This window comes from Diadema setosum, chromosome 1, assembly GCF_964275005.1.
Source record: "Diadema setosum chromosome 1, eeDiaSeto1, whole genome shotgun sequence".
Taxonomy (NCBI): domain Eukaryota; kingdom Metazoa; phylum Echinodermata; class Echinoidea; order Diadematoida; family Diadematidae; genus Diadema; species Diadema setosum.
The window spans coordinates 49,072,245-49,133,192 of NC_092685.1; the positions used below are offsets into that span (position 1 = coordinate 49,072,245).

The 60,948-nt window shown below is 37.8% G+C and overlaps 2 protein-coding genes across 2 annotated transcripts; one reads left to right on the top strand and one right to left on the bottom strand.

Annotated features, from left to right (window-relative positions):
- The first annotated feature begins 10,373 nt into the window (after positions 1-10,373).
- LOC140231673 (uncharacterized) lies at positions 10,374-13,871 on the top strand. Its single transcript, XM_072311830.1, has 3 exons — positions 10,374-10,555; positions 12,441-12,525; positions 13,360-13,871. The coding sequence occupies exons 1-3, from the start codon at positions 10,508-10,510 to the stop codon at positions 13,554-13,556; spliced, it is 330 nt and encodes a 109-aa protein (XP_072167931.1). The 5' UTR covers positions 10,374-10,507; the 3' UTR covers positions 13,557-13,871.
- An 8,278-nt stretch (positions 13,872-22,149) lies between these two features.
- LOC140231683 (phospholipase DDHD1-like) lies at positions 22,150-37,893 on the bottom strand. Its single transcript, XM_072311840.1, has 11 exons — positions 37,401-37,893; positions 32,664-32,825; positions 31,870-31,998; positions 31,515-31,662; positions 30,716-30,944; positions 29,507-29,772; positions 28,860-28,938; positions 27,461-27,610; positions 25,993-26,257; positions 25,525-25,677; positions 22,150-22,362 (listed from the first exon to the last, which is right to left on the bottom strand). Exons 1-11 carry the CDS (start codon positions 37,891-37,893, stop codon positions 22,208-22,210), a joined length of 2,229 nt encoding a protein of 742 aa, XP_072167941.1. The 3' UTR covers positions 22,150-22,207.
- Positions 37,894-60,948: the final 23,055 nt, after the last annotated feature.

Consider the following 60,948-nt stretch of genomic DNA (forward strand, 5'->3'; position numbering starts at 1 on the left):
TACACGAAATGAGTGAAAGAGATGACATGTGAAGCTCAGTGGGAATAATATATTGTTTAAAAAAGGTACGGGAATGGCTTCAAAATGGCCATTATACGTTACTAAAAGTATTGTTGAAAATTCCGGTGATTCTGCCACAATGTGGACGACACTTCATTATGATAAATTTCCAAGTAAGGAAAAAAAAAATCAGTTGGCAGTAATAAAGACATTGCCTCCAGTTCAAAGTATTAATATTAATTTTCTTTTCTTTTTTTTCTGCAAATGTATCTCCTCGCAGAAAAGAGATTGCACGATTTGAGAATGACATGAAAAAATATTTGACGGGCTCGACATCTTTTTTTTTTTATTTAATTAAGAGTATCTATAATATCAAATATTGTGTTATGTCAACATCATCAAACTGGGCTAAATTCATGAATTCATATTCAAATTCCTGCAGGTATCATAAAAGATTCAGTATATGATATCCTAACTCCACTCTTAACAAATATTTCTTTAACTACAGGTAAAGTACATCAACAATGGGAAATTGTGCGAGCCACACCCCTTCACAAAGGAGGTAGTCAAACGGATCCATCAAACTATACACCAATTGGTGTGCTCCTAGTTTTGTCATTTAAACAAGTCTACACATTCTGTGGGTCAACGACCTTTTAAACTGTTAATTTAACTGCTAAATAAAATACCAACATGGTTTCGTCTTAAAAATTCTACATCCACTGTATTGACAAATGTTGTGGAGGATTTTCAGGTCTCAGTTGACAATGGCAGTTGACAATTGGGAAGTTGTTACGGCGGTTACCCTAGACTTGGAAGACGCTTTTCATTTAAAGGGATGGTACAGTATTGGTGGAGATGAGAATTTGGCTTTTAACTTTTTGCGAGATATCAAGAAAACACTTATGATATAGTACAGAGCATACCATTTAAAGAGGAATTCAAAGTTTATTTGATAAAGATCGGGTTTGGAATGACTGAAACATCCAAAAACAAAGTAAAACAAAGCAATCGTAATAAAGTGTGGGTCCCACACTTTATTAGAATCGCTCTTTTTTGAATATCTCAGCCATTCCAAACCCGATTTTCATCAAATAAACGTTGAATTCCTTATAGAATTACATGCTTTCATATTTCATAAAAGGTTTCTCATTATCTCACCAAAAGATGTTAGAAACCTGAAATTAGGTGTCAACCAAGACTATACGATCCCTTTAACGCCGCAAATAACCTTATTGAAAAGTTGAAATACCCAAGTCTTGATGATGTGGCAACTGAAAGGTTAAGACAACAGGGCCTATTTCAAAATGCGGAAGCAAGTCACAACAGTAAATGGAACAGCGAGGCTGTTAGTGTTTTTGTAAGCAGACCACGTGTGCTTATATTTTTCTACTACGTATCCAAACATTGAAAAAACAAATGCCGAACTATCTTTACATAGAGATTGTTTTTTACACAATAAGTCAGATTTCAATTAAAAAAAAAATAATTAAATGGAGATCAAAATATCAAAGACACCATCTTTATCATTACATCTTCAAGATAATAGATCACTGTGGTATTACAGTGTATTCTACATTGTTTCGCTTATAGCACAATTTAAACTTTTCGTATTTTACAAACCTTGGAGATATATAGGGCATAACGTGAAGAAAACAGCAAGATATTCCAGCAGTCTGCAAAGACCAAAATCCCATCCTCCTCTCCACATTGCCGACATGATGATCACTCCCTGTTGAAATCTATTACCAATCTATTCTCGACTCTGATGTCAGTTAAGTTGCAATGGTGTCACTGAACGCTAAATCTCGTTATCAGGCACTTCCTCGTTTTCGTAGGAGTGCCATGTGCCAATAAGCAACAAAGACTATGGAAGCTTGTACTTCAGAGAAAACTACGCCAGGTTCACGATATAACACAACGTGTTAGTGCTTGTGGTTTTCACATTGGAAAGTTTTCACAAGTGACGGTTTCCATAACTCTTTGTGGGTCTTCTTTCGCCAAATAAAAGTCATTTCAAAGACAACAGACACATACGGAGTTGACGCAAACGGTCATAACCATACAAACTTTTAAACGATACATTTCCGAGGTTCCCTGTTTGTAATCTATTTTGAATGGCGCCTTCCATTTCATATTCAGATGGAAGAGTCTAATTTCATTTTCTATATGAATGAACACATTTGGATTAGCAAACCTTATATTGTTTCGATTTAACATATTTTCGAATAAACAAACTGTAACAGAGCACAATGGTCGTCGAAGCGCACTGTATGGTGCTAGCAATGGAAATTTAAAACAACCTCACTCATATAAAGATTTCTCATAATGTTTTTCAGGTAGCCTTTTAATACACACGGAAGCTTTACACCAAACACATGCGCATTCAGAATTTACAGAAGTTGCCTTGCACTGACAGACTTGCACAGTCGTACATTTATTTTTCACTAAAAGTCAATGATAAAGCGACTCCGGTTTAAGAGTATACACAACTAACATCCACCTGCACACACACAACATACAAATTAGTAGATCATCACATAAAGGCCTACCAGCCTCATTCCTAGAACTTTTGATTTTTTTTCCTATACGTCATAGTACTGTAAATGTTTCAGTAACGGAAGAGTAATCAATAATTATAAGATGAGCCCCATCTAGGTTTTCAGCTGTGTACATGGCAGGGGCGGATCCAGGAATTCAATAAAGGGGGGGGGTGCCTCTTCAAGATTAAAGGGGGCGCCCCCATTTTTTTTCTATTTCTTTTGTTTTAACAAGAAAATAAATAAATAAAGAGAGGGCGCCCGGTGCGCCCCGCCTGGATCCGCCACTGCATGAACTCATTTTGAACTCACTGAACTCATTTTCATACTTTGCAATATCACGTCTTTCCTATTTGTGATGCAATAATATTACTACGGAATTGACAATCCTCCATTGATTTGTATCCTCTATACCTACATCGTACAAGTGTAGATTGAAACACTTTATATCCCTCGTTCCACTAGCTGGCAGCAGTTGCGTATCTAGGGGAGGGGGGGCGAGGGGGGCACCTGCCCCGGGCGCCACTCCTTGGGGGCGCCAAACGAAGAACAAAAAACAAAAAACGAAGAAGAAAAAAAAAGGAAAAGAAAAGAAGAAGACCAAAAATGAAAGAAAAAAAAAAACTGGCCCGGAAGGGAGGAGGGAGAATTGGGGGGGGGGGGGGGGAAGAAAACCAAAACAAACAAGATAAAAAAAACCTTAATGACAAAATGACAATGTTTATTGTGTTCACACAAGAATTTCATGTTTTGTATATAAGCTGAAATACAAAAATTTTCGGCTCGCTCGCTGCGCTCGCTCGCCAAAATTTATTTATTATAAAAAAGAAGATAAGAACAAAACGTGATGATGACGCAGACAAAATGACAATGTCTATTGTGTTCGCACAATATTCATGTCATTTTATATTTAGCAGGCAAAACGAAACAGCGGCTGCAATTTCATTCGTTCTGAAGCGATCGCCGATTGGATCAAACGAGGGCGTCAACGGTTTCGAACATACGGGGGGGGGGGTGCGCAAAAAAAAACAAAACCCAAATCGAATAGATAAGAACAAAACGTAATGATGACGCGGTTTCGGCTCACTCGCGCGTACTAATTTAGAGTATTTTTTCAAGTCCTCAGTTTGTTAGTCACTATATCTTGATTAGAATAAACGTATTGTAAGATTTAATAAGCAAAAAAGGACAAGAATTCCATGTTTTGTAAGCTGGAATACAAAAATTTTCGGCTCGCTCGCTGCGCTCGCTCGCCCAAATTTATCCAAAAAAAAAAGGAGATAAGAACAAAACGTGATGATGACGCGGAAATATACAACTTTCGGCTCACTCACGCGTACTAATTTAGATTATTTTTTGAAGTCCTCAGTTTGTTGGTATAAATCGTTATCTATAAGGCCGTCACTATATCTTGATTAAAACTGTGAGATTTAATAAGCAAAAAATGACAGGAATTCCATGTTTTCTAAGCTGAAATACAAAAATTTTCGGCTCGTTCGCTGTGCTCGCTCGCAAAAATTGATCAAAATTGATTACATTTAAATTACCCTCAAAAGACCCCTTTTAAGTGCTTGAAAAAGCATATCATGTGGACTTTTTTAAAGTCCCTACCGGGATGGGGTTGGGGTTGAACACTTTTTCAGAAATTAGGGGAGCAATTTTCGAGCTTGCCCCGGGCGCAGTTTTCCCTAGATACGCCACTGGCTGGCAGACCTCCACCAAGCAGCCATAATCATAATATCGCCATTTCTTTGGCGGTATTTTCAACACAAACATAGAGGTAGAGCTAGGGTTATCTGCACAATAATTGAAAATCTGATCATCCGTTGTTGAGTTATTGGGAGATTAATTGAAGCCATGTCTTACTTCATTATGGACACAGTCTGTAAGTTTGGTGAAAATTCGATCTCCCTCCCCCCCCCCCCCCCATTGCAAAATTCTATACTTTAAAGAGTATCCCTTTGTTTTTCCTCTGTTCTTTCTTATTTCTATGGTTGAGCTGCTTTTACTTTGATTTACACGTATTCATCAAAACATTAACTACACCATCCTTATCATTACATCTTCAGGATAAAGGACTTCTATGAATTCTATACGTTACACTCATGAAACAGCACAGTTTAAAGGGATCGTAAATAGTTTTGGTTGAGACTGAACAGGCTTTTATCATTTTTTTTTTTTTTTTTGGTGAGAAAGTGAGAAACCTCTTATGAAATATAAAAGAGCATGTAATTCCATGAGGATTTCAACGTTTATTTGATGAAAATTGATTTTAATATGGCTGAGATATCCAAAACAGAGCGATCCTATAAAGTGTGGGACCCACATTTTATTACCATCATTTTGTTCTACTTTGTTTTTGGATGTTTCAGCTATTCCAAACCCAATTTCATCAAACATTGAATTCCTCTTAAAATGGTATGCCCAGTACTATTTCATAAGTGTTTTCTTGGTATCTCACAAAAAAAGTTAAAGCCCAATTTTCATCTCCACCAATACTGTACCATCCCTTTAACTTTTACGTATTTTACAAACCTTGGAGGTACATAGGGCACAACGTGATGAAAACAGCAAGATATTCCAGCAATCTGCAAAGACCAAAATCGCATCTGCATCCCCACATCGCTGACATGATGATCATTACCTGTTGAAATTTATACTCCTGTATGGTAACTCTGATGTCACAGTTACCTTGCAATGCTGTCGCTGAACATTAAAACTTGATATGTGATCTGGCACTTCCTTGTTTACGTAGGAGTGACACATGGAACTATATATAAGCAACAAAAACTATTATATGTTCGCGGTAACACCATAAGTAGTGATGAATGGTGTTATACCACGATTCTTGGAAAGTTTCACAAGAACAAGTTTCCATGGCCTTAGTGTGGGTCTTCTTTCGTCACATAATAGTCCTTTCAAAGACTGCAAACACATTGTGCACTATCGCAAACCTTTCATCCTCATTTACATCACCAAGCAAACTTTCAAACGACACATTTCACGGGTTCCTTGATTTTTCCTTGCTGTTTGTTTCGTCAATACCAACCTACACGAACTCTTCGATCCTCAACTTCTGGTCTCTTACATATTCCGTTTTCTAGGAAATCTTGGGGGGAACGAGCTTTCGCTCACGCTGGACAAACACTGTGGAATTCACTTCCGGTACGTGAGATGAAAGACTCCAGCTCCATAACATCTTTTAGGAGTAATTTAAAACCCTATTTGTTTAGCAGTGCGTTTTGAAGACAGACTTTCATCGATGTCTTCTTTTCATCTTCTTCTGTTATGGTGTATGTATTCTCAGTCTTTTTGCTTTGATGTAAAGCGCCTTGAGCATTTGATCAGAGTGGAGAATGGCGCTACAGAAATTGTAGGCCTATGTATGTATGTATGTATGTATGTATGTATGTATTATTATTATTATCATTATTATTATTATGATAATTATTATTATTATGATATCGTTGTTATTATTGTTATTATTATTATTATCATTATTATTATTATGATATCGTTGTTATTATTGTTATTATTATTATCATTATTATTATCATTATTATTATTAAGAGCAGGAAAGCGAAAGGACGACAAGTTAGCAATAGGAATTACATTTACAGTATTTGGTGGTGATATCGGGAGCTCAATGATCTCGATCACTGATTTTAACAATCTCCTTGTGAGGAGACTTCGCGGCGACTGATCAGTCGTTGGAACTCGTGGCGACTCTAAAACCCTGTTTTAAAAGACCTTACTCCCCCCCCCCCCCCCCAACCCCCGACAACGACGGGACAACGTTAATATTGGTAATGATATTAATTCTTCTTTTGATGATTCACATGAGTATGATTATTTTCAATATGTTGAAAAAGTTGAGTCAACCGCATTTTTCAAACCAATTACTTGTAAGAAATAATTGATATTGTATTCAATTTTAAGAATGATGTAAGTGCTGGATATGACAATATTGATGTTCGAATTGTTAAAAGAGCTATTCATTTGTTTATGTAAACCCCTATGTGCAATATTCAATCAGTGTATGGAATCTGGTATATTTCCAGATAAATTGAAGATAGCCAGAGTTGTACCAGTTTTAAAGAAAGGTTCCTCTGATGTAATGACAAATTATCGACCAATGTCAGTTTTATCTGTTTTTTCCAAAGTTTTGAAAAATGTATTTTCACTATAGGCTTGTTGAATTTCTTACGAAGTGCAATATCATTAAGAAAAATCAGTATGGATTTAGACCGGGGCACTCCACATCTTCTGCTTTGATTGATTTTATTCATAAGGTGATCTGTGCAATAGATAGCGGGAAAATTTTACTTGGCTTATTTTTGGACCTCAGCAAAGCATTTGACACGCTTGATCATATATTCTTTTAGCTAAATTAAGTCTATATGGATTTCGTGGTGTCACTTTCAAACTTTTGAAAAGTTATTTGAGTAATCGTAAGCAGTTTGTGTCCATTGATAAGAATATATCAGATTACAAAAACATAAGATGTGGAGTGCCCCAGGGATCGATCCTCGGGCCTATTTTATTTCTTTTGTATATAAATGATTTACCCAATGTTTTTAACATTTTACAATGCATTTTATTTGCAGACGATACAAGTATATTCCTGTCTCATGATAATATTGATTCTCTGCAAGAGGTTTTTAATAAGGAATTGCAATATGTTACAAATTGGCTGCGAGCTAACAAATTATCAATTAACATATCAAAACTAATTTTATGATATTTACAAAGAAAAAATGTAACATCGACACTGTATTCATTAACATGTGCGGTTCTCAAATTTTGCAGACATCTTCACTGAAATTCTTGGAGTTCATGTAGGTAATAAATTGAAATGGTCGAATCATATTAATTTTGTTTGTAATAAATTATCAAAAAATATTGGTGTAATGTATAAACTTAGTTTCTTCCAAAGTCTGTTTTAAAATCAATTTATAATGCCATAATTTTACCTCATTTGTACTATGGAATAACTGTTTGGGGCAATGCTCATGAATGTTATATTCAAAGACTTTCAGTGCTTCAAAAACGTGCAATACGAATCATTTCCCATGCCTCTTTTCTTGCCCCACACCCAACCACTGTTCTTATCCCTGAAGATATTGCGGTTGAATGATATGTACAAATATCAAGCTGAAATTTTTATGTATTTGTGTAAAAATCGTTTATTACCAAAGACTCTTTTAGATTTGTTCTCTTTTAATAATCAAATTCATAATTATAGCACGCGATCTGCCAATGATTTTCACCTACCTGTATCTCGTACTTCTTTTTATCAAAGATCTATCATTTACATTGGTCCTACCCTGTGGAATTCTCTCCCCTGTACAATTCGTAATGCTAACTCTTTGAATACGTTTAAATCTGGTTACAAAAAAGCTCTTCTCCATAATTACAACCAAATTTATTAAGGTCAGGAGTATATTTTTTATCCCCTATGTTCGAGACATCCTGTATTATTGTCATTTTATGTTTAGCTTTGTCTTGTCTTGTCCTGTTCAAACGTTTTTACTTTCATTGGAACACATTATATATAATGAAATTGAATGAATTATCCTAGGTCAGCTAATAAGGGACACCTCCTTTCTGGCTGCTACCTACCATAGCATAACTGTTAACCTATGTACGTGTAATTGTCAATCTATTTATGTATTTTGTTCCTTTTCACTGTCTTACTGATAGTAATGTTTGTAATCATATCCGAATGTTGATATATGTAGTTGTTTTTAACATGTTCCTTGCTTTGGTGAAATAAAGAAACTTGAAACTTGAAAAAAAAAAAATGAAACTTGAACGTCCGCCAGAGAACAAAAGTCCTCACCTCAAGGAATACAACTGCAGAAGAGAGCCAGGGGTACCTTTTTTAAACAGATCACACAGATCAAAAACCTGCGGATATAGGTTTCTATAATAACCTTCCCCTTCATACGCGAAGGGTGTGGTTTAAACAATCCGTGCGTGATTGACAAGTGGTGTGTCATTCTGTTTGGACTAATTGCGCATGCGTGTGTATCGAAGGAATGTTACGGCAATAGCTTTTTTGACAGAAGGGCTGTCGGGGTAATATCGGGGTAAAAGTTACTGCGACAATGTCCGAGCAAAATTTTGCGAGAACCGTTTTTAACAGGCAGGGTTAGTAAAAAAGAAAATAAAAAAATAAAAATAAAAAAACGATTGCACGAACGTTGTGTCGCAGTAACTCATGGTTTGGAAGGGTTACACAAAGAAATGGCTTGCGCTCTCACCTATAAGGCGACTCCACACAAGGTGACAACTAAGTCGCCAGGAAGTCGAGGAGACGTTGCCTCGACCTTAATTTATGATAGGCCCTTCATCTTCTCATGAATCGCCGAGATGTCTCCGTCGTTCACCGTATAGGCCTATAGGCCCTACGGGTCGAGATCGTCTCCCCGAGGTCGCGTAGACGTCTCGGAGACTTCGCGGACAAGATTAATTTCTAGGCGTCGCGAAAACGTCTCAGAGACCAACTGGAGACTGGAAAACGTCTCCGGAACCAAAACATATAGTATTCGATTCTTTCACGACTCCTCGGAGACCAGATTAGTCTCCAAGAGACATCGCGGAGATGTCTTCGCAACGAAACTCCAGTCGCAACCAGGTCGCCTCCCACTGAGTCCCCAAGCCTGAGATATGTAGCTTCTCAATCTTTTTGAATACTAGTAAATCATGCAAACCAAATGCAGGGCCGGCGCAGCCGTGGGGGCCGTGGGGGCTCGGGCCCCCACACTTTTTGTGCACCATACAAAGGAATACAAAGGTGTTATCACTTTGGGCCCCCACACTTTTTTCAACCCGGAAGTAAGTGGCACTAAAATAGAAATGGATAGAGATCTTGAAGTATGGCGGCGGTAAGGTTATGTGTTTTCTCTGAAGACCTTTTTTTTTTTTTTTTCATAACACCCGAAAATGGGAGGGGAGAGAATGAGCTGAGGCCCTTTTTTTTTTTTTTTTTTGCTTGTCAGCTGAAGAAACCCGGAAGTGGACGGGGAGAGATGAGCTGAGGACCTCTTTTTTTTTTTGCTTGCTAGCTCATGAAACCCGGAAGTGGGCCCCCACACTTTTGAAAACATTGCGCCGGCCCCTGAAATGTACCAGTACCTTAAAATAAAATGGGATCTATGCCCAACACTGACTCATATTACTCTGACAAACCTTCGTCAAAGTAGTTCAGCTCGCATAACCTTGCAAAGAGGTAGGCCTACTAGCTAGGTTAGCGTACCTCCGACAGTCCGAGGTATTTTATGCTACTGCCATTGACCACAACCTCATTTTATTCATTATTGGGTTTTATAATGTTTATACACGAGCTCGAAGAGCGAAAATACAAGAATACATTGTATCTCGAATGCGGACAGAGCTACTTTAGTTATAGGTTGGCTATAAGGCAAAGGCTTGACAAGCAAGACTGTCTACGGTTGGCCCCTACAAAAGGGTGTTGGCCAGTAGCCAAGAAGAAGAAGAAGTAACGTTAGGTCTAGTAGCCACTGGCGCCATTAAACGTGCACTCTTAATCTGGAAAAGCAGGTCTTTTGTAGATTATACGGGCATTGTACTAGGGGAAGGGTCCAAAAGCTGTGTTAATCCAAGGGGTAGGGCCCAAAATGTAAAAAAAAAAAAAAATGTGAATCTGCATGTATGGCCCTGTCACACCATTCCGGACGAGCCTTCCGTGTGACTTGCGGGAAACAGATGGCCCGCACATGGCAGTACATTGTACCTATATAACGCGTATTTCGCCCGTAGTTGTCCGGAGGCACGCAAATTCTACAGTATTTACCCGCAGCCCAGTTTAGGCCCTGTCACGGGCTTGCTGCGTGAAGGATTTTCCAGTATGAACTACTAGTAATGGGACTGTCGAAGAACTTCCAGACGACGTAGCGAAAAGTACGAATAGTGACCTGCACATTAGCACTAGCGTCAATAAGATGGAGTCCTTGATAAGTTGTGTCTTCAGATCAAATATTGTCCATCTGGTGAGTCAAATATGCCCATTTTGTGGCTCTCAAAGATGCATTTGTGCAGAGACAGTGAATAATCTTATTATAGCAAGGATGTACTGCGTGGTCCCATGCGTTTAGTTGTATGTAATGTTCATCATCGTAACCGAGTGGTACAAGATGTATTGACAGTGTATGGTTGGACCTACTACTCATCGACCGGCTAATGTTTATTTGCTTGATAAGAATATTTAGGCAAATTCACGTAAAAAACTTGACCTACGTGATTGAGAAAATCCAGCGCTATCAAATGCCGTTGTGCCCTTTTCGATTCGAAGTTTCAGTGCAGAAATATCGCCGTCGAACTTGCGTGGCCTCGTTTCAGCTCCCCGCGGTAAAAGCTCCTTATTGAGATCGACCGCTGTTTTTGCATTGACAATGCAATGCACGCAAACCGAGTTGTATTGAACACCGTGTTGTACGAAGCTTTTTAGAAACTTCCATAGACATTACATTACGATTCGGTGAAAATATTCATTCGAAATTTTGTCCTTGCTTGATTAAAACCATTAATGAACAGTGAATTTTCGCGTTTTCCCACACCATCCTCTTCAACGGTCAAAGCCAATCCATTTTTATGTGCTCTGCGCGCAGTGCAGTGCGTACTAAGCGTTCTGTGCGCCAATGTATACGCAGTCGGTTTCAAAAAGGGTGGTCGATATGTAGTAGGGCTACCATATTACTACACGTAGATCTAGACCAGATCTATGCGGGGCGGGGCCAAGTCTAATATTAAAGGTAAATTAAAGCGATTCTGATTTTTAATGTCCTACGTTGCATGATTAATTACCCGCATATACTGTAAGCACCTTTCATTTTATCACGTTGTATTGACAAACATTAAAACCGATCAATTGCAATCAAATTGCAATTGCGAAACCATGCATGCGTCCTTGCTTGCTTTGTTGAAGTTGAACAGTGGGTTCGAGGGACCTGAAAATTAAATAGTCTAAAAGTAGACAGAAAGATCCATCTGTCTGGAGGAGTCTTATTTTTTTGACATTATCGCTCTCCTTTAGGGGGGATCCATGAAGCCAGATGCAGTCTCCGCGGAACATATTCCCTGCGACCAGATACAGACCGATCTTTCGGTCAAAAGTAAATGTACCTTTTGTATCAGTGTAGATAGATCTACATGTATGGTAGCCCTACTACATATCGACCACCCTTTTTGAAACCGACCGCGTATACATTGGCGCACAGAACGCTTAGTACGGGTACGCACTTCACTGCGTGCAGAGCACATAAAAATGGATTGGCTTTGACCGTTGATGAGGATGGTGTGGGAAAGCGCGAAAATTCACTGTTCATTAATGGTTTTAATCAAGGACAAAATTTCGAATGAATATTTTCACCGAATCGTAATGTTATGTCTAGCTGTGGAAGTTTCTACAAAGCTTCGTACAACACGGTGTTCAATACAACTCGGTTTGCGTGCATTGTCAATGCAAAAACAGTGGTCGATCTCAATTAGGAGCTTTACCGCGGGGAGCTGAAACGAGGCCACGCAAGTTCGACAGCGATATTTTTGCACTGAAACTTCGAATCGAAAAGGGAACAACGGCATTTGATAGTGCTGGATTTTCTCAGTCACGCAGGTCAAGTTTTTTACGTTAATTTCAGTGTTAAATATTCTTATCAAGCAGTTAAACATTAGGCGGTCGATGAGTAGTAGGTCCAACCATACATCATGTAGGGTACATGCAGATATCTTGAATTTCGAAAATCAAAGGAAATATTCAATTCACGTGGGGGGGTGGATTCATATTTTTTTTAAGATGTAGGGCCTACGTAGGCCTACTGCTTGTTCATTTTTCTTTTCCCTCATTGTTTTGTTTGTTTGTTTGTTTTCATTGCAAAGGTTCGACCAGCAGCTTGGATAACTTCCCAAAGGTCCTTGTCTGTTGGCCTTATGCACCAAGCAAACAAAACATCAGGAGATTCAGGCAAGTACATATAGTTTGATATTTCTCATTATTTTCCGTATGGTACAATGTATATTAATTACAATGAAGTCCTCAGGACCAGCAGTTTGTTTGTTTTGTTTTGTTTTGTTTTTCATTATACTGAAATTTCATTATAAGCAGACAAGCAAACAAACCCGGTTTAAAGATGAAAACACAAACCATGCATCCATACAGGGACTCTACTCATCATACATTGAAAAGCAATGTGAAATGGGGATGCTATGTCATTAATCTACATATTAAAGTTAACGTTTAAGAGAAAGCATAAAGTTGTTTGAACTTTCATGCTCAGTTTGAAAACGTCTAGAAAGTGATGTTGCTTAAGATTAGGACATATTCTATTGTGTGAAGATTGAAGAGGATCGCTGTTCAAGATGTTTCAGTAGTGATTTTAGCAGTTACTCAAAATATTGCAGTGGCGGATCCAGGAATTCTGTAAGGGGGGGGGGGTGCAAAAATATTTCTGGTGCCATTTCCAGGTTTAATCAGCTGACAAAAAAAAGGCTCTCCCGTGCTAATTTTTTCCTGTTTCTCATGCCACTTCCAGGTTTCATCGGCTGACAAGCAGAAAAAAAAAAGGCTTCAGTGCTTGCAGTTTCTGGTGCCACTACAATTGGCTGATAAAGATGTTTTCTTTTAGAAATTACACATGTGCCCCCTTTGTAATTTATTTCATTTTCCAGAAAAAGGGTTGTGCACCTGGTGCGCCCCCTCTGAATCCGCCATGGTATTGTCTGCAAATTACATTTACAGAATTCAAATGCCCCCACAACATGTCAAACAATCAGACTTGCCCGTTTCTCTATCTCTCAGGTGAAAAGCCAGCAGCTGCTCCCAAGGGAACCAAGCCTGCCAAGCCTGCTGAGCCTGCAACCCAAGCCACTCCTGCCAGCAAGGGAGATTCCTACCAGACACAGGAGTACTATGGCTACAATGAGATGTCCTTCTATGATCTGGAGTCAGACATGCGCAAAAGCAGACTACCACAGCCCACGCCAGGCAAACCATGAGACTCTTCAAAATGGAGATGAACAATGAACATGAATTTGATGAAGCAGATAGACCACAGATATATTGAATTTCTTTAACGACGCAACACGGTGTTAAGTTTGGCATGTCACAGCAGAAGAGTGGACAGTTGCATGTGGCTTGGAGTGTCAAAGGCTGTGTGTGGCATTTTCTAATGAATCAGGTCATCATCAACACTGCTATTCTCAAGAAGCTGAAAAGTACATACATTTTTTTTTCACCTTTTAAGGAACAAACTGATTATTGTTCATATCAGAATGACATGGCAGTAATAAATTAGCTGAACAGATATTTGACATGAACTGTGACTTTATTGCTGTGCTTTCGAGTGTGAAATGAAGTTCACTGGATTGCTTACTGTGTTCTAGCCTGAATGTAAGACACACAGATGTCGTATACATACAGTATTTTATACTGATGTAAATTCTTCTCATTCATCCAGTCGAAGTACAAGATCAAAGATTAGTTGAATCAAGAAACTGGAAATAAACTCACTGTTGCGACGTTTCGCCAATTATCAATTGGCTTCTTCGGGCGAATGAAGCTCCCGATGATGGAATGGCCCTTAAATAGTGCGAGATTCAATTTATCGCACGCGTGGGACCGGGCCGTTCGCAAAATCCCAAGCCGTCTTTCGCGCGCTGGACAAGGTCCAGTGCGCTCTGCACAATCTCGCACTATTTAAGGGCCATTCCATCATCGGGAGCTTCATTCGCCCGAAGAAGCCAATTGATAATTGGCGAAACGTCGCAACAGTGAGTTTATTTCCAGTTTCTTGATTCAACTAATCTTTGATCTTACAGTATTTTATGTGAACTTTACATCAGGGCCAGATGCAATTCACATCACTTCAGTACCTATGAGCAAACCCCTGCTCATTTACTTAAAAAAGATGATTGCAACTAAAATGTCTGCCAATGTGTCAGATTATGAATCTAGTCTTGTCTGCTTTCTTCACTTGACAGTAGTAGAGGTTGCCCCCCCCCCCCCCCCCCCCCGAGTTCGTCGTCTGCTATAAAGCTTCATGGATGATATGAGGACAGTAACTAAATAATCCACCATAAAGTGTACATACATCCACTCAAGTATTCTTCATTTGGACAGACACAGACACAGACACACAAACACACACACATTTCCAAATATCATTACGGAATACTCTGTTCAACACATTATTTGCAGAGATTAGGCATTTTATTATTTGTTTAATGATAAACACAACCAGGTTACACATTGAATGTGTGCACATACATTGAAACTTTAACCACATACATGTGTACAATGTAGTACAGGATGCAGATGAATGTATGACGTGAATGAAGTTAGATGTATGTCTTTTGAAATACACTTCATAGTAGATCATGTGAACTGGGCCAACAAATAAGACTGATTTGTATAGTAAAGACTTGGGAAATGCGAAAGCCTAATGAAAATTTTTCTGTTCAGGTTGAGGCTATTCCCCAGTGCCACATACAAAAGTTGTACATGTACAAGATAATAATACATTGGTTTAATAGTTTTGAAGTACACATGAACTTTGATTTTGCCCGCATGCAGTACACAGTAGTACCATGTAATCATTTGTTCACCTGAAGTCCTCGACAATCTTTGCATTTAGACATGTGCTTAGAGTGACTTCATTTATGGAACAAGCCAGAAAATGTTGTTCTATCATCGAAAAAATCTGTGGAGCAATCATTCAATGAATAAGCTGAACTTGCACAACATGGACTCTAATTAATCAAACCTGAATCTTTGGTAAATTATGAATGTCCAAGACAAAGTGTCAGACGTGGAATGATGTGGCATGATAAGCTACAGATACACGTACTGCACTCTTCAAGAGACATGCATGCAAACTTGTTTATAGCACAGCTGATCTCCATTGCCCTATATGCAAATGCTTACACACAAAGTGGAAAGTAGTACATGTACAAATTACAATGCACTGAAAAAAACAAACAAACAAACAAACAAACTTTACCAGAAACAAAGAACCAGACCTTGACATAAGTTTGAATATGCCCATGCATAGATTATAACTGTGCAGAGATAATGTCAGTGGAACTAATTTGATAACGCTACAGCTCCCTTGGGAGAAAAGAGAAAGAAAAAAAAAAGATGAGGTATGCCATCGTGCTAATGGCAACATTGAACATTGAATATTGAATGTTCACAATGTTGGCAATACATGTATTCATGTTTTTCTGTTGGTGTCTGTTTCTTTGTGTGTGCAATGTTTGAAATGTAATGGCGAGTAGATGTTTATATATAGACTTGTTCAAAGTTCCCAAGTACACTCACTTGGCACAATCTTTAATTAAGAAGTCCAAATGGTAAAACTAAAGAGGTATACAAGGATGAAGCAAAGGCCCGAATTCATGAAGGTGGTACAAATGAAACCATGGTTTAAAGGGATGGTACAGTATTGGTGGAGATGAGAATTGGGCTATTAACTTTTTGCGAGATACCAAGAAAACACTTCTGATACAGTACAGAGCATACCATTTAAAGAGGAATTCAAAGTTTATTTGATGAAAATTGGGTTTGGAATGACTGAAACATCCAAAAACAAAGTAAAACAAAGTGATCTTAATAAAGTGTGGGTCCCACACGTTATTAGAATCACTCTTTTTTTTGGATATCTCAGCCATTTCAAAACCAATTTTCATCAAATAAACGTTGAATTCCTCATAGAATTGCATGCTCTTTCATATTCCATAGGAGGTTTCTCATTATCTCACCAAAAATGTTAGAAATCTGAAATTAGGTCCTAACCAAAACTATACGATCCCTTTAAACCATGGACAAAAATCATGGAGCGCCAAGTGTCGCACAGAATATTTCGTTACAAAATCAGTCATTTCGTCGATGAAATGATTATTCTGTTACGAAATGACAACATTTTGTAACTAAATAAACATTTCATTCAAGAAATGATAATTTCTTTAACGAAACAGTCATTTTGTCGACAAAATGACCAATTTCGTAACGAAATATTCTGTGCGACACTTGGCGCTCCATAGTTTTTGTCCATGGTTTAATCCATGGTTTCATTTGTACCACCTTCGTGAATTCAGGCCCATGTGACTACGTTTAGGTAACTAAGAAGCAGTAGTACAAAGTAGGATCTAGGGAGTAACAGTAAGTATCAAAATAATAATACATGTACCTCAGTAATACCTTTTGAGCCAACTTGCTCTTTGAAATTTGAACTACAAAAGCATTTTTGCAGCCTGACAGATGCATTGTAATTGAATCTGCTATTCATCTTATATAATAATAAGGCTGGTGGGTAACTTTGAATAGATGATAACATGAAAATAGATAACTTGTAAAACTTGTACCATGGACACTATGCTACTTCATACTGCAGGATTACGTACACTGTAGGCTTGTGGTAAACACTTGGCCATTAAATGTGACTTCATACTGCAACAGGTAAGTCAACATCTTCATCAATTGAATTCACAATGATTGTACATGCACATACACGGGTCAGATAAATACGATAACTTCACCTACACACAGTGACTTCTGAATATGGCAAGACATTGAATAGATCTTGGAGCATTGAACAGCTGGCAATCAAAACAATACATATAGACAGATATGTACCCCAATTGAGAAAGACATTTCACATGACAACAGTTGAGAAAGCACACAGATTATTGAGCATTTAGGCAAAATTGTTGAGCAACAACATTTTCCAACCAATTCAAATTCTGCAAGTTACCCATCACGACACCACTGGACACATCCGTCACCTTGATCATGTGACTTAATCATGTGACTCTGTCATGAGCTGGAAAGAGCTCTTCATTCATTTCATACAATGAAATGACTGCTCTAGAAATACTGAGAACAGTAATTCACGATCATTACACATTCGAACAAACAGAGGAAGTCAATTCCCTTGAAAATAACTAAAAGGAAAATCATATTTCCATCTTTTGCTGTGTACAAAACGAAAAGTACTGTATACCTTGTATAATAAAGGTTAGGCCTATAGTCACATGACCAAGCTGTTTCCTTCAAAAGATGTGGTGCGAGTTGGACACTGACAAAACAGTTGCTGAAAATAAACTGGACACAACTCTTTTTACAACATTATGCTTTCTAATTTTGTTGAAGTGTTCAATGTTGTCTGTCGTTACTATGTTTTAACCACACATGCAAGACAGTTTGATTTTATCATCATTGCATACTGCAATACACAAGACAGAATAAGTTGCAGAGCTTTGTTTCTGTCAGTGTTACGGATGTGTACAGGTAGCAGAAGGTATAGCACACAGTCTGTGTAATGATACTGTGCTAGCGCATCTTGTTTGGGAGTGCCATTTGACAAGACTTCGGCATTATAAACAAGGGGTCTTGGTTTCCTGTTATGCCTGCAAGGAATGTATGAATACATGCATAACGTGTCATTGTTCACATTTATAGGCTTTGCATACAAAGAGTAAACATTTACAAGAGCTACACACCTCTTTACAACTTGGTTTTTCAATACAAAGATTACCACATCTTACAAACGCAAGTTATCTCTGTGCTTATGATGTATACATACGAGAAACGAAAACAGAGTATGTGCATTTGAGAGTTTTCAACGGTCCTGATCAGGGGGATATCAAGTATGACAAAAACGCTGCCGATTGTCAAATCTTGATCACCACATAGGTGCCTGATATTCGACAGAAAAAAAAAAGCAATGCCACAGAAAATAAGCAATGTCATGTGTCAGAGCACTTAATTTGTCCTCCTCAACAGAGACACTGCCATGTATCAAAACTTTCCATGTTTATGTCAGGCCTGTACGTCACCCTGCAAACATCATGACAATCTAATACAGTGCAGTGTAACTATTCCTCTTTGCGAGACAAGTGTTCAACTTCACGCCATGCAGAATTTAACAAAAAAGAAATTGCAAATGGCACTTGCTTGAAATTATACATGTACTGTACCAGGTTTGACTGATGTTTGGAAAAGGTGTCTTCTACAGCACTTCACTTTACGGTGTTAAGTGGGAGGAGGAAGTTTGTTGAGCAACACTGACAGATATATATCATGAGATACAGATCTTCATTGCTTTTTCTTTATACATGTACTTGGTACTCGTTGGTGATACTAACAAAAATACTGGTATGTCCTTACATGAGATAAATACTCATGTAACAGCTAGTGTGTGAAAACAATTTAGTGCAATCACAATTGACAATCAGACAGTATTTCATTTAGTAACTGTAACATTTATCAGCTGCCTGTCACTGGCATTGCAGAAAATCATTTGCAATATAGACAACATATCCAATATATACACAAATTGTCTCATTCCACAAAGTTTACACACAAATATTTGAATTCAGACATAGAATGGCACTCGCGGTTTTTAGTTTCATTTCTCTCCTTTTCTTCTTTGACACAAATTCCTAGTGATACTGTTCAATGTTCACACAATTTCATCTAGTCGGCTGCGGCCTAAACTAAAATGCACTTCTTTTCCAAACCACCTGCATTTAAACCAAAAGCCCACAGGTTCTGATGTCAGAAAGTTGATACTTTTCATCAATAAGTACTTGTAACTACAGTATTTCCTAATGCATATATTTCCAGTGACCTACACGTGTACCATGCTCTATGTTTTTTGCTTCCCAAAGTATATTTTCTGGTTACGGTAGTAACTATCCTAAGTCTTGTGATTTGGTTGCCTAAAAACAGATCGTACACTCCACAAGAAGCTCGTCCTCCATAGTTATGAACAAAGACATCACCAGGAGTGTCTCAAAAGTCAATTTTGCTGCAAGGAGTCGAGTTGCAGATTGCACAAGTATGTCACACAAAAAAGAAAGTGTACACAGCCATTCCAAAAATATAATTGTGAGGAAGATGCAGAGATCAGAACACATTTCCATCAGAAAAACTCATACAATCACAACAGTATTTTTTTACAACAAACTGCAGCTTTTCAGTTGCATTATATAAATATCACATTTTCAGCATGAACATATATTGTGCATATTGTAAATTTCACAGTGTTTTATATAGTCAACTAATGGGTGTGAAATTAACAACTTGCACAAATACTGCCTCCTATGACACAACTACTACCTTGTCTATAGTCTAAACAGGTGGGAAATCAATAACTTTTTCTCTTGGAAAAGGATAATACTTCTTTCACAATCTGTCACTGTGGTTCACCATCATGAAATCAACTACTCAAGATATTGTCTTACAAACCCCGATTCACAAAGTATTACAACTGTGAAATAAATGGCTCATACAGTATTCGTTTAAAAGTCTTTGATAAGTTAACACATATGTTAAACAATCAAAAAAGCTATGGAGTAGTCATGTATTTCTTTCTGCCAAAGTGTTATCATCTCACATACATTGAACTTAACTCTTTGCAGAAAGAGAATTACACAAAACAACTACATTAATATTTCAATCTGTTCCTCATATTTTCATTACAAAGCCAAATCAGAGTGCCTGTTACAGTTCCAAATAAACTGTAAACACAAACACATTTTCAGCAAAATTTCCTCCTATTTCTTTTCGCAGTGCATGACAACATGTTTGTTGACCGATGCACTTGAATTTGGACAGTATTTTACTTTCATTGCATGGTGCAGATAGTTATTGACAGAAGAAGAAAAAAAAAAGGTCTCGTTATCATTACTGAAGCATTTCCGTTATCATTATTGAAGTATTTCCCCCTTGCCCCTCCCCCCCCCCCCATTAAAGCCTAACCACACACAGTTTTACAGCTACGTAAATCTACTCCATAAATCAAAATCTGTTTGATTTTAGACATTTGCAGTACACACCAAATTTCACCTTGTTTTGACCCCCTTCAAAAAAAAAAAAAAAAAAAAAAAAAAACCATAATGAGTATCATATTAAGTAATTTTTGCAAATTTGATGAGTTTCTGAAAAGATCATACATAAAGAGGAATTATAACATCCAAGAGTAAATCAACAAATCAGTTTCAAACAAAAGACTATGTTTCATTTTCAGTAAAAAAGTTGACATTCATTGAAAAGTTTCAAGACAAATTTTTCAACAAAGTAGTAGAACATTTACAAAGTATTTAGTTTAAAACAAGGGAAACATAAGTCGTACACATTACTTAAAATTCAATTAATGTTGAATAGATTTCTATATCAACTGAATGAAGTATGTCATTCAATGTCATCAATGCATTCATCTCCCTCCTGAACTGCAACCTTAACATAGAATCCTACCGTTTACATTACCATGTTTTATATACCTGTGAGCTCCTACAGAGCGAGTACACAACATAAATAAGGCAAGCAAATCTTGGCATTACAACCACCAATATTATTTCATAAGATACATTTTCCAAGTCCTGACACTTCACAGAATCTGTACAAACAGTCAGTTATTACGAAATATTTTTCCCATTCTCACAAAGTAAAAGAAGGGATCAAAATAATAATTTAAAAATGATGGCTGTATCAATGATACTTTCCACCTACAAGGACATACCAGTAGTAACCTCCCTCAAAATTACTGATGAAATTTACACTACTTATACTTGAAATTTTGTGACAAAGTGGCTGTTAACACACTTTACCTAAAAGCTGAGAGGAAATTCTACACAACCCAAACTTTCCAAACAAGGTGCATCATGAAGATGGTGTATTTGTACACTGCTTTGAAAATTACAATCTACAATACTGTTGGATCGACAACTACCCTAAAGGCAACCTTACACCAAAGTTGCTTTATTTGACAGAGCTTTGACATTAGTACGGTTAGAAGGACTCTAAATCAATAAATATTTCTTCATCAAAGTGATATAGTATATATACATGTAAATGACATACACAAACACACAAACATACACACAATTTAATCAATGAAATGCTTGGGGTTTGGTTACATTTTTACACACACATCCTCAGACTGCCCAAATCAAAGACCTCCTATTCATCCCTTCCACATCTATTTCCTCCATGTTGCTTTCTTTTTTCCTTTTTAAATACACAATCCAACATGTTGGCTTACCATTCCACAGAACATACGATCCACTGTAACTGTCACCATTCTGTAAGTGATATGTAAGCTGAATTCGAAACATCTCCTATGACAAGCAAATCAGTATGACCTGCACATTAACAAGACGGTGGGCAGAACATACAGGACAGAGTGGGAGACTAATCTACTGGTAAATCTAACAGGAGTGAAGGGTGTGTAATGGCCATCAGGTGGTATCCACTGAATATCTCCTCGGGACATTAAAGGTCGTACATCCCTTTTGCAAACATTGCAATTGCGCATGGTTGAAGAATAATGTCTCCCCACATCACGCATGAAACCTTTAAGGTAAGAATAGCGTTTTTAAAAGAAAAAGTGAAAAAACCTAACCCCAGGTTACTCAAGAATGTGATCCCCTTTTGTACACAAAATAACCAGTGGAATTTTTTCGTGGTCTGAATAAATTCACTAGAAATCTAGTGAATATTATTGTTTCCCCTCCATCATAAAGAGGTTTCCGGTTTTATTACTCTGACGAAAAGTCTGAATTACCTACCTCTATAGTATACCAGCTTATGAAAGGAATTGAATTTTTCAGGGTCGCAAAAGGGACCCACGAACAGTGAGTCTACCTCACTGGGTGATGAGATAATCTGGAAACAGCTGGGAAAGGATGAAGAGTGCCACGTCTCCCGAGGCCCAGTACGAGGTGTGGGATGTCAGCGCTGAAAGGTAGGAGCTCCCGATGTTGCTCTCTCTCAGCTCAAAGTCAACTCGATTCTCCAGCTCTGCAGGGGGGGGGGGGGGGACAAAAATAGTATTCGGGGAGGTCATAAGTGTGACAGAAAGTTAAACTACAAACCTTGAGAGAAAGAGGTGAATATTAAGACAGATCCTGAATACATTTTTGATTTACCAGTGTCACAACTAGCGTGAAGACATATCTTTCACATTGCTCCCCTTTACTACTACTGCTGTAAGCTGCCCACACCACGAGAGAGAAAGAGAGACAGACAGAGTGGGTAATGGGGAATTCCCTTCAAGCATCATGCAACAATACTTGAGGAAGTGTTACAACAGAAAAACCATGTAACACAATTAAAAACAATCACTGTTTGGTGAAGTACAATTAACATTGGGATTGGAGCTAATGGGTAAATTGAACAACCAATCACAGTGCATAACATCTGAATTGTTTCTGCTCTTGTGTACTATACATGTAGATTAATGATGATTTCAAATGTATGCTTACACAGTAGATTCCTTGAATTCTAAACAGCAAATATTTTGTACATTTTCTCATATTCACTTGGCAAAAATAGATGAGTACAGATGTGATGCCACAGTGGATACAAAAATTTTAGTAATCAACCACTGAAATGGAAAGAATACTGTAGAGCTGAATTGATTGACTCACACTGTAAGTATGACTTACTGTTCAGAAAACAATATATGGTTTAGCTAAGCCACAGACTAAACACAAAAAATACATGCACTCTCCAACCACATAATAATCTTGCAACATTGATAAATTGTAATTTCAAGATACACTTTTGAAGACTTGTTAGACGATTCATGATACAGAGCACAATTTCATGGCATATTACACTTTGAAAATGGATTTCAGATAACATAATGTGTTAGTTGTACAGGTGGCAAAGATGGAAAGTAGTGCTGTGTTATGCTAGAGGCACCCAGGATCATTGCTCTAATCACTCCATGCAAGAATACTCTGTCACTGACAGATTTTCTAAAGTTGTAGCAAGTTCATACATTGATTCAAGTGACTGTTGATTCCAACTATGAGGAGAGCAATTGAAGGAAACAAACTCTGCCAGTCATGATTTTGATAATTCTCTTTCTGCCATAGTTTCAAGTCCAAAATATAGTTTTGTTCTGGTTGGTTGAATCTTCTTGTATGTGGGGATTATGGTCATTGACTTGTTCCAGTCATGAAAGAGTGGGGGTAGTGCTTTTTAACTGTCAACATTGATAACAGAGAAAAGGGTTAGGGTGTGGTTTTGGACAAACGAAATAGTTTTGTGTGCTGAAGGTGCCGTGACCATCTTAGGGCCCTGTTGCATAAAAAAATGTAATTAAAGGTTAAGTCAGCCAATCAAAAATGAGTATTTTGAGACTTGTGGTTGATTTTGATTTTCTGACTTCAGTTTTATTTCAACTTTCATGCAACAGGGCCCTGGAGATGTAGACAAACTGTGGCTGAAAAGAGAGGGACTGGATGAGGGGTTTTCAATTGAATGATACAACATATCCCATTCAACCTGAGAAAGCGGTATGATGACGGTTGATTCACTGTCAACATGCCTTACTTTGTTTTCAAATGAAGTGTTAAAATCAGAATGTTGTTCACAGTTGATGTTACACTTCAAAGCAGTTTGTATTTAGTTTTAGTTTGCTTGGAAGGGTTATAGCATAGCACAGGCATTCTCCATATTGGCATGTCGTTGGGAGATTTAGAAAATATGCAAAAACGGAGAGGAGGGGGGATTACTTTGCCATAGCACAGAAATTCTGACACTCATCACTGAGTAAAACCCACCTTTAAAACAAACGGAAATGCCTCAGAGTTTTGACATGTGGTTTGAAATGGGATACTCGGGGAAACTTTGGGTGACAACAAAGAGGGCTACATCAGGGGACTTCCAGTATGAGACATGGGAAATAACAGCATTGTAGAAAGCTGGGCTCAGTATGCTCTCTTGTAAAGCATAGTCTATGCGATGCTCAAGTTCTGAATGGAAAATCAAAACAAAAAACGCCACATCACACCTTAAAGGACAAGTTCACCTTTATAGACATGTGGGTTGAGTGAACGCAGCATGTAGAACACATAACTGAGAGTTTGAGGAAAATTGGACAATCCGTTCAAAAGTTATGAATTTTTGAAGTTTCTGCTCAGTCACGGCTGGATGAGAAGACTACTATAGCTTGTGATGTCACATGAGTACAACAATATAAAGAAAGTATTAAAAAAAAATTTAACATATTTTCACTTTTCTCGCATAACAAAAGAACACTTGACTTCTCTCTTTCAGAAGGCAAGGGGAATAATATTTCCCTTAACATACATCAGTAACAAGTCGAAGAAATGTGCACTTTATTCAAAAAATAAAGTTTTGTGAAATTCTCTTTTTATTTTCCTTATACCGTTGTATGCATGTGACATCAAACACTGTAGTAGTCTCCTCATTCAGCAGTGATTGCGCAGATGCTTTAAAAATTCATAACTTCTGAACAGATTGTCGGATTTTCCCCAAACTTTCACTAATGTGTTCTACTAATATTGTTGCATTCGCTCAATCCACATGTATATGAAGGTGGACTTGTCCTTTAAGGCATTCTAAAAGACTATTTCAATAAATTCATATCACAAAAGCTGAGCATTTTCAAGAGAAAGAAAATGAAAAATGGCATGTCCAGAGTATAATACTGTTTAGAATTGAGGAATCATGATTTGGACACACATTGCCACAGACTGAAAAACTTGACAGAATGCTTTGCTTTTTGAAAACTTAGGTGAGCAAAAATGGTTTGTGATAACAGGTTTATAGTTGATCTTGACGCAATGAAGACAACATAACTTGAACTATATCGCACACCACTCATCACAAAAACATAAGAATTCAATACAGGAAGATATGCATATACATATGCATATATAATGAACCCTGAGACAGCGATCATGCATGCACAGTAAAATAACATGTAATCTGAATTGGATCCCATGATAGTGGTGTGCTAAGAAGGAAAAACACGCATTCACTATGTTAATTGAACAAAAGTGACAGGATACTTTGTCACAGGCATACATTATGTTTTACACTTCTTTGAATATCTAATAAAAAAAAAAAAAAAAACAGCTAAGCAATGAACTCCCTTACCTGAACTCAACCTAAAACCTTAAATCAAGTTTTACCACTAAGACTTACCCACACTCTCCATCTCATCCGCCTCCTCCTTCTCGTTGCTGGCGGCCATGTTCTCTATCCTCAGGATGGCCCTCTCCATGTCTTCCAGGGCCTCCAGCTCTGGAGTCTTCTCTACCGGTCTGGAGAACCACGCCTTCATGACACCAGCACCACCTGTAACATGTATACACATGAACTCATTGGTCCTTGCCTCACTAAACAATAATTCATCATATATGTAGGTACTGAATAGACGGTAGTGTATCATTTGGCATCGTGAGGAGTGGAGATGTCAAAAGGTTTGCAATTGTTTCAAATAGTCCCTAATCCTTGCAGCATGGGATGAAATTATTGCTGGATCTACTATTATTCAAACCATCTTTAGAAAGGAGAAGAATTTAAGTTATCCAAAATCAAGTTGAAGGAAATTATCATTTGTTAAGATTCAGGTTTTGACATCAAAGCATTTTGAGGCTGTTAGGCCCTTACCTGGTGATTGTGTTTTGGGAACATGCTGTGGTGAGGATGCATTGGATGACCCGGGGGATGTTTTCTCTTCCGCTCCTCCCACCATCAGGTCCGCCTCCTGCAGTCCTTCGGATAAGCCCTTCATCTCCTCGCTGGTCTTGAGGGCCTTAGGGAGGGCAGTGGTCTTCATGGTGTGGTAGGGCACTTGCCGCCCCTCCATCCTGTGCACCTGCAGGGGGCAGATGGTGCTGTAGTGGCGCAGGATGAGGGGCTCGACGCGGTAGGCCTGGCAACCAATTACAAGATGACACACTTCTTCACAGAGAATCATAAAACAAGACATTTACTTCATCAGCAAACAATTATTTTTCCTGTTGGAAAAAATATTGATGTTGGGCCACCAAATTTCCAGAAAGGCTATCTTTTGGTGGTTGGATCAGGCACTTTACATTCAAAACAAATTGTAATATTTCTGTTTATTTCATGGCGTTACATTTTATTTTTTCATTTCTTTATTTGTTTATTTATTTATTTATTTATTTTTTTTACAAATTTACAGATATAAGGATTTTAGTGGCCTTAACCCTATTCTAACTTAGGGGGGGGTCAAATTGACCCCCCCCCTCGACGTTTCGCGCCACGATTCCACAATGTGCAAAGATTTTGCCGCGTCGCTTCATGACTTTTTTCATTGAAGTCTCCCGCATATTTTGAGACCAAATTTGCAACGTCCAGGTACTTCGTTCTGATGTTACATAATGTTTTGCATATGCATGTCAACCCGAAAACGGCTCTAATTCATGATATCGTGTGCAAATCCAATGCAAATTGTGTTTTTTTGTTAAATTGACATAAATTAGATTATTTCAACTTTAAATCATTGAAATTAATTAATTCTAATGTAGATAAGCTTGAAAGAGTGCCTGCAATAAATTTTGGGAAAAAAACAATAGAAAACAAAAGGTTGAAAAAACAATGAAATACATAAGAAATTAACAAAACAATAAAAAACAAAAGAAATTGAATTTGATTGTGCTATTTTTTTACAAGAAAATTGTTTAATGTGTCTTGAGGAATTCTGACACAAAAATTTAGAAATCCTTCAGTCTTTTTAATGGAGTTACAGGGGAGAATATGATTTTATGCATAAATTTGCATAATTAATTTACTAAAAATAGAAAATCAACATTTTTGGATTGTAAGACTGTGTAATCTTGTAGTTGATATCCGGCTCTATGTTCAGGGAAAATTTTGCGGCAATCGCACCATCAGCGGCCGAGATCTGAAGGGGGGGTCAAATTGACCCCCCCCCCCCCCCCTCAGTAAAAACTTGGTCTCAAATAGCCCAGTTAGAATAGGGTTAACAGAATACCAGAGAAAAGAGTTAGTGTCAAACCCTGACATATAATATACATATACATTTATACATGTATACATATATACTATATAGATTGGAACCTTCAAAAGTGTGATATATAACTTGACTCACCACAGGGTCTGTTGGGTAGTAGATGTTGAAAAGCCTATTGCACACAGCCTTGGGGATGATATGTGAGATGGATCCATTCCCTTGAGGGCGCACTCCCCTCAGTGCTAAAAAGACGGCCAGCGGTGAACCAACGCAGAAGAAATTCTCAACCTACAAAAAAGGAAAGGTCTGCCCTGCTTAGTACGATCATTCTTTGCTCAGTGTCATCAAATACTTCTGCAATTTTTTTTTTTATTCATTACAGTTGCTTACATCTTTGATGACAATTCATTTATTCCTTTCAATACCACTAACAAGAGCAAGAGCAAAAAAGACAGCATCACAGAAAAGGTACAATGAATTCATGACAATTCTTGTAGAATTTCATTTCATTCAAATAATGCCTTTAACATGTCAGTACAGTATGTTGCTCTTGTCAAATGTTCATTATCACTTAATGCCATACATTGTACATACCAATCCTTGGGTTAATAGTGTCACATGATTATGTAAATATCTTGTTCATGAATGATGAAATTAACAATCTAGGTCCATATTACAGTGTAAAAAAATCCTAGCACTTCAGTGCAAAGGCATCGATTGAGTGTGAACTACAGCCAGTGTTAAATTGCTCATATGACACCTTTCATACCTTTGTACACTGGTCTTTAATCATTTCATTTGCAGGTATGCCTCGTCATCATCCAAAGTTCTGAATGAGAAAATAATGCGCTTGCCCTGAAGTACTGTGAGTCTGTTTCTTTGAGACTAGCACAATAAAACAAAAAAATTACTTCCACAATAAAACAAAAAATTACTTCCTTAAAAAATAGAAATAAATATAAAAAATTAAAAAAAATATATATAAAAATATTTCTTTTGTCCAAAAGCATGACTCCTGCACAACCAAGCTTGAACATGAACTTTGCCAAGGGCTCGGTGATACATGGAGCTTTTCTCCATTCCTTTTGTGACTGTAATGTTTGCCTACTGCAAATTACAATGCAGACATCTGATGGCATCACATTTCTTTCACTTCAAATTTCCACTTTTATCGCAACACAGAGGCAGCAAAGAGGAAATTTACAACACATGACTAGGATCACTCGGCCAGAAAATCATATTGAACTGGAAGTTCTTGTACTGGTTATGCAGTAACAATATACTTACTCAAACAAGTAACAAGAACAAAGGTTGGGTAAAAGAAATGACATCTGAAGAAAACAAGATAAAGCTTACAGACATTCTGCTGAGGTCTCAAACATTAATAACAGCATTGGCAGAAGAATGAGAAAGATGTATCTATGTCATTTTATAGATGTGATCATAATGACATATTAAAGTTGAATCAAAATGTAAAGTGCATGGAGGAGGTGAAAGTCAGTTAGAGGTCATCATGTGACTGCATGTTGTTACATACCTTGAAATTGAGCTTTGGTCTGTGGAGAGCTGCAGCAATCTGGTTAGTTGCCAGGAGTTGTTTTTCAAGTTCTGACACCCTGGGCGGAAGGAAACAAGTCAAAATATATTTTATGGCAACACCCATTCTCTTTTTGTTAGGAGAAACTGCAATAAACAGGCCATGTATTCTGGTGTATGATCTAATATTACGTGTACCTGAACAGCCAGTGATTTTCTATATCATTCTAGTAGTTACAATCCAAATAAGTCAATCAAGAAATACCTCCTTTCTGATCAATTAGAATATCAGTAAGTCAAGAAAAAGAGCAAAACTTACTGTCATCATGACTGACAATGACCACATGACCAAAATCTAGACTGAATAAGACTTTCATGATGGGGTCTGAAGAGAAAGTTGTCATGAGTACACATAATTGAAATCCAGGCTGGGGGAAACAAAAAAAAAAAAATGACAATGAAAGGGGAGAAGGAAAAGAAAGATCAAAGTCATCATGGTCGGGTCCTCATTTTCACTTTATAAAACATCACTTCTTTTATCATAGACTGCATGATAATTTTGTACACACAATTGTCAAATTTCCACTCTTTATAATTAAATAATGTTTAAAAGAAAATCTGATGAACATTTTGAAGTTCTGTGCTTACCTCATCCTGGCCTTGTGGAGTTCAGAGGCAAGGTCATGGTGGTCTGGTGTCACCGAGTTAAGGTCAGGATGGTGGCACTGTTCGTGAGACAAGTACTGATCATAGAGGTGGATTGGGTTCCAGCCGGTGATGATGTCATACATGATGACGCTCCCCAGCGAGTGCGAGAAAACAGAAACTTTCCCGCCGTTGGGCTCGAACCCCTCGTTGCGCTGGCGGAACTCTTCATACAGGTCATTCACCTCAGATTGCACGCATTTTATGATCTAGAATACACACACATGCATATTAAAACAAATAGCATTATTCATCATGTATACAGTTGAATTACATACAGCATTGTTTGCTGCAATGATCCCTCCAGCAAGCAAATTATAATATACATATACGTAGGAACTTCATTATTCTTCCATCACAAATGTGTGTTGGGTTTTTTTTTTATGATTGTGCAATTAAAGGGTGTGTACAGTTCTGGTCGAGGTGTAGATTTAGCTTTTAACATTTTGCAAGATATTCAGAAACCACTCTATGAGATGTAAGGGGGAATGCAGTTCTAAGGGGTATCAAAAGTTTATTCGATGAAATCGGTTTTGAAATGGCTGAGATATCCAAAAACAATGTGAAACAAAGAGATCCTAATAAAGTTGTGGCATGTCGCCTTTTATTATTAGCACTTTTTTGGATATCTCGGCCATTTGAAAACCAATTTTCATCAAATAAACGTTGAATCCTTCTTAAAATTACATGCTCTTACATATTTCATAAGAGGCTTTTCATTATCTCACTTAGGAATGTCCAAAACATGAATCCCTACCTCAACCAGTACTGTACAGTCCCTTTAAATTGCTAAGACTTATTCAATATCCTACATATTTTTGGCAGGGGAAGCTTGAAAATAATGAGAACTTTAAAGTCTAGCAATTTCCAGCACCTAAAGGGAATCTACATATTGATTCTTTTCTCTTCTTCAGATTACTTCTTCTCTAAAATTGCACTCATCCTGCAAAGTGTTATAAAACTCCTGCTTTCTCTTCAGAGAAGAAGAAAAAAAAATTGAAACCTACGACTTTGTACAGACAGAGATGTCCAAACATGATTGCAGTGTACAAGCACAGTAGCAAAGCAAATTCTAGATTACTCTGAATGTGTACCTGGTACAGGATTAGGCCTCCTGTTAATAAAAAGATGCCTGGGATTCGAGTTTTTTACCTCTGATCTGTAGAGGGGGCTGGTGTAGTAGAGTACATCCATGCCGGTACTGTTGAGGACATAGCGGAGTCCCTTGAGCTTCTGAGGCGTGACGGCTGAGACCATCCCGTTGTCGAGTTTGAGAGACGACCTCCACTCCACCGGTAGGAACTCCACCCGCTGGGTGGAGGCGCTGGAGACCAGGTCTGGGAGGTGCTTCATGATGGCCTTAGCCGCTCCTTTCCTTAGACTTGGTCAAGAGAAACAGGTAATGGGCAAATAGGCCTGCTCATTTATGTATTCAAACTAATGGAAATTTCTTTCTTGAGGATACTAAAAAGAAATTCAATTTACCTGTTCCTCTGAAATACATTTTGATGCTTCAGTTCAAATCAGTTTAGTTTGTATGCATTTTTAGCTGCAATTTTGGGAAAGCTGCATAAAGTTTTCTAGTAATCTAGCAAATCTTGCTTTAAAGATGTATTTAGTATGTGAATATATCAAATATACAAGTCTCTCAAAGTGAACAGCTCTGACATACATGTAGATACTTGGCAATATCAAATAAGATCTTCTAAACCCTGGATCTTCCCAGTGCAGATGAACTGTTCCCATGTAGAATATAGTAGAATATACACTTGTAGCATGAAAGCATACGGTATATTGTTGTAAACTGCTAATTGCATAGCTAGGAAGAAAACTACTTTACAATTAATTTTCTTATTTTTTCACAATAATTTAAGGGGGTCCAATATCCTGCTTCAAAGTGATATACCAGTAGACTGATGTATTTGAAAATGTCTATCTAAAGTGAACTCACTCTGAACAATTCTTGATGATTGCCTTCTTGTCCATGACATGTCCAACTCCATGAACAACAAACACAAGGTGAGAGATAGGTGGTGGCTTGTCATCCAGGCTGGCAGGAGTCGGGTAGCCCCGTACCAACTTGTAGCCACTGGTGGATGCTGTGTGAGGGAACCATCAGAAGCATTAATGAGAATAGAACAGAAATTATGATATGTATCCTCCCCCCCCCCCCTTTCTCTCTCCTCCTCCTCTTCTCTCCCTCTCTTCATACTCACTTTGTAATCTCTTGGGAGGGTAGCAGCAATTTTCAAAAACAATTATCAGTCATCATTGTTTTTTTAAACCGACTGGTTTCCCAAGTTTACCTTTCGAAAATCCAAATGTGTTTCCAATGGATCTCGCGATCCTGGAGCTGGTAGAGTTGCTGTAGAAGTACACAGCCTCGCAAGAGTACCAGTCCACATGGCACTCCCTGAAGCTGAGTTCATGCATTGCTGTAGAAAAGGAATGTGGAATAGAGAGGTGAATCTTTACAATGCTTTCTTGCAGTTTTCTGTTTATCACTAATGACATGCATTTTCCCTTTAGGACAAAGGTATCCACCAAAGGTGATTTTTTTTTTTCATTTTGATATTCTGGACAGATTATGTTCCTTGATGAGTAACAAGAACTACAACAATTTGTAACATGGAATAAATGAACTACTTATGTTGCTTTCTGTATCATTTCTGTCAGACACAGAATGCAGATATTAAATTACTGTTATATTCACTGTTTTTACAAATGCACAAGCAAAAAGAAAAAGGGAATACATCTCCCCCATAACATGAAACAAAACATGTTTGAAACACAAGCTCAATTTTCTTCAGCAATGGAGACAAACATGACAAGAAAGTGTTGTGCACAAAATATGCAGCTAACACTACAACATGAATAGTTGATAAATATGCTATGACATCTCTATATAACATGACATCTCTATATAGTGGCAAATGATTTGAAATAAATGTCTCGCTGCTTCTGAGAATTTGGGGAGTTGCTTTTAAACTTTTCTTGACTACTGGAGGTACATTGAGCATTGCTATAGATAGGATTGACAGAAACTATGAGATCACCAATCTAAAGGATTAGTGATGGCAAATGGTCAAATGAGAGGTACCTTTTTGGGCCCCTTTACCCTGCTGGACAGGTGGTTCCTGTGGTTGACCTTTAGAGAACAGCTCCAGGTGCTCCTTCTCAATGTCCATCGCCATACATTCCTCTACAGGTTCTGAGCTGCTTGCATAGAACCAGGTCCCCCTCATGACATCCACTGTGTCTTCTGCAGAAACCAAATTAAAAATCTTATGACAGACATGCATTTTGTATGTATATTATGTATGTAAGGAGATGGGTAGGTATGTACTGTTATAACACTATACTCAACTCACAGTACATAATGTATGTGACCATGATATGCATCACAAAACCAGCAAAAATTCACACACCTGATTTCACGCGAGGACTTAAAATACTGTAGGTAAAATGGGTCAACCTAGTGAATGCTGAGTTTTTCTGAAAGAGCAATTTTTCTTCTACATTATTCTCACAATTGGGGTCATGAAATGAGTGGGAATTCATGTTTATAACAGTTTTTCCAGGACACTTTTTTCTAGAATAGTGTGATTAGGCTTGTCTTAAAGGTAGGGAATCCCATTTGCATGCCTTAAATGAACAGTTGCATAAATACAGTGGTATGTTGAAGAGAGTATCATTTTAGAAACTCCCATAAAGTATTGAAAGTGGAAGGTAACATTTACTACATTTTTATTGACCATTAGATTTTGAATTGAATTTTTTTCGGGCTCACCGTAAATTCCAATACATTACTAGGCTATTTTTGCAGACCCATGCACTGCATGTGTGTCCATCATGTATATTTTGTGAAGAAAGTTCATCAAAACTTACAAACATTTCTATATACATTCTTGCCACACACTCTATATGTTATTACATACTTTTAGATTTGTGTTTATAGATAAAAAAAAAATACAGAAGACTGCAACAAAAAGGCTTAAGTGTGGCTGACACACAGAACTACTGAGTAGTTGAGTTTTGTGCATTATTCAAATTGTAGGTAACTGTTGACTTCCAAATTTCTCAGCAGTGGCCTAAACAAGTCCCCTGAGGTTCATATTTAATGTTTTGCTACATTTTGGGAGGTCTGTAAAAGGTATCCCCTACCTTTAAAGGTATCTTGTCATTTGTTAAAAAACCTTCACAAACTCTTCACTTTCAAGTCTACTAACTACTGAAAGGATGCTACTGCTTTGAAAGTTGGCATTAGTCATCCGCACAGAATGTGTTAATAGAGCATGCTCAATTTCAGCTTAATCTGATAATCCCTTCATTGTTATTGCTACGGTGTTGCACATCCTGCTTTTTGTCCCATTCACTGCACAGAGCATGTCTCGGTAAGATTACATCCTGTACACCCTTATACTTCAGAGCCTCTTTGTCAGTACACACTTTTACAGAGTTTGTGCTTTCTCTCCAATATTTAGACAGGTTAGGAGAGTCCAGCTGAACTGAGTTATACATCACTTTAAAGCTTAAAATCTGCTCTTTCGGAATTTGTCCTTAACTAAAAATCCATGTCTGGCAACTTATTGTTGGTTTTGTGATGCAGGGTCACATTTGTATGACGGAGCAATGGGTAGACTGCTTCTCCTCTTGGGACAATATGGAATGTTGATTGTAATTGTAAAATACGAGAAGAATGGAACAACACGCACAAACTGAAACAGTATGGAGAAATCTGAAATTAGGCATCTGCGGAAAACAAAAATTAGCAGATAAGCATTTACATTGTAAGTGTGTGAGTTTTCACCATGATATCTAATTCAGTAATTTGATGAGATACAATTAAAAAGGTGAGGAGGACATGTCAAGGTGGCAGGCAACTTGGCAGATTTCAAAATGTAGAAGCTGACCTCACATGACCTTTGACTCTTGACACGTTCCCTTTATAAGGACTACAACAAGTAGGTTTAACAAAATAAATGTACCCATGACTCCAGCTTTGGTGTAATTGGTTAATTGTAGGGAGGAGGTATGGATGACAGAATTCAAGTGGCTATCGAAAGTTTCATGGACACCAAGAGGGAGACACAGACAGCGGCACACTAATGGAGAGAAACCAAAACTATAGTATCATACATGTAAAGCAGACAATGCACCTATTACTCCAGATTGGCCATACATTCGTACTTGGTTAAAGGGGATGGTATAGTTTTGGTTGAGATGGGGCATCAGGTTTCCAACTTTTTTTTTTTTTTTTTTTTAATGAGAAACCTCTTATGAAATATTAAAGAGCATATATAAATGTACTAAGAGGAACTCAAAGTTTATTTGATGAAAACCGGTTTTGAAATGGCTGAGATATCCAAATACAAAGAGATCCTACTAAAAGATGGGACCCACCTTTTACTAGGACCACTTTGTTTTACATTGTTTTTGGATATCTCAGACATTTCAAAACCGATTTTCATCAAATAAACATCAAATTCATGTTCTTTACTATTTTATAAGTGTTTTTAATTATCTTGCAAAAAGTTAAAATCTGAATCCCCCATCTTGGGCAAAACTACACTATCCCTTTAATGCATTGAAGAGTAATCATACAGGTTGTATGAATACCAGAGAGTTTTGCAAGTATGTACATGTACATGTAAGCATTGTTACCTAATGACTTTTGCTCTAAGAATATAACCTTGGATCTTAATCTTTGATCTTCAACATTAAAGCTTGGAGAGCACCGAAACATCAAGATCCCTCACACGCATCTCTCACCCAAATTTGGTTGCCAATGGAATCACAGTAACAAAGTTTATGTAATACTACCATTGTCACAAGCGAGTCTTGAAGGTAAATAATTGTGACAGCCAACAGGTAGAATGCCATTCATATCACTTAGTTCCACCCCTACCTTCGGTGATGGATAAAGAACACTTTAACTATGAGCCAACATTCTGTGATTTACTTATGTGAAGTTGTCAAAAAGCAATGGAAAATGTAAACTTAAAGGACAAGTTCACCTTAATTAACATAAGGATTGAGAGAATGTAGCAATATTAGTAGAACAAATCATTGAAAGTTTGAGGAAAATTGGACAATCCGTTCAAAAGTTATGAATTTTTGAAGTTTTTGTGCAGTCACCGCTGGATGAGAAGACTACTGCAGTGTATGATGTCACATGCGTACAACAATATAAGGAAAATATTAAGAGAATTTCACAAAATTTCATCTTTTGAAAAAAGTACACATTCCCTTTAAGACTCGTTACTGACATATGTTATGGGTAATGTGTATATTATTCCCAGTGCCTTTAGAAAGAGGCAAGTCAAGTGCTCTTTTATTATGCGAAAAATGTGAAAATATGTTGAATTTTCTTTACATTTTCTTTATACTGTTGTACTCATATGACATCACGAGCCTTAGTAGTCTCCTCATCCAGCGGTTCCAACACAAAAGTTTTAAAAATTCATAACTTTTGCATCGATTGTCCAATTTTCCTCAAACTTTCACTGATGTGTTCCACTAATATTGCTGCATTCTCTCAATCATTAACTTGTGAACTTGTCCTTTAACGCAGACATGAATGCTGTCATGCAGAGGATCTACAGTGAGACCACTGGACATTTTAGAGCAGATAATTGAGCCCATAAATTTATTGTATGGATTGTACTTAGGTATGCTATGTGCTTATCTTATTTTTTTCATACAAGAATCAGAGTGAAATAGTAAGTAGAAAATAGAAGTGATAAATTAAACAAAAAAAGGGAAAAGGAACATTTTAATTTGTTTGGATATACATTTATAAGTATTCAGATGGATGTCATTGCAGCTTTGCTCATGCCTTGAAAATGACGTCAGAAGTGTAAGTTTAGAAGTCAGTCAATAGAGGGTGTAAATAATCGCCAGCCACATTTTTTCCTGTGTCAGGAGAAAACGACAATCTGACTCATCTGGACATTTTGACCAAGCCCAATGTTGTGAGTATTTAAATGTCGATAAAAGATTGATAGAAATGAAAGGGAATGATGTATATGGTTTAGTGAGAAAAATAATTGAAAGAAGTAGTTTATTTAGTGAAAATTTAACCTCCAAAGGTTCGGTGAATGAAACATTTGTTACATGTGGGCGTGAATGGGCGTGGCCGTGGCACATAAGCATGTAATGTATGTATGTGTAGAATTTTGCCGCTGGCTATACGTATACATGACACAACCAAGTTTCACTCGTACAGCTACACACTGTATACGTGTAATAAGACAATGCAGGAATGAAGTGATGCATACAAGAAGGGTCTATTTATAAAGTCAGTTATTGACTGAAATTAGTGTGTCTTGTGTTGGGGTAATTAATTTACCATGCTAGGCAACATACATAAGTAAGCAAAATGGGTCATGGGTCAAACAGCTACATGTATAGGCTTTAGCTGTGTAAGTTATACAGCATATATGCCTATTTATGTATGCATGACAGCATTCCAGTGCTTCTATCATCAAAGAATACTGAGAATGTATGAAATAAGCTAAACATTAGGAGTGAATGTATGTTTGACGTTATGTTTATGTCAAGAGTGTTTATGTAGGGGTGAATCGGTTAAAATTCAGAGAATTTGTACATTGTGGAATATGCATTAGCAGAGCCAAAGCTTGTTTGGTTACATTCATGGGCAGCAGTTTCTTTTTCTTTCCAGTAATTCTCTCACATAACAAAGTCCTCTCATCTAGATAAGAATGACAGCATCAGACGTAACAAGAAAGTTTAAAAGTGTGTGACATCATTTTCAAGTTGGACATCACATCATGGCAGCATTAGGCATCAGTGAGAATAGGCTGTCAAGACCTACCTGACCAATAGATAGCATGGCACTTCTTTGTGACGACGTCCACCTCATAGAGTCCTCCTCTCACTCCCACGGTCCCAATCTCCTCTTCTTGTTCATCACCGTCGGACTTGACCAGAGTCTGCCGATACTTCCACTCCAGCTGGCAGGAGTCATAACCAATGAAGGGCAGCCACTTCTTCTCTTCACGGTAAAACCAGCGCACTCTGACTACCTCAAGGTCTCCCATTTTTTCTTCTCTGGGAGGATCCACTTTGGGCTTCCTCAGAGGTGGGGGTCTCGGTGGCTTGGATCTCTTTGGGGTTGAATTGTTCTCACTGGTATCAGCGTCATCTCCACTGTCGGCCGTGAACTTGAATGTCACGCTGGAGCTGGACTCGTCCATGGCCAGGCTGAAACCACTCTCTCCACTGGTGTCAGCAGGGTCGGCAGATTTGTCGTCCCATTCGGAGGAGGCATAATCTGGAAAGTTATCTCCAGGTGTTGGGTACTGCATGGCGTTTGTTCCACTGCCGAGAGATAGAACATTAAAAGAAAAACAATTCTTATACCACAGAGGCCTTCATAATTTCATGTCAGGGCACATGAGAAACAAAATTCTTAGGCAGCCTCCTGCAGAATCAGTCAATTCGGTGCTATACTACAGTAGGGTGCAAAGAACAGTATACTGTACATGTTCATCTACTACAGATATGTCATCTTGTGAACACTTACGTAGTATGCTTGATTATACATACAAAAATCACTTAAGCAACACAGCTACCATTGATTGTCATTCCTGATTTTAAAAAAAAAAAGGATGAACAATTGAGTGAAAGTAATTTTACTTCAACTACATCGTTTGTTCCACATTAGTGGATTTGTAAGGCCATTAAATAAAATCTTGCTTTCATCAGTTGAACATTCCCCATAGTTTATTTCAACTCAAGACTGCAGTCTATGCTGTGCTGATCGCAAATCATCATCATGAGTTCAATTTCACACTTAAGCACATTAAAATGCATATCATTTTGATCCCACTAAACATATTCTAATATTGATGTCACATCCATTATCTGATGAGGTAAACTTAAAACATGTTTATCCTGGTCTAATATCTTTGGACTTTAATAAAGTTTGTGAACAGAGGTTACTTTACTTATCACAAGGTGAAAAAAATAAAGATATAGATCTAAGAAATAAAAATACAATATGATATACTCTACCCAAATCAGAAGTGTTGTCTCCTTTTTATTGGTGGGATATACACAATGTAGGCAGCGAAACAAACAAACGTTAAAAAACAGCTCTTGAGGAAACAAACAGGAACATTTTCTTCTAAAGCAAAATATACATTTCTAAGGCAAATGGTACACTATGTAGAACTGTTTATACCAGAAGCATTTCCTTGAACCCTGACTGACAAAATGTAGTGCCAGTGGCATGGCTAAACCTACCTCTTGAGTCAGAGGTAGACGCCTAGTAGAATCAGACTAGAGTGGTGGGAAGATTTTTATTTTCACCTTATGAATATTAAAGACACTCAGCACTTTACTCCTGTTGTGACACACACACCAGCCGCACACCCTTTCCATCCATCTGCAATTAGGAGTGAACTCTGGGAGGCAGAAAAGGATAGTGTCTAGATGCTAGTCGCTACATCATTAATTCAAATTTACTCACATTCTGACATTTAGATAATTTCTACATGTATAGTGAGGTGCCCGCACCTCGTCAGGGGCCCGAATACCATGGCATCACCCTGCTTAAAATTGTTACAAACCACTACCTAAACAAAAATTTATGCCCGGGACCGTGTTCAGTACGCTTGAAACTTGGCACAGCTACCACAACCAAGCAAATTGTGGTGAAAACCGAACAGTTTTTTGCGAAAATCTGAAATTCATCATAGGACTCTAGGAGTTATGTGTTATAAAGTTGTATCATCACGGTCACCCGCATGCATCTTTTACGTGTACGGGGTTATACGGTGTATGTCTATAGTTATGGGAGCATCACGGTCATCCGCACATGTCTTTTACGTGCTTTGTCTATGAGAGCGCGGGTGACGAGTTGCGGGCCACTTCGGCTTCGCTTCCTTAGCGCACAACTATTCCACATCGTTCGCGTTTGACGATGATAGCGGCAAATTTTCGATACCGATCAGTGAACTTGTGATTCCATTGGAATCTTCGGCATTTTTCCTGTATGTGAGTGGGATTTCATAGAATTTCAGTGACAAAATGTGATTCAAATATGCACAAACATTAACTATAAAGTACATGACTATTCAAAGTGACACGAGTATGAATATGATGAGGTGCGGGTACGCGGGTCACCATGGTCACCCACGTATACACAAGTTCACAACATCCCTGGACCCTGTCCTGCGAGCCGAGCCTACCCTACTTACTAGCCAGTTACAATGTCAAATACAGCAGGTCAATACACATGACATGACAGTACACTTCAATAACTCCCCAACCAAGCCAAAAAGCCCAGCCAATCAGGCCGCAGAGAGGTCCAACGTGCCGGGCTGCGATGGCGTGATCTGTGGAAGACACCACACATCAAAATTAACACATGGGACTCACATGACAATGTTCCCGTAATCGGCAAATATCAATGGATAACATTCGGATAATTATCACTTTCTCATACATGTAACTTTAAAGACACAACTACGATGAAACATCCACCATCAGTCACGTCCATTCCATCAAATGAAAGGTCCTTTCCGGTAATTCCAGCAAGACATACGCAATATGGATCAAGGGCAAAGTGACACAGCAGCTCCGTAAAGACGAAGTCAAAAGTCAGCTGATGATGCAGCTGTCAGTCAGTTTCGGTAAAGAAGTCCTAGCACAGCATACGTGCACGTCCTCCTTTCTTCTCAACCTCTGCGAGTACACCTTGCAGACGCACTCTAAAATACTTGTGCTATGTTATCTGCACTCTCTCGGTCTCTCTGCGTTTTAAGTCGATGTTTTGTACACACAACGAGTGAGTGCTCCCTCTTGCAGCATTCGTAGTCTGCTTGATTCAAAGCCACACAGCACACACAGCAAAGGCGCTGCACACAGTAGACCAGCGCAGCGGAGCGGATAGAGGCACGCACCGCGATAACCACACTGTACTGTTGTGGGCCTACCCTGCTAGCTGGACAAACCGAGGTCTGCCATGCAGTAAATATCAATCATTTATGCCTTCATCGGCTGCATTATATAGAGGTCTACTGCTATTTACAGAACTCGCATCTGATCTCCTGTAAACTGCAACAAACGGTATGCTATGCTAAGGGCAGAGTATCAAAAAGAAATGGGCAAACAAGCTGAGAATGGTCCACATCACATCTGGTCGAAGCTAACTATTTTTTAGGCCAGGGTTTGAATAGAGGCGGTTTTCCTATGTTTATCAAAGCTACCTATAACACGGTTCTGGAACTTGGCATCCTGGGTTTTAGGGGGCTCCTAACTAGGCTTCTAAAGTTTTAATTTCAGCACAACCATAGATACAGACAAAAAAAAAAATCAATGTTACCCTCAGCCTAACGTAATACCGTAGGCCTAATATAACCCTAACTCTCAGTGGTGGATCCAGCCTCCAGGGGAAGCGCACCGCCCCCCTTGGCTCTGGCCTTAGCTTAGGCCTATTTTTTTTTTGTCGAAACAAAAGAAATAAAAACAAGCTTTGTAAAGACGCCCCCTCTTTATGGAAATCCTGGATCCGCCCTTGAACCGAACCGAAAACTCTACCTAACGCTATAATAGAATACTAACCCTATGCCATACAAATCCCTATTTCTATAGACAACTATTATAAAACAATACAATTCGCCATAGGGATTGTAAAATAAGTATCCAATAGAGTTTTAATCCTGCAATGTGTAGTAAAGACCTCTTCATTGTCATAAGCTTGAGCTAGTTGAGATTTGTCTTCCCCACTTTGAAAACGTTTGGTACCGGTACTGGTACTGTCGAATGATGATATGCTGTATGGACTGTAGATTCAGTACTCGGAGGATGAAATTTTGGCCCAAAATAACACCAGTTATTCCCAAAGTCCTGAAAATTACGAATTTAGCAAACTTATGAAAATTATTCACTCTGATTTTTGGACAATAGACTTCAAGTGTACTCCTCTACTAAAGGTTATCTTTTAGCGCTGTGTAAAATTGCACGGACATTTCAAACAATTTAATCAGTTCGGGAAACCCACTCACAAGGGGGGCCCCTCCTTATAAGTAACCCGTCCCCCTTATAAGTAACCCCGTCCCCCTTATAAGTAACCCCCGGGGCACCCCTTATAAGGAGTCTCCACGCTTTTTTGCAATGCAACGCGAAAATGAAAGGACTGCGGCAATTCGCTTGATTATGTCCATAAAGCTTCACAAGTTTCCTAGTTACTCACGAAATTTGAGCAAAATCGGTTTGAGGCATCATATCTAAAATCATGGATTTAAATGCGATGTCAAACGACCCATGCGAATGCTGAAATGCGAGCGATTACTGGCGTGAGTGTCGCCAGGCGCGGCGGCGCGGCAATGTTTGAGTGCAGACGTGCGACTGACCTCCGTACTCAGTCGCCACGTCTGCACTCAAGCATTGCCGCGACGCCGCGCCTGGCGACACTCACGCCAGTAATCGCTCGCATTTCAGCATTCACAGGGGTCGTTTGACATCGCGTTTAAATCCATGATTTTAGATATGATGCCTCAAACCGATTTTGCTCAAATTTCGTGAGTAACTAGGAAACTTGTGAAGCTTTATGGACATAATCAAGCGAATTGCCGCAGTCCTTTCATTTTCGCGTTGCATTGCAAAAAAGCGTGGAGACTCCTTATAAGGGGTGCCCCGGGGGTTACTTATAAGGGGGACGGGGTTACTTATAAGGGGGACGGGTTACTTATAAGGAGGGGCCCCCCTTGTGAGTGGGTTTCCCGAACTGTAATGTGATGAAATCTTGTGAAAATGTGAATTTTTTAGCATCTTTACATTTTTGTGTCTCATTTTCGGCCCATACCGGGTACAATGTTCGGCAAATGAGGCCCAAATTTCGTATGGTACGGTAAACTAAAAGGTCTTTACATGAACATTTCTAACAATTTATGCAATAAAATCTTGTGAAAATGTTAATTTTTTTAGCATCTGTACATTTTTGTGTCGCATTTTCAGCCCATACAATGCTCTGTGAGGCTATTCTATGAAGTTCCACGGGTACTGAATGTCATTATGCAGAGATGTGCACGTCTGGAATTTTGCTGTCTAGTAATACCATACCTGTATACATTGTATATCAACCATCAACTGTAGATGAAGAATAAATGACCTGTTTAGGACGAGTCTCGAAATGTATTCGGGCAAGCATCTATGGGAAATGCATGTTGTAGGAAAATCAGTCCGTCTTCAACAGGTTAAACTGTTCAGCAATATTGCGAAGCATTTGGAAGTGTTAAGCAGGAGGTCAGTGTAGGTAGAAAACCCAGCACCAAGGTTCAACCTCTAGTGCAAAAACGTAGCTGTTTTACATGTAGCTGGCAGTCAAATTTTGCTATGGTCTATATAATTATGTGTGGCATGCTTTTAATATGTTAACTAATTATGATCAACACTTAGAGTCACATGAAATCACAATGGAAGAAAATTACAAACTAGTTTTCTGGTAAGTTGCTAGATCATGCTGCTGGGTATTTGTAAGAAATACTGCTTTGGTGCATTACTTTTACTGCTTTTTTCTTCTTCTTTTTTTTTCCATTCCTGCAGGAATGAGCATGATTCAAAAAGTTTAAAATGTCAATAGCCATTGCAAAGTACTGTACCGGTACTGGTTATACAGTGCTATGGTGTGATGCTTTACCAGTTATACAGTCCAGGAGACAAAGAAATCATAGTGCTTGTATACAAGGCATTAGTCTTGGTCTATTATTGAACAAAAAAAAAAAAATTATGAGAGCTGTATATTTTTATATTTGATGTTAGAGGTAACAAATGCATACGCAGCCAAAAGTTAGAACTGTGAGTGTACGGTACTAGATTTTTGTACATTAAAGCAATAAGATAAATGTTTCTTTGCTCATCTGGCCTTTATGAGACAGATCAGGAGCACAGGCTGAGGTCAAATCCCACAACTCTGCTGTTTATACCCAAATTCAAGAAAAATCTTCACTTGGTTTTCATAGCAAGTGCATTGTTCAGGTGTTCTCTGCAATTCATAGCTAGTGAAGAGAGGTGCACAAACTTTCTGGTCATGATCAGTGTCAGCAGAAATAACTCAAGGTCATACAATTGTATCTCATAACTGCCTGGTGCGAGAAATATATTAAAGGACAAGTTCACCTTCATAAACATAAGGATTGAGAGAATGCGGCAATATTAGTAGAACACATCAGTGAAAGTTTGGGGAAAATTAGACAATCGATGCAAAAGTTATGAATTTTTAAAATTTTTGCATTGGAACTGCTGGATGAGGAGACTACTACAGCTTGTGATGTCATATGCGTACAACAGTATAGACCGATTCTGTGACGCGCTATGTGTATTTTTGGCATGGGCAGCGCCATTACTGCGGTGTCTCAGCCGACCCCCCCTCCCCTCTCCCCCACCCCCTTCCGCACGCGAAATGAAAAACTGATGCATGGTTGTTTTAGCCAATAGGCGTCTCGTACTGAGTGCGCGAATGCTTGCTTAGTGCGCGAACCTTTGTTACAATAAACATGTTGCCTGGGGGGGGTGGGGGAGAGGGGGGGGGGGGTCGGCTAAGACACCTCAAAATGAGCTTATGGCTGCGCCCAGTGCCACAAATTGTCTGCTGCCCTCAACGAACCCGAATCGGTCTATAAAGAAAATGTAAAGAAAATTCAACATATTTTCATTTTTGTCGCATGATAAAAGAGCACTTGACTTGCCTCTGTCCAAAGGCAGGGGGAATAATATTACCCATAACATATGTCAGTAACGAGTCAAGGGAATGTGTGCTTTTTTCAAAAGATGAAATTTTGTGAAATTCTCTTTATATTTTCCTTATATTGTTGTACTCATATGACATCATACGCTGCAGTAGTCTTCTCATCCAGCGGTGACTGCACAAAAACTTCAAAAATTCATAATTTTTGAACGGATTGTCTGATTTTCAACTTTCAATGATGTGTTCTATTAATATTGCTACATTCTCTCAATTCTTACGTTTATGAAGGTGAACTTGTCCTTTAAGAAGTAGTTTGAATAGTCTTATCTCACTCGCTGTATGGATGAAGTATTTGAAGTGCAATTCAAACTCTTGTTGACACAATGCCAAAAAGATTAGGTGGTTGCAGTCAAATTTGAAACAAGTTATCAGGACAAGTTTGCTAAAATTATTACATTCTGATATTGTTATAATGCAGCTTCCATCCAGAAAGTTTAGTAAACTGAAAATCATAAGACCAGTTACTTCAGTCAGTCTTTCCTTTGCTCCAGAGTAAGTGGAACTAGTCGGTGCACATACATCAATGAATTTATGTCAGTTATGTGCATAAAATATTGAAGGTTTGAAATCTTTTGTGATAGTATCTGTGGCCGAAAATGAAAATCAGTGCCGTGTGATATTACAGGTTTGCTGATTATAAAAGATGAGAACAGAACTTCGTTTTGATTCATGAAGTTTAATTTTGCTAGCTTAATTATTTTGCTTCATCCACTCCAAAACTATGAAATACAAGAAAAAAAAAATCATTGTGAGGGAAATTATTTTCTCCGAGAAATTGAACATATTCTGTGAAACTTGGTTAATTGTGGTACTTTGAGCACATTCTCATAAGTTGATCTAGCAGTGTGCAGGTTTAAAAGTCAATGCAGGCACATTACATAGCTTATGACAGTAGACAGGAAATTTTCTGTCCATCCTTGAGACAGGAAATAATTCACTTCTGTATACATGGAGCTTGTTTTGATAGATTGTCCCACAAAGTTGCCTTCATAAAGCCATACAGTATGCCATGGCATACACTTCATCTCTTCTTCACATAAACTGTGAAAGTGTGCCTTGCATGATGAAATATCTCAGACATTCATCATTTTGGTTATATGAAAATATAAAGTAAGAGTAATAGCTTTTTATGGCACATGAGAATAAGAGAAGAAATAATATTTCATGGTGCAAAAGACATTAGAATAATGACTCTGTGGTAGCTCTGATCTCTACTTAGCACATGATACATTGTATTTCACAACATCTATTAATCCATAGGAGGCACTTAAGTTGAATCGGGTCAAAAATTCACATATCCTTGAACTTACCATATAATTATATACATACAGAGAGCCGTTCATATATGTTTGAACTGGCAGAGCATATACATTGTACTTCGAATTAAGCTAAAATTCCATCTCATAGAGTTTTCAACAAGTCACTGGATTTGTGAACTTGTGAATTCATAAAGATAAAAAAGCAAATATTGTATTTATATGGTTTCAGTGCCCTTCCTTCACCCCCTTCCAGTCATATTATCACCTTGACTTCTGGCCTTATATTATCTTTCCCCTGAGTGTCATTCATTTGATTGGTGATAAAAATTTGTTTGTTTTCTTCAGGCGGTGAACTGGCATTGGCATTCCAGATCTCAGACCACCATAAATGTTTATTACAGAGCTTCCCTTGGGAGTTGGTTGCTTTCCGCAGCCATTAAAAGAAATATTTTGAGTGCAAGGGATTTTCCTTTACTCCAAATTGACTTTATGATATAGTCAGGTTAGTGAATGAATTTACATAAAAAAGATATGAAACCCATACATGAGATAAAATCAGTTGAAATACATGCGCAGTGTAATGTAATTGTACCTGTATGTGATGAGCATCATATTTAGATTTTGCTTTGTTATGTTCAAGTGTGTAGGAATATCTGCCCTCCAAGATTTCAATTACTATTTAAAGCAAAGTTGTCTCTCTCCGCTTTCCCTCTTTTCTCATTTTTTTTTTTTTAATTAGAAAACTTGAAAATGAAGAGTCATGCCAGGTGATACAGATGACACACAATTGCGTGAGTGTGTGTGTATTCAAATCATGAAAGTCTGATTTGTTACTTGTGAAACTTCAGTGGTCAATTGTTTCAGTGTGGAGCAGAGTTAGTCTTTGAGCAACTCTCTTTCTGTTTTTTACTGTGATGTTATATCTTCAAGGCATTTTTAACCCATTGAGGACGAGCTGATTTCGTTATAATAACACGCACTTCCCATAGACACCTGCACGAGTATGTATTCCGGACTAGTTTTCAGCGGGTTAACGTGAAATGCAGGAGATATCATGACTCAGTGGAAAAAAAAAAAATCACAATTTCTCAATCTTTACAGTCCCTGTCTTGGCACTGTATCCTGGTTGCCCAATCCTTCAGACAAGACATAAATGAGCCATACATGTAGGTCCTGGCATGATATTGCTCATATATCAATGCATTTAATTACTTCCCTAGTGGCCATGCAAGATAAACTAGCCAAGCTCATTTCAGTCCAGTGAAGTTCTGACATGTTTGTAGAGCCTCGCGCTCTGTATAGTCACAATTTTTCTGTGCTATGCAGGCCTACGGATTGCAAACAGCAAGTATGGTTTGAAATATTATAGACATAACATATTAGCAGAGGTGTGGAGAAGGAAATAGTCTTCGTTATTATAAAAGAGGAGGATACTTTTTTCCTGAAAAAAAATGAAACTTTAGTGTGCTCTTGAGGTATACCAAGCAAATAAGAGTTGTAAACAGTCACACCAATTTGTTGGCATTGCTGTGAATTTATTCCACTTCGGTGCTAGCTTCCACTTTCAAGTCTGTTCAAATAAAACCCTTTTAATAGCAAATATGCTTTGCCTCACTGGATGGTGTTAATACTTTACAAATTATTTCAGCTCTGTTGATCGCAGCATATTTTCCTTCTTACTCACTCCATTTTTGGAAGCAGGAGCAATGTGTGTGTTTATGTTCACACGATATCATGCCATGGATGAAAAGGAGTGGCTGAAATTCAAGAACATTTCTACCAAATTTCTGTCTTCACAAAGTGTCAAACTTGGTCTGCACTTCTTTGCATGACAGATTTGGAAGAAAAACATCTTTGCCAAATTGAAAAAATTTATGAAAGCAACGTTAAATGCAAGTGGGGGGGGGGAGGTATCTGTAGTCTTTACTTCATATGTTAGCTGTTTTGGAGTAATTAGAAAAAAATATAGATCAGAGTTACACATTTTAGAAATTTGAAAAAATTGAGAAGGCACAAAACCTTAGTTTATTACTTTTTGTATCAAATATCCTGTGGCAAATGAAGACAGAATAAACTGACCACTAATAAAATATCCTGTGGAGAAGAGACTATGGTATGGGTGTTTAACTGAGATTTTCCACTCCATTTTTATACCATTACAAATGAAAATTTTGATTGCAGGCACTCCTCTTAACCCGTTGAAGACCAGCCCAAATGTACTTAGGCAGGTGTCTATGGGAAGTGTGTGTTATAGCAAAATCAGTTAGTCTTCAATGGCTTAATCCATCCTCATGATCCACACAGAGTTAGTCTGGTTTCCAGACCCTTTGCCCTATGTAGTCCCTCTCAAAAATTCACCCTCTGTGGCAACAAAGTCACTGCCTGAAGTTGCACCTTTGCCGATGGCAGGGCTATCCACCTGAACCTGCTACTGTTTTCAACATTAGAGGGCGTCGGTATTCTGTATTTAAAGCAAAAATAGTGCTGGCAGATGGTCTGGAAGCCAGACTACACACGAGTACATTTTTCTACAATCTTGAAAACCTTAGAATGCAGTCATTGATACCTCTTTAGATACATTTGAAATAATTGTGTCATTGTTTTTGTGTGAGTTGCCACCAAGGCTGCCATAGGCACTATGATTTTGATTGTCTAGATCTTCTACTTAATAATAGCCACCATCCTTCTGTCTCAGAATATTTCTATCTTGTCACTGTCCATCGGTCTACTCAGATTATTTGTTTACTGTAGTAACACTGATCAGGTTGATTGTGGATTGATTTTCATCAAACAAGCAGTACTACTGAGAAGTATGATGGCAGTTAAATAGATACAGGAAAGAATGCATTGGATGGTAATAGGTCATGGTCAAATAACAAAATTTCAGCTTTTAACCCAGAAAATATTTGAGGTTGGGTCATCAGGCTTTGTATACATATGAAGTGAAACGCCGCAATATACAGATACAGTTACAGATAAAAATTGTGACAAAGGTCAGCTCCAGATTAGCTTGAATTCCTGACTGTTTGTATTTATGACAAAACAACAACAACAACAACAACAACAAAACAACCAAAAAACATGGGTATTAATTATATCATCAGACACCTTTGCAGACAAAATGATATGGTTCCAGCAAACAACTTCAAAAAAGTTATTTTCCTCTTTGCAATCATACTAGAATTTCAGATGCAAGTGATTCTTGCATGACGATATACACTCTGCCAAATTTGCATTTTAATCCATGTCAGATTATTGACATTAAAGGTACTGTTTATCATTTGGAGCAGGGATTTATTTTTTTTATTTTTGGAGATATCACATTTGATGCATATGTGTAGGTCAGTTGTATCACAAAACATCCTACCATGTAAAAATTTTGCATTTAAGCCTAAGATATTTATAAGGAGATATCAGTATTTTTCTCCATAAACCTTAAAGGTCCTGTTTACCTTTGGGAGCAGTGATTTTTAAAATGTTCAAGATATCACATTTATACATATGTGTAGGTCTGTTGTATCACAAAACATCCTACCATATAGAATTTTTGCAATAAAACCTAAAATGTAAGGAAATATCAGTATTTTTTTCATGAAACCGTAACAGTTGACGGTTTAGTCTGGAAACATTTCTATCATAACTATTGTTCTCATTTTGTGTATTTAACAATGCTTAATATCGATTATACAGACTCAAATTTTTACAGTCGTTGTTTCTATCCCTAACTCACATTTTACAACTATTTTAAAGCACTGATGTTGGGTTTTCGTTTCTTCTGCAAATGGTAAATTATGCCTTTAACTGTAGATGGTTTAGTCCAGAAACATTTTTATTGCAACTGTTGTTCACATTTTGTATATTTAACAATACTTAACATAAATTATACTTATTCAAATTTTTACATTGGTTGTTTCTATCCCTAACTCCCGTTTTAGAACTATTTTGAAGCACTAAAGTTGGGTTTTGTTTTATCTGCAAATGGTAAATTATGCTCTTAAGGATGGCAAAAAATTGAAAGAAAATTCCTTGAACCTTGAAGATATAATCCCAACAGCAGCTTGTCCATGAAGCTATTAAAGTGGGCATGTGGATCTCTTGACTCAATTTTGCGCAGACAGCTGTTGAATTGTTCCTTTAATTTCACTACTATTTATTTCAGACAACTGTATCTTTCCGAGGTGAATCCCTTTTCAAGGGTCAGTGTATTACTGTATTGTTTAGAGCCACATATTTCGGTGTAAGTTTACCATTTGCTCCTCTCCACAAAACATAGTAATCTACTGGCAATCACCAATTTCTCTCCTGCCCTGATAAACACCCATATGTTTCTCCTTGCTTAAAAGGATGAATGGTTTGGAATGTCAGTAGAGGAATTCTGTCATTAGCCTGACATCACACTCTACTGCAAGTCAACAAAAGCCTGTTGTTCAGGACTACATCTTGTGACTTGTCTGTAACACGTCCCTCAGACTGAAATCTTTCTGCTTGAATGTGTTCTACACACATACTATTGAAAATACAAAACAAAAACAAAATCACACAAAAAAATAAAGAAAAGAGAGAGAGAGAAAAAAAAAGAGGTGTATTCACAAAGTATTTCCAGCCCTAAATGATAGTTCACTGATCATTGGTATTTACTAGGGTCTGAAAATAACACAGAGTTTGTGTTAATCCTTCAGTTAAATACACACACTTATGTCTGTTGTACATTGTATACGTACTACATTAGAAGGGAATATGGGTGATCCCTTTTACTGTTATAGCATTAATGCAGACAGATTGAATGAGTATAGGAGTAAATTAGAATGATACTGAAATGATGGACACATGTTTGGTAGATATTGCTTTCTTCAATATGCATCATGCACATTTGTAGTTGTTCTTGAAAAGCAAAGCTTAAAAAAAAAAATGGTCCACCTGCACGTGTATCATGAGATATAAGTGACCAAACTATGCTGAGTATCCATAAAATATCTGTATAATCCTCTGGACTGAATGTTATTCATTTTAGAATTGTTGTTATTGCACATAATGTCTGAAGAAAGCAACTGACAGAGAAAAGAATGTAGAGGGCACTTTTTGCATACATGTGCTAGGCAAGCATGTGAACAATGTGTCAGTACATTTCAGTCAACACTAGACGTTTTCACATCAGCCCGATAAACATCCAAGCTCGAAAAATTTTCCGCGATTGCGAATTAGAGCGCTATTTCATTTCTTATTCACATCAGCCCGAAGAGGGGGTAGCCCGAATAGTTAAAAATTTTAAAATGGCTAATTCGACAGCTGAGTATGTGCAAACAGCATCAGTAATGTGTGTGCCCTCTCAAAAATTCCTCATGCTCTGTGTGCAGTTTGCCTCGGTCGATCGGTCACACACGCTAGGAATGATGGAATTCATCGCGCAAATTTCTCGAGTCGTTTTCACATTATCCGATAGCGCGCTACTATCCCGCTATTTCAGAAATTTCCCGAGTTGGAGTCGAGAAATTTTCTCGATCAGAGCGATACAATTAGCGCGCAAATTTGTGTTCACATTATCAAATCGCGCGCTATCTCGCTATCAGGAAAATTTCCCAAGTCAGAAGATAGCACGCTATCTCGAAACATCGGGCTGATGTGAAAACGCCTAGTGTTTCTCAATAGGCGTTTTCACATCAGCCCAATAAAAATCCAAGCTCGAAATATTTTTCGCGATCACAAAATAGCGCACTATTTCATTTCCTATTCACATCGGCCCAAACATTCAAATAGCGCGCTAGTTCGCATTAATTATCCTGCTATTTCGGAAATTCCCAAGTTGGACTCGAGAAATTTTCTCGATCAATTAGCGCGCTAATTTGTATTTACATTATCAAATAGCGCGCTATTTCGTGATCGGGTTAACTTCCCAAGTCAGGAAATAGCGCGCTATTTCAAAACATCAGGCTGATGTGAAAACGCCTAGTGTATTTAAACTTGCACATCAGCTAGTAAAAGGGTTCAAATGATACCAAGATGAAAACAAGTGTCTCTTGGTTGGACAGCTTCCATTGCCAGACCATTTTCAGGGTAGGCACTGCATTTTTAAAAGTGGGGGCCCAGTTTAGATTTTTGGTGCCACTTCAGGTTTAATCAGTTGACAAGCAACCAAGCAAAAAAAAAAAAAAAAAGCCTTAATTGCACTTTCCTGGTGCCACTTGCGGGTTTCATCAGCTGACAAGCAAAAAAAATAATAATGATAATAAAAATGATAAAAATGAAAGATAAATATATAGATAAATTAATGAATAAAAGGTGGGGAGGGGAGCTTCAGCACAACCAAAAAAATAAAAAAAGATAAAAACCACACAAAACAAAACAAAAGAAGCTTAACCACATTTTCCTGGTGCCACTTCCGAGGTAAAAAAAAAAAGGGGGGGCAGCAAGTGGTTGGACCCTATATGTTGCTATTTATTACACAGGAAAAGGGAGAGGCCAAGCCCCCCCCCCCCCCCCTGGATGCTTCTGTCAATATTTGCATGACCACTGTATTTCTTGAACTGTCTTCTGAGTGTACTTGATGTGTAAATACCAGTTGATAGGGATATCCCACTCATCCACCTCAAGTTTGAGATTGTCATATTTATCTACCATGAAGTTGTGTAGCCAGTCAGTTTACTCTGTGGCTATGAGTAATGTTATTGTTGTTTCACTGTGTGTGTTCTGGGTATATTTGAATATCTTCCCTGAGTCACTGGCTAACATGCCAAATGAGACTTGTATAAAGTGTGAGCAATATGATGAACTATTTGCTTTTTTGTATATATACTCTTGATGACCATGAATAGTAACAGCAAATATCTTGATGATCTTTGACATATTTCATTTCATTTATTAAGTTTTCCACTCAAATTACTTTTGTAAAATACATCTAGAGATCAATGAATAGTAACAAAATATTTGAAAATTCAGTGTTACAGACAAAACCTGAAATTGTGCATTTATTACTTTTGTAAAATACATCTAGATATCAATGAATAGTAACAAAATATTTGAAAATTCAGTGTATACAGACTAGACCTTAAATTGTGCACGTATTAAGAGATACTTTTCATTCTTTTTTCTTGTGTCCTGAATATATCATCTCATTTCTTATTGGGTTTGTAGGAATTATTTAATTTCATGGAAACTGAATTACAGCATGTTTCTGTCATTGTTTTGCAGCTAGATGTGATGAACTGAGTTACGCCAAGGAGGTGAGGATGTAGCAACTCAGATGACCTGGATTTCAGCCAGTTTCCATGGTTTCCTGAAAGATTTGTGGTAGGTAATCCATTATTTGTCTTGTATACCCGGCAGGATACAGGAATGTATATACCTAGTATTTGGCTAGTTTACTAATTTATCATATTTTATAGGTGTATTTGCCCCCTGAGGATCTAGCATGGCAGTGTACCTGCTTCTTTTATACATTCCAGTACTTTAAAATTGATGCTATGTCAGGAACAGCCCTTGTAAAGTATGGGTAAGGTGTCATTATGTGTATTGAAAATAGTTACTTGAAACTGTTGATTGAGCAGTTTACCTGGTTGTAGTTTGCGGACTCTCTCTGGCAAGAGGCTGACCCACAAGAATTTTTCTTTTCTTTCTTTCTGTTGTGTGAAAGTGACAGTGTGGCTTTAATTCTCAGAGTGACATGGGTAACATGTCTGTATCCAAGACGATAGCATTTTTGGCTGTTGGTCTTGAAAAGATTGAAGAGAACGTACGCAATGAATCATGATGCTTAAAAGCATATTCAGTGGGATATTCTCTTTTGCGCAGTTTTTAGAAACTACATTGTGTACCATATTCTTCTACTGTAAGTAGTTTTGATGGAATACTGTTGGAGGAACTTTATGTACACATACTCAAAGCATTTGCATCCCAACCTATTCAAATGGTCTCAAGGGTTTGTGCAAATACTGCGTCCAGTTGATCGCCACTGTGTAGTTGTACTATTGTGTGATAGCAAAGCATTAGCAAATGATGGAGTGTGATTTGCATTAATTAGTTTTGGCTCCAGTCAGCTCGAATTTGCCCACAATGTAGTATTTCTTCAGTTGCTTTCTGAGATATTGAAGCTTTAAATGTCCTGTTTGTTCATAGGGAGATAGCAATCTACGTGTGTAAAAGAAGTCCATCGCTTGACCAATCAAAACTACTATGCAAAGGGTAAGAATTGATTTTTCTGATGAGCTGTGAAGTGTCAAGTTGAATGGCAAGTGACAGGGCCCCTGCCAGTGTGAAGTGATAGCATTGTGAAGAGAACACTAAGGGTGAATCAGAGGTGATAATAAAGGGAAAGTTTTAAGAGGAAGATGACCCACACTGATCCTGTTATCATTTTCCCCAGGATGGAGAAAGGGACCAACCCAAAACACAAAGGGGGATAGGATTTACCGAGTGAATCCTGTCCAAGATGTATGGACAGGAAGCCAGTGACATAGATCTATTCAAGCTTGAATCTGCAACCAATCACGGAGGGGAGCTTTTGTGAAGCGAGGTGGGTACAAACCACCACCCCTGTCTTTCCCCTCACAGTCCAGTGAGTCCAAAGAGCTAGGGACTGACACTTTAGAAAACTATTCATACACTCAGTGAGTGAGGGCCTCCTTTCAGTTTTGACAATACATGCTTCCTTTGCCTAGTCTGTGTCGAGTGTTGAGTCGCCTGTGTGCACTGAATCGTGGAAGAGCATACAAGCCTATTGAAGGGACTGTCAATGCACACGCATACACACACACAGACAGTACAAGACAGTGGGAGACGGACAGAGAGGAATACGCCTATGCTTGCTAATGCAGAATTTGTCATTTGGGGAGCTCCCTTTATAACAGAGCAGTGAATCCTGCCTTGCTAGTGTGTAATCGTAGAACAGGGAGTGTGGACACTACACGACAGGGCAAGACAGCTGTCATAGGATACTGCAAGAAGGTCTGAACCCGGAGATTAACTACATCAGGATACACTCTTCTGCTTTATCGTGTGGCTTTCTTATGCCTGTATCGGCATCGGAGGAAGATTTGCATGGTTTTTGGTGTGTGATATCGTAGATGAAAACAGAGTTGCTCTGGCTTTGGAATACCCACCTCATCATCCAGGTTAAATTCAGGAATATACACACATAGCTCATGCTGCCATTGGAGGGTGGGTGTTGAAGGTGAGTCAAGAGAACAGTTGGCAATAGTATACAGCTGTAATTATCACCAGTGGTCACTGAAGCTACCTTTATATGCTTCTGACTTGGTTATAAATCTCTGTCTTCATCTAATCATTTGGCCCCTTTGCCTTTTATGTAAAGACTTTGTGTACCAGACCATCAGCTGCTCACTCGGCCAATAACTGAATGTCTCAAAATAGACACATGTCATACTAGTTTAGTCACTAAATGTCTGTAAGATTTTTGCACCACAATGATGTTGTGCATAGGGAGAGATATTTTAGATATTCCAGTCTTATTATAAGTATATTGGTTCTCTTTCAAATTGAAACAAGAAGAAACTATTCTTTTTTTTTGTACTACTGTAAAAGCCTTTATTTCTGCGTCCATGTATTTGGCGATTTTGAGGAGGTTGCAGACATTTTTGCGAGAGGTTGCTTTCGTGATTTGATGTCAAGGCTATCATACAATGTACATGAAGAGCACTAATGCCTGTCTATTTGCACTGTTTTCATGTGTTCTTAATTTGTGCGCAACAGTGATTTGCAAAATTTGCTAAAATTAAACCCTTGTTAAAATATACCATTTGCCTCTAAATACAGTAAGTGTAAAAGTGGAAATTTTTGAAGTGCGAAAATAAAAACACATGAATATTTTTGCATGTCATATGTTCCAGTAGTTGATGTCTTGATTCCGCAGAATTACACATGAAACTCTTCTTATCCGGCCAAGCACGAAAAATTAGTCACGCGAAAATATCCACTTTTACAGTATTGTGAGTACATTATGAATGCTTGTGTGCACATGTAGCACAGATGCTGTACTGTGCATGGGTACATGTAGGTATACTGGTGATAACATTCGTCTGTGTTGTGCTACAGAGGGGTCGTATTTCATCTTTACAAAGTGTAGTTTACTTTAGAGAGGAATTATGTGTGCATCAAATCCCACACAGTCCCTCGGTTGATGACAAATGATCACAGTATAAATCCCTATGATTAGCAAGTAGGTGTGTCAGCTTGTTGATGTAACTGTACACGGTAGGGTGTCTTATGGCTTAGGGACACGATACACTCTCAACAAATGTAGCCTGTTAACTCTATTTTTACCACCAGTAATTATACCACATGTACCTCCAAGGACAGTGGTCCTGTAAGGGTTAGATTATGTACAACTTTGGGAGTGACCCTGACTACCTGATACATCCCAGGTTACTGTAAATTGCCCTGTACTATGAGAAGTTTGAAAGATACAGCATTGGGTATAATTGTTTGAATTAATCTTCTTCTTGATGTGCCACCAAAAACTAGACTTTAGATTGGAGTATCCATTTCTGCTTCTTTTAGTTCATTAAGCTCGTGGAAGGATTTTGTAAAAGCCCCCAGATCTATTTCTTTCGCCCACCTTTTCCTCTTTATTTCACCACAGTTTCAAAGGAGACCCTGTAAATAATGCATTTCACTCATCAGAATCAAAGGAATGTGGTGCATCCTGTGTACACTTTTCTTGGATTAAAAAATCTTTAGAGGAAATAGGTTAGGAAAACATGGCTTAACCCAAATCATTAAGCCCTGTAGCCAGCCAGTTTTGGATGTTATTTTTTTTCATATGAGTTATAATCTATAGGTACTCGATCTCTCTCACATACAGGTAGCTACACTGTATATAAATGTCATTATTTGAAGCTTTTTACTGTCATAATTATCTTCTAAGAATAAATCCAGAGTCTTAGTCATTTGTCATATGGTCATTCATATTACAACCTCAGCAAACAAACAAAAAGTCAAGAAATGAAAACCTGTCATCATAAGGCAGGGGCTGATCCAGGAATTTTGTAAAGGGGGGGGGGGCGCAACTAATATTTCTGGTACCACCTCCAGGTTTCATTTCATCTTTTCATTTTTATTTCTTTTGTTTTCAATGAAAAATAAAGGGGGCGTGCGCCGGTTGTGCTCCCCTCTGGATCCGCCACTGATAAGGTGACAACTATACAGTTTACTTTGATACAGGAAACTGGGACAGAGTTTTCAGTGTGATTACATTTTGGCAGTCTTTCATAAACTCATTATATGTTGATTGGACAGCTAACCATTATCAGAATTATATGCATGTGTACATTGTACATTATAGGCCTATATGTGCACATTGAATCTGTTGGGACTGGCAAACAACCAAATTCCAAGATTATGTAGTCATATTGCAATCCGATGCGAAGATAGCCCCCCCCCCCCCCCCCATGCATACACATTATAAAGTATGAAGAAGTGAAGAACTACTTAATGACACCTACATGTACTCAGTATCCAACCACATGCAAACATACAGTCATCAGGCCTGTACAAAACACACATTTAAAGTATACCAATATAAATAACACTTTTATCACATTTACATTGAACTGTTTAGGTGAAAATGGTGACTCACTGAACACATTACAAAGATCAGTGAGTACAATAACGCTGTAGATGTTTAACCTCTCCAACAATGTACCTGTTCCGGTATTTGCAATAAGGGGCACTGACATTAAAAAAAAAAAAAAAAAAATTGAAAATGAGACGGTGGATTTGAAATTGAGTGGGGATTTTTGATGTTGACTCATAGATACTGAGCACAATATGCGGTTCATTATCATACATACTGTAGGCCTACAACTGTATGTTCATGTTTTAAATAGAGTGTCTGTACCAAGCTTTCTGATTGTTCATGTTGTGCAGGAGAGGCAAATACAGTCTGTAATGAAAGAAAATTTACATTTTACTGGTGAAAATTATAAATTTTTTTTTATCTCAGTGCATTATGTCTTGAATATAATTTATGTTTTCCCTACGGTAGAGAAATGTGTACTGTAGTGTTCATTTCGTGGAGAGGTAGTCATATTATGTACAGTGTATAGGCGCAACCTGCAGACGCACTTAAAATATCAATGTGTAGGATATAAATTGTTGGCATAGCATCATAAATTTGTGTACGATATGATTTAGTCTACAGAAATACTTCAAAACTTTGCCAATTCTTTATTCTGGGTTTATTCCATCTGGAGAGAATTGTTATATGATTCTCATGCCTATACAATGTATTTGTAGCATAGGACATGTGTTCATGGTCCATGCTGTCACATAGTGCAAAGAAGGGCCACACATGGTACATGTACAACTGTAATGCCATGTGAATGTGTGCTGTGAACATCATTACAGCACTGCAGTTTCCTTCATCAGGTTTGAGAGCTTTGGGAGCCTAAGAAGAGAGATTCCGAAACCTAAGATCCTGCTCCAACTTCTAATCCATCCCTGGAGGTTGGAGTGTTTAGAATGTATACAAAGCGTCTGTTCAAGAGAGCGAGTTTCATTTCTGGGAAAACTTTCCTCTGTAAGTTGTTTTAAGTTCACCAAGGTGTGATACTTTGCAGATTGTAAGCAAATGATTTGGACAATGCGTGATCAGTATACGCTAAATGTGTCCAGTATTTTGGGGGGAGAAAAAAGGTTAACAGATTTATTAAAGTTTTTCAATTATGCATATGGATTGGCAATGAGAGTTTTTTAAAGTCCCTTTTGATATCATTCAAATTTGTAGGTTTGCTAATGAGAGACTAAGAAGGCACTTTAAATTCTTAACCCTTTTTGTGCCAGGGACCTTGAACAGTGTATCATACAGTGTTATGGGGTTTTCAGAGCCAATCAACACTCAAAGCACATAAAGGGTTAAAGGAGACCTCCGGATGATTTTCAAATTTTTTCATTTGAACAACTATAAATTAGTTATACTGAGGACAGAGTTTCAGAATTTGTGTTAATTTGGATGAAGAATAAGAATATTTTCAAAATTTAGAACAAATTGCAATGAACAAGGATAATGACATGGCAGAGTCACCATAAGAATGCATGAGTTGGGGCTCAAGGAAACAGAACAAAAGAAGAAGGCATGCATACAATGTAGATTATGCACAGGTGAACTCGCAAGCAAGTGGTATTGTAATGGAATAACACTGCAACATTTCTGAAATATGTGAACCTCCTATGTCATCATCCTTGTTCAGTGTAATTTGTTTAAGGTTTTTCAAAGTATTGTTTCTCTGCTAAAGAACCACAATAAATTCCACAAATCTGTAGATGGAGTTGTCGATTTATATACTACATGATGTGAAATTATGAAAATCGTCTGGAATGTCCCTTTAAGGATGGAATCACTTTCTCCTCTACACTGTGAGGGTTCTTACATTGTAAACCCAATAGGTGCTTCAGACCACTTCTCTTTATTCCACTAACAATTACTGCAGTGTTGTGGCATGCATCATTTTTGTAAGAATTATTTTCTATTCTAATGAACCAAGTTTTTTTGTTTTGTTTTGTTTTTGGTTTTGTTTTTAACAGTGAATGAGAAAATACATTGTAATGCATTGCCAGATTGGAAACGTTTTTACCTTCGGTGAACTTGCATAAAATTTGTTTCCAGAGCATTTCTGAAGCCCTGCTATGTATTATTACAAAAAGTTGGTCCAGAAGAATGCATTTTCATCATGTATGGCAGAAGACTGAGAAGCCAAGAATACATTATACACTAGGCCTATGCTTGCCAGCATGATACAAACTCCTTGTTTTTTCTTTACATTGCCACATTGTAAGACCCCAGCACACCGACGTCAGCTGGTGCTGACTGCAGTGAAGTGGCAAGGCAGACAAAATAGATCTATTTTTGACTTGTCTCCTTCAAACTGCCTTCTATGAGTAGCTCGTTTCACTTCCCTCACATTGACATTTTAAAAGCTCAAAGTGCATCCTTTTTGCATATTTGAAAAATTGATAACATTGACGTCCATCCAAGTTCCTGCATTATCGCTTTTTGCAGATGAATCTTACTCTCTTCTTCCTTTCTTGTATTCCTTAGAAGTTCCTCTTCTTTATCTCTACTTCTATTTCATTTTTTTGTCTTCTGTAATGGAGCAGCTTCTTCACGTTATGCGTGGATCCTAAATACAGTAAACATTTGTAGTTCCTTTACAAGTTTGTAGTCGTTGCAAATACATGCATATTTTTAGATTTTGATTAGCAGTGTACCATTGTTATGGGATTTTAGTGTATATGGCCTTCATAATGATTTCTGGTGTGAAATTCTTGGGCATTTTGTTAAATTCTTTCTTTCTTTCTTTCTTTCTTTTTTTTTTTTTTTTGAGGGGGGGGGGTCCAATAATATATCAGATAACTTGCATGACTAATAATAGTGATTTGATTCTCATATCAGGAGTATACATGTACATTGTATATTCAAGATGTCTATTCAAACTCTTTCCGATCCACTTTGAGTAGAGTGTGGTAGTCGTTGCAAATATTTGCATTGAATACGCTCAGACAGATCCAAGTTGTGGAGCGATATGTTGATAGCATTTGACTCTCCAACCTGTTCATATTTGTAATACTGGTCTCTCAAGAAGAAAATACATACGCTACATTACCCACATGTATTAGCACAATTATTATTATTATTATTATTATTATTATTATTATTATTATTATTATTATTATTATTATTATTATTATTATTATTATTATTATTATTATTATTATTATTATTATCATTATTATTATCATTATTATTATTGTCATTATTATTATTATTATTATTATTATTATTCCTATTAGTAATTGTTGATAGTGCACCAGGAATTATTTAGTTTTTTTATAATCAAAATATGTTTTCAATATGTGGCTCTGTTAGAGATGAACTTTTATTTTGTCACAGTACTGTCTATACAATGTAGGTCTAATTGTTGTTGGTTTTTTGGTGTGAGCAGGAAATTTCAGTCACGAGCATTTGTTATCAGTGGTGGCTGTGTGGAATCTTGTTTGAGGGCATACAGTAGGCCTATATTGCAGGGACATTTTGATTGGTTCTTGTTTACCAAAAACGAGCCAGCCACTGGCATTCTCAGTGCAAAGTTTACCTGCAGTATACAGCGTGTCCTCACTTGACCATCAGCTGTGATTAATAAATTCCTGCTGCAACATAAATCAGTGTTCAAGTGGATTAAATTTTTTCAATCTTTTCCTATACTTTCATTGTAGCTCTACATTCAATGTTATATTACTTTTTATTGCATTTGCAGTACAATGTTTGTGTTCACATATTGTTATTCTGTGGTTTAGAAGAAGCAAATTCTGACAAGACGTCCTGATATTTGCAAGACTGTGGT

Bases quoted from the DNA above. Each gene is read 5' to 3' on its own strand.
- LOC140231673 (XM_072311830.1), top strand. From the start codon at position 10,508: ATGGAGTCCTTGATAAGTTGTGTCTTCAGATCAAATATTGTCCATCTG. The intron at 10,556-12,440 runs GTGAGTCAAATA...TTCATTGCAAAG, and splicing joins GATCAAATATTGTCCATCTG to GTTCGACCAGCAGCTTGGAT. The intron at 12,526-13,359 runs GCAAGTACATAT...TCTATCTCTCAG, and splicing joins CAAAACATCAGGAGATTCAG to GTGAAAAGCCAGCAGCTGCT.
- LOC140231683 (XM_072311840.1), bottom strand. From the start codon at position 37,893: ATGCAGTACCCAACACCTGGAGATAACTTTCCAGATTATGCCTCCTCC. The intron at 29,773-30,715 runs GTAAAAAACTCG...TGTGTATTCTAG, and splicing joins GCCCCCTCTACAGATCAGAG to ATCATAAAATGCGTGCAATC. The intron at 26,258-27,460 runs GTGAGTCAAGTT...ATTGGTTGCCAG, and splicing joins ACTACCCAACAGACCCTGTG to GCCTACCGCGTCGAGCCCCT.